The sequence below is a fragment of the Dysidea avara genome, chromosome 2, assembly GCF_963678975.1.
Source record: "Dysidea avara chromosome 2, odDysAvar1.4, whole genome shotgun sequence".
Taxonomy (NCBI): domain Eukaryota; kingdom Metazoa; phylum Porifera; class Demospongiae; order Dictyoceratida; family Dysideidae; genus Dysidea; species Dysidea avara.
In genome coordinates, this window is record NC_089273.1 from 51,451,654 (window position 1) to 51,506,503 (window position 54,850).

Sequence of the window (54,850 nt, forward strand, 5' to 3'; positions counted from 1 at the left end):
TGATCTCTGTACAGGGTGATTTTTTTTTTGTAGCTGAACTCTCTACAGGTGATTTGTTTGTAGCTGATTTCTATACAGGTTACTTGTTTCTAGCTGATCTCTTGAATTATCTTCAGAGTGACTGCTCTATTAGAGTATCTCGATCTCACACTCAGTGCTACATCAAGTTGGATTTTGTGTTATGACTCTGTGGCTTTAAGTCTGATTCTTCTACACCATCGAAGAGCCTTTCTAAGATGATTACTCCATCTGTACATCGATTTTCAAAGCTTTACTCTAAGTGGTTTTTCTGCTGGCGTGGCAAGTAGTCGTTTTTATACCCAATCTCGATTGCGTAATTGTTACACACTGTCGGTTTTTTTCGTTCCATCTTCGTGGTTTTTAGCTCGATCTCTATCAAACCACAAAAGGTTTGAGGTCCAATATGCAAGCTATTCGCCCACCGATTTTCATCTTCTTCCCATAAGCGGTTTACCGGCCAAGAAATGGCTGTGATGGTAGGTTAATGGTAAAAATTTTAATAACGACAATTCAGGTGAATTTTGTGCCAAGACCAAGTGGCACCAAAATTCACCTGAATTGTTGTTATTAAAATTTTTACCATTAACCTATCATCACAGCCATTTCTTGGCCGCCACCTTGGATTTCACATCTCTTTTCACCATAGCCTTTTTGGGGGCCGCACCCTTTTTACAGCTTGGCTGTTTTGGATCAGATTTCACTTCTTTTTGCATTTGTATACGGCTTTGAGGTTTTTTTAACTAATCTTTTTTTCTTTTCCACAGGAAGAAGAAAAGACGAAGTAGATGAATACTTTAAATATTTCTGATTTTATCAATAAATGTACAAATTATATATAATTATATAATACATATATTAAATTCTACATAGTACATGGTTTCTTTGCAACTGAACATTCTGCAAGGTGAGTCCTTCTAGCTGATCTCTATACAGGATAATTTGTTTGTAGTTGAACTCCCTACAAGGTAACTTCTTCTAAGTATAGCTGATGTCTCTACAGGGTCACTAGTTAGTAGCGATCTCTCTACAAGGTGACTTCTTCTAGCTGATCTTTCTACAGGGTAATTTGTTTGTAGCTGAACTCTCTACATGATGGTTTCTTTGTAGCTGAACTCTGTACAAGGTAACTTCTTCTAGCTGATCCCTCTACAGGACAATTTGTTTGTAGCTGAACTCTCACATTATTGTTTCTTTGAAACTGAACTCTCTACAAGGTGATTTCTTCTAGCTGATCTTTCTACAGGGTGATTTGTTTGTAGCTGAACTCTCTATAAGGAAACTTCTTCTAGCTGATCTCTCTACAGGGAGATTTGTTTGTAGCTGATTTCTCTACAAGGTAACTTCTTCTAGCTGATCTCTCTACAGGGCGATTTGTTTGTAGCTGAACTCTCTACATGGTGGTTTCTTTGTAGCTGAACTCTACAAGGTGATTTCTTCTAGCTGAACTATCTCTTCCATAGTTGAACTCCCTACAAGGTAACTTCTTCTAGCTGATTTCTCTACAGGGTAAATTGCTTGTAGCTGAACTCTCCACAGGGTGATTTGTTTGTAGCTGATCTCTATACAGGTTACTTGTTTCTAACTGATCTCTTGAATTTTGTTCAGGGTGACTGCTCTATTAGGATGACTGCTCTATTAGGATGACTGCTCGATTAGAGTATCTCGATTTCGCACTTGCTACACCATGTTGGATTTCGTGTTATAACTCCGTGACTTTAAGTCTGATTCTTCTACACCATTGAAGAGCCTTTCTAAGATGATTACTCCATCTGTACAGCGAATTTCAAAGCATTACCCCAAGCGGTTTATCTGGTAGGCGTGGCAAGTAAACGTTTTTTATTAGCTAATCTCGGTTGCGTAATTGTTACACACTGTTGGTTTTTTCGTTGTATCTTCCTGGGTTTTAGCTCGATTTCTTTCAAACCACAAAAGGCTTGAGGTTCAATAGTTAACCGATTCACCCACCGATTTTCAGCTTTTTCCCGTACGCGGTTTATCCTATAGGCGTGACAACATATTGGTGTTATTTTTCTTGAATAATCGCTCATAACTCTTTGCCTGTTTATGGCATTCCAGCTAAAGTTGGTACAACGATGCGTCTTTATACCTCCCTTCTGTGTGCCAAATTTAAAGGAAATCGGATAAAGCGTTCGCGTTTTATAGCAGTTTTTGTAAGTGTGCGAAAAGAGGAAGAAAAATAAGAAGAAAAAAAACGAAGAAACTAAGTCAATTTGTGAAGTCGCATATCTCGGGAACGCCTGACGCGATTTCGCTCACATTTGGAATGTGGAGTACTAAAGTTGGAGGGAGTGTCCACAGCAAAAATCGTCTTGTTTCATCAAGGCAGCACAGAGCTACGGAGGTGCGAAAATTGCGTTTTCTTTCTTCCTGTCAATATACTCACGGGTGTTACGCGCCGGCTTCTTGGGCCGCACGACATACCGTGTGTCTTGATAACGCTTTGTCTGTATATTGTATTCCAGCCAAACTTGGTACTACGATGCGCCCGTATACAATGGCGGATCCAGGATGGGGCATTTGGGGCAAATTCCCCCCCCCCCCCCTCACCTCACCTTGTGGAGTAGCCATAGCTAGGCTACTTCTTTTTGGTTAAAATAGCTACTAAACTTACATCAGGCCTTATAACTCATGAAAATATGCACATTTTAATAGCATTTATTATTACAAATTCACCTAAAAACAAAGCAAATCAGTCTAACTATGAAATTGTCACCTAGTACCTTCGTGCGTACTAAGAGCCTCTAAAAATAATTATCGTGTTGCAAGACATTAATAGCCTTTAAAGACTTCACAACCATCTGCAAAGGCAAAATGGCTAAATCAGTAGTGAGACACTACAAAAAGGTGATCATTTGCTGTTTCAAAAATTCAGCAACTAATAAGAGAATCCAACCACTTACAACTTAGCCTGTTTGTGCCCCTCCCCTTGCCAGCTGCTGGATCCGCCCCTGGTATACCCCCATTTTGTGTGCCAAATTGCAGATGTGGAGTTCGCAGTTTATGGCACTTCTTGTAAGCCACGAAAAGACGAAGAAAAAGTAGAAAAAACGAAGAAACTAAGCCGGCAATTTTTGAAATTGCATATCTCGGGAACTCTAACAATTCGCTCGAATTTGTTGTATGGAGTACTGAAGTTGGCGGGCGTGTCCACAGCAAATATCGTCTTGTTTCGTTAAGGCAGCACATGCACAGAGCTACGGAGGTGCGAAAATCGCGAATTCCATCTGTTTGTTTGAACTAACTATTCCCACCAATACCCAGCAACATATTTTGGCTGCTAGAGCTAGGAAGGAAGACCGGCATAGCTGTTTACAATACAATATTTTGACCTTCAGCTTTCTGGCTTATCTGTCAATCTCGTTTCCATTGAGATTGGTTGTTTAGGGCACTTTAGGCCATTTTATGCCAGACACAATTGCCCAAGTAGCCGGGCCAATGCTTGTGAAGTGGCAAAGAAGACCACAAGATCCCTAGCTAGCGCTGTTTGAGCAGGCTGCTCGCATTGTTGTCTCCCGCTCATACAGAATTTTTAATTCTAGAGCCTCCCCAGACTGGGATCCATCGGTTTGCCTAAACTGAACTTTTCTACATGCTTTAATTATTATTTTGTATTGTAACTTAATAGTGTAAGTCTTGTCAGGGCTCCTGTACTGTCCATCCAGTGCTTGGTACCCCTGAGTATAGACCCCTGTACTTAAGTTGTATTTTGTCTTAACAAAACAAGACATCTTTCTTTCTTTCTTTTCTTTCTTCCTGGTAATATACTCATGGCTGGTGTTGCGTGCTGGCTTCTTGGGCCGCACAACACACTACCATAATTATGTGTTGATTATTGTAGCTTCTACTAAAAGTTAACATAATAATATTATTGTAGCTACCACGTTTGATTTTAGGCTTACAATCAGAATAGATTATCAATAAACTGAACCTCATACAATTATACAAATACACTATTATAGGTGTACAAGTGGCTGGTAAAGATGTATTGCAGATACGTAGGGTGGGTAAGAGTACTATGGTATAGACTGTATGTACAATGGTACAATAGATATTGGATAGGATAAATTGAGACTAAAACCTCACAAAAGAAAAAGTCATCTTGAAAAAGCTATTGATTGTAGCAGACAGATGTAACATTTTTAAAAGGAAAATCCATTTTGGTAAAGAATATCATGATTGTGTTGCAGTCACCAGTTAATACACAAGAAGTTGTGTTAGTGTGTTATGTGATATTGTAACACTGATGTCAATAAAGCTAGCTATAGCAACCACGGGGTCAACAACAATTGTGTTAATGATGTCTTTCACAATTCTTAGTAAATACATTAGCGACCGAGTTCTAGCACTTGATAGAGTACTGGCACTTGATAGAGTGCTGGCACTTGACAGAGTGCTGGCACTTAATGTAATTCTACATCAAACAAAACAAAAGTAATAGTTAGTGATTATTAATCTAATTCTTAGTACATTTATTATCACATTTCATTGGTATTTTAGTCATACATGAGCTCCCTAACATGTCACTCTTACCCACTTTACTTATCTACATCATATGCTGGTATTCTACTTTTCACTTGCACGAACACTTGTGGTATAATATCTGTGCTTGATGTACTGTTATGCATTGAAAATTCCCCCATTGAAACAGCTGGAATTACATATGGTTTTATATAGGGTAATGTTGCCTAGCTGTGATGTTGTCATTATTTGAACTCGTTTATTCTGCCTTTTCTGTTGCTTCTGCTGACATTTGATGTACACTACATTTTTGTGGTAGTAACTTGCTATATATGTATGTCAGCGTTGAAACCGGGTCGGGTCATCCGGGTCACATTTTCTCCGGGTCTGACCCGGTTTACAATTTATCCGGGTCTGACCCGGATTGGATCACGTGAGAAAAGAAATCGCGATCGTTCGTTTGACGACGTGGAACTTATAAACGCTACCGCGTAGCTCTTTCGTGAGCCACGCCCACTTATCGCATTACTAACATACGCTCAGCCACGCTCATTTGTCAGTAAGTGTAGTATGTAGCACGAAACTGAGGGTATCTATGGTGAGGGGTAGCTATTTTCAGTAGGTGAAGACCTTTTTTTTTTTTTTTTTTCGGTCTTCAACCTACAGCTAGCCTGAAGTTGCAATATTTACTCAACACGAATCGAACGCTCAAAATGTAGACTCGTTCGCTCACTCGAGACTAGCCGAAACACGTCTCGGCTTTAATTAATCCGGGTCAAATCCGGGTCTGACCCGGATTGCTATCCGGGTCAGTGGGTCATCCGGGTCAGCAGTAGTGACCCGGTTTCAACGTTGATGTATGTACTTGACATGTGATCTACAAATATCCAATGGTTACTCTATGAGTAATATTAATGTATGTATATTTACCAGTAGGATGTTGTTACTTGTTACATGTTTCCGTCATAATACAGGTTTGGAGGATTTTGCTAAAGGGGGACACAAGGATAGAAGTGACTCCATGCGCAGTGTGCTTCTCCCCCCCCCACACAAGAAACTTTGAAAAATTAACATTCTAATATTGAATTTAGTTGCAATTCTGACAGAATTATTTTGATAGTTTAACACTGAAAGTGTGAATGCTAATAGTAGCTATATAGCTACTGAGCTAGAAACAGAACTGGTATAGCAATTAAGGTCTAGGTTGATCCCCAAGGAAATTTTGCATCCTGAGATTGAATTGGTGGCAATTTTGACTGATTAACACTGCAAGTATGAATGCTTATTATATAGTAGCTATATGCTGAGTTATAGACAACTGAAAGCACTAATGAACTTATACAATGATTTCATAAAATGAAGCTTCATGCATTGACAATAATATTATGTTCAAGCTTAATTGCATACATAATTATTCTAATGCAACTCAGTGTGGATCAAAGAACATTCAAGAATGCTATTACAAAGTTGTATTAATATGGCTATCATGGATATGAAAAGAATTGTACAAGGTACAGTGCATATTTATACTCCATGAAACATGCATACAAATACAAAATTAATGCTACATTGCTGCTAAACAACTAATGAATTAGAGTCACTGCACTGCTAAATAAGTCACTACTTTACTACAATAATTATATCAAGGTCAAGAGTCCCAAATTCAGTCCGATGAAAAGATGAACACTCACTATATTCCAACATGGATGTCTACAGCTATGTACCTAAAGTTATTCTTTTCTCCAGCTTCATCATCACTGTAGATATCCAATGTAATAGGTTTGCCCAATGTTAAAGTAGTGCTATAAAGTCCTGCAGTAGTATAGGCTCCCTCCACTGCTGTGGCAGTCTGGCAGGTTCCTGCTTGTTGGTGAGTGCTGATAAGGAAATTGTATGTCTGAGGATAGGGATTGGATGTTTCGATCAATGGCCCATAGTGCATTACTTTTCGGTTGGTAAATGATGCACCAGGAGTGCCTTGGGCATGGACACATGGCTCATAACTCTTATAATTATATCGATCAAGAACAAAGAATCCAATAGCTTGAGACCCATCAGATAGAACTATCCAAAAATCACTATCTGTAGTATTACCATATTTGGGGTTGACACCAATAGTGATGTCTGCAACCACATGGTAAAGGAAGGCTCCAAGGGGCACACTAAGCAAACGTTGAAATTTTGTAGAGTGGTCACACTCAATTGAATCATCAGCTGATATTTCACAATCCTTTGACATGCCACCTTGTGTGGACAAGTACTTAGGCGAAAACAGCAGTTTCTGTTAGAAAGACACACACATTTGATCATAGTTATTTATATAACTGGAAACAGCAAAGATATACAAGTATATAATATTATTATTATGACTGTGTATGTGTGTGTGTGTGTGTGTGTGTGTGTGTGTGTGTGTGTGTGTGTGTGCGTGTCTGTGTGTCTGTGTGTGTGTCTGTGTATGTGTGTCTGTTTCTGTGTGTGTGTGTCTGTGTCTGTGTGTCTGTGTGTCTGTGTGTCTGTATTATATATGTATGTGTGTGTGTATGTATGTATGTATGTATGTATGTATGTATGTATGTATGTATGTATGTATGTATGTATGTATGTATGTATGTATGTATGTATGTATGTATGTATGTATGTATGTATGTATGTATGTATGTATGTATGTATGTATGTATGTATGTATGTATGTATGTATGTATGTATGTATGTATGTATGTGCATGTGTATGTATGTGCCCAGATCCCTGCACTTGCTATTATACCAAATCTGGAAACAACCTTAGGAGAATAAGCCATTGAACTACATTACGGTATACTGTATGCAAGTAGTATAGCTGACTTCAATAGCTATTGTATACATTCATACCATTACATAAATATGTACATACCTCTGCATTAGGAGTGAAACAAATATTAAATTTTAGGTATTCGAATATTCCTCAAATTAACGAATGAATTAACGAATTATTCTTTAAGAATGTTCTGTATAATTAGGTGCTTGAACAGGACAAAATCACTTTGATTACTACTAAAACTTTAAATGTTAAAAAAGAAAAGTCCTTTACATGTATTATTAAGATGCATATGAAAAATTATATTTTAAAATGACAGTTTTCAGTTGTAAAAATGTTTTCAAGGTTATAATGTGTACATTATCCGATTAACGAATATTTAACGAATAACGAATATTTCTTAACAAACAAATAACAAATATCTGTACTATTCGTTTCAGCCTTACTCTGTATACATATATACACACATACATACATACATACATACATACATACATACATACATACATACATACATACATACATACATACATACATACATACATACATACATACATACATACATACATACATACATACATACATACATACATGTCGAATGTTCACGCACACACACAACTGAAAACACATGCACACACATACACACAACTGAACACACACACACCAGCACCCACAGAGGCATAGCCCCAGCCACTGAGTAGCAGAATTGGCTCAATTTTTACTGAGATTTGCTTAGGTTCCATTTAAGCCCTAAATGTCCCTGAATAATTATGTTCAGGAAACCCCTCTAATTACGCCCGTGCATCTCGCATACTTTATGTAGCTAGATATAATAAGTAGCTAGTCTAACTATAGCTGTAGGCAGCCGGCATTCCAGCATTTGAATTTTTTTATACCCTAAGATCCATAGCTCAGTATAGCCAGGTACCAGACATAAGGCAAGGCAAACTTGATTAGTAGTATTTTTCATCCCCGCCCGCATCTCTTTTTAACCCACCTCCTCTAATTTCATTATTGTACGTGCACATGTATTTTAATCAGTGCTAAGAAGGCTGGCTGTCATTTTACAGCACAGCAAATGTCAGTGAACGGTGGTAAAACGTAAGTACTAGTTCTTAAAAGGCTTTATAACTAACCTTTATAGTAACAGACAGCTTGAATTACAGTATTTTCTTTAAGGAAGTTTCTTTAATAATGAGTAATGAAATATGACCTCCCACCTGCATGGAAATCCAAATTTTTGTGGATGAGAAACAAGTATTCAAGTTTTCCTGGCTTAACTAAGAAGCTGTAGCTAGACTTTTAATTCAGTTTTAAGTCCTAACCTATTGAAAAGTTGGCAACAACCTGATCATACATATATTGCTATATACAGGAGCAAAATCACATAGCTAGCTAGTAAATGATTTTGCAAGAAGAGCTTACCTCTGCAACAGTTGCAGATACGATCAGCAGCAACAGGCACCATATGTGAGTAAAGTTGGTCATCTTATGCAATGGAGCACTGGCTAGACGAATTCCAATAGAAGCTTGGATAATTTGCTTTAGCAGGTTTTGAAATGGCTATAGCTACACTGGCTGCTTAGCTTCTTATATAGCTTAGCTGAGCCGTTTTTCCAGGAATGTGGTGCATCTAATTAAATAGAATTGTTTGATGTAGAAATACATTAAGTGCCAACACTCTATTAAGTGCCAGTCAAATGATGTCTACTAATGTAGCTAGTTACTAAGAATTGTGAAACCTGTTAATTGTTGTTGATCATGTGGTTGCATATAGCTTTATTGACATCAGTGTTACATTAATTATCACATAGCTAACAATCTAATACAGCTTCATTTTAATATTAGCTGGTGACCGCATCGTAATCTTCTTTACCAAAATGGATTTTCCTTGTAAAAACATTACAGCTGTCTGCTATAGCCAATATATAACTATAACATTTTAAAGATGTCAATTCTTTTGTGTGGTTTTAGTCTCCATTCATGAATAATCTATTGTACCAACATATACATAACAGACATACCATAGTACTCCTACCCACCCTAAATATCTGCAATACATCTTTACCAGTCACTTGTACACCTATAATAGTGTATTTACAAGGTTCAGTGTACTGATAATCTAGTATGGTAAAATCAAAGTGGCAGCCATGATATTATTATGTTAACTATTTGTAAAGTTGTATAACACCTGGACATGAAAGTAGTACTATGGCATGTACGTTGATACAATAATGGACAGAGACCAAAAGAAATCTTTTAAAAGTTATTGGCTTTGGCAGAGAGATGTAATGTGTTTACATGGAGTATCTATTATGGTTGAAAAAAAAAAGTGTTATGCCTATTCTAAACTATTAACACTCTCAAGATCAATAACAATTACTTAATTACAATTTTATAAATACATTAGCAGACACAGTTTTCGGAGTGCTGGGACTTGACAAAGTGCTGGCACTTCATGTAATTCAAAATGTGATTTTACCTAATAGATATTCTTAGTAAATGTATTAGCACATTTCACTGTTACTAGTTTTAGTGTTACATTTGATATGTTGTCCAGTAGCTTCCTCAAACTGAAATTAAAACGTCTAATAACTTAATCCTTATATCCTATAACATGAATTCGATTTAAGATTAAACTATGATAACATAATTTAACCGCCATGCAGTGACTTAATTTGAATATAATAATTTAAAGATTACTATTACGAAGTACATTACAAAGCGGTGCAAAATTTCAACTGCTTTTGATCACCTAGCAAAGAGGCTTGATGTATTGACTTTGGGATGCTTGTCTTTTAAGACAATAAAGAGAATTTTAATATGTGGTATAATATATTAACCTGTATGTATACAGGGTACTGTTTGGCATATAAGTTATAGTTTTATATCCCAGTACGAGGGTGATATCATTGTTATTACACGAGTCCGAGGCGGAGCCTCGGACTTACACGAGTCCGAGGCGGAGCCTCGGACTCGTGTAATAACAATGATATCATCCGAGTATACGGGATATAACTATTTTATATCCCAGTGCGCGGGAGTGCGCAGAAGTTTACGGATAGTAAATTAAGTTTCGGTTTGAGTTCCTGTCACTGTGCTCAAGATTTCGTCCGAATTATGTGGAGATTCTACTTCGTAGCTACAAGAGAGACCTTACATACTGCCTACAAACTGTAGCGAAGGGCGGTGTTATGAAGCAGCGGTTCCAGGTACGATTAGCCTTCGTCAGAAGTTGGTATGGTGGTGTCGCGTGGTGTGCAAGAGAAAAATAAAGACCAACAAGTCTACCCAACTGGAAGGGAATATGGGACATAACACACGTACATACTGAAAACTACACCATACTACTACTTATTTCGAATCCTGGGGTAGGAGATAGAGATTTTTTTCCTTTCTTTGACCCTTTTCTGTTTCACCTTATTGTTAGCTAGGCCATGCATGTAATCTTTAAGTCTCCAGTTCCAGTGTGTTAGGTTAGGTTAATCCAAAGGCTGCAGCACATGTTGCTGTCAGACCTTCAGTGCAGGCCACTGTACAGCTTTAATAGCTAATAATAATAAATAATTACCTAACTATACTACTTATTACTACCTACGTACTTAACTTAACCAATGTCAAAGTCAGGAAATTCGTCCCCAGCAGTGAGCGAATACTGGCGGAGTATCATTTTCGCATTGTACCTCCACAAAGCCACAGACAGTTGCTGGAGAAGTTGGCGCCTAGCAAACTTTCGAGGTAAACCGTTTCTAACAGTTGTTCTGTCAGCTATGGATCCTAAAATTGATAGGGTATATGGTGACCAAACACCAAAGGTCTCACATACAAGAGGGATAAAATCTCCTCCATTATCATTCACAATGTCCTGGTATTGGTTGTCCTTAGCTATCTCACCAATAGCAGCGGCCACCCCAGCCTGAGAAGAAGCAGAAGACCAACAAGTGGCTACCATAGTCCGAGATAGAACGGTGAAGCTAGAGGAAGTTAGTTCTTCACCATAGTGACCGTTGGGAGTGATTGCTGGAGCGAAAATCGTCATGGACTATTCTTGACATTTGTTAAACTATCGTATTGGTAACTTGTAGTGTTATTGTGTAAAGGATTAACAGTTTTCTTGTAAGATTTAGCTAGTTTTAAGTGCTGTATTGGTGTGTTTTGTATCAATATTTCCTTATTTGGCTCTTTGTTCCATTGGTAAACAATGCCATTCGCGGTTATTATGATGTCACGAAAGAGACTGGCTGAGTGGCTCCGCAACAGGGTGATAACTAATATATCGTACAGTAGCAGCGCCGCTCTGTCTAGCTGTATGGTAGTTATAACCCAGTGCGGCGCTTTGATACTCCCACGCACTTGGGATGTAATAAACTTTACTTTAGACTCTTACATTATGCAAATACATTCTCAGCAGTTTCATGCTGTTCTCTTTTATGGTGAACCCAGGAATTATTAATAGATTATGAATTACATTACATCAAGCATACATATCACAAATGTGTATATGAAAACTATATGATGTAGACAAGCCGAAGTGGGCAAGACTGACATGATAGGCAGCTCCAGTATATGAGACAACATACAAAATGTAAAACTACACTGAAATGTGATAGCTAATACATTTACTAAGAATTAGATTATAAATCACTATTACTTTTATTTTGTTTGATGTAGAATTACATTAAGTGCCAGCACTCTGCAGAGCACTGTCAATCGTGTCTGCTAATGTGTTTACAAAGAATTGTAAAATTGTCACTAAAATTGTTATTGATCTTGAGGTTGTTATTAGCTGACATCTGTGTTAGAATATGCATATCACATAACATTCAGTAACATGATATTCTTAACCAAAATGGATTTTCCATGTAAACACATTACCTATGTCTGTTATAGCCAATAGCTTTTTAAAGATGACATTTCTTTTGTGTAGTTTTAGTCTCTATCTACTACCTATTGCACCACATACATACCATAGTACTACTGTCACATCCAGGTATTATACAAGTTTTTAAAAGTTAACATAATATTAATTGTACAGTAGTTTCCACGCTTGATTTTACCACATTAGGTTTACAATGAGAATAGATTATCAATACACTGAATCTTGCACAATATACAAATACACTATTTTAGGTATACAAGACTGTGACTGGTAAAGATGTATTACAGATATGTAGGGTGGGTAAGAGTACTATGGTATATCTGTATGTATGTAGGTACAATTGATATTGGATAGAATAAAGTGATACTAAAATCTCACAAAAGAAAAACCCATCTTTATAAAACTATAGTAGACAGATGGAATGTTTTTAAAAGGAAAATCCATTTTGGTAAAGAATGTCATGATTATGTTGCAGTCGCCAGTTAATACACATGAAGCTGTATTATGATATTGTAATACTGATGTCAATAAAGCTAGCTATGGCAATCACAGGGTCAACAACAATTGCTTAATGATAGGTTTCCTAAATACATTAGTGGACATTTGACAGAGTGCTGGTACTTGACAGAGTGCTGGCACTTGATGTAATTCTACATCAAACAAAACAAAAGTAATAGCTAGTGATTATTAATCTAATTCTTAGTACATTTATTATCACATTTCATTGGTATTTTAGTCATACATGAGCTCCCTAACATGTCACTCTTACCCACTTTACTTGTCTACATCATATGCTGGTATTCTACTTTTCACTTACACATACTGTACACTTGTGGTATAATATTTGTGCTTGATGTACTGTATTGCATAATCTATTAAAAATTCAAATTGAAACAGTTGAAATTGTGTATTTTGTTTTAAGGGTAGCATTCCTAGCTGTGACACTGTCATTATTTAAACTTGTTTGTTCTGCCCTTTCTGTTGCTTCTGCCGTCAAATGATGTGCAGTACGGCAGTAACTTGCTTATAATAATTATGTAGCTGACATGTGATCTACAAATATCCAATAGTTCTCTATGAGTAAAATTAATGTATGTATATTTACCAGTAGGATGTTGTTACTTGTTGCATGTTTCCGTCGTAATACAGGTTTGGAGGATTTTGCTAAGGGGGACACATGGATAGAAGTGACTCCATGCACAGTGTGCAAAACACACTCTGCGAAATGTGAAGCATGAATATATAAGGGGTCTGTGGCTATACCCCTCCCCTCCTCAAAAAATTTTGAAAAATTAACATCCTGATATTAAATTTGTTGGAAAATTTTGAATGAATTATTTTGATAGTTTAGCACTGAAAGTGCAAATGCTAATAGTAGCTATGTATATAATTACTGAGCTAGAAAACAGAACTAGTATAGCAATTTAGGACTAGGCTGCTCCCCATGTAAGGAAATTTTACATTCGGAGATTGAATTTGTGGCAGTTTGACTAAGTAACACTGCAAGTATGAATGCTAACTATATAGTAGCTATATGCTGAGTTATAGGCAACAGAATTAGTTGTATTGTAGTTTAATGTCTAAGCTATTATGCTCACATAGGAAATTTTGAAAATAAGCTTTCTGGGATTGAATTTGGTGGTAAGTTCAACTGAAATTTGTAAATGTTTATGAAAATTCAACGTTGAAAGCACAAATGCTGGTAGTTTAAGATCTATAAGATCTCTAAAAATTAAAACTTTTACGAATAATTAACTACCTCAACTGAAAAATTAGTTAACTGAACTGAAAATTTTATTGAATGTTCAAATATTACATAATGTCTATAGACTATACTAAAGCACAAGCATTGCAAAATAGTTAAACATTGATTTTGGTGGCATGTGGTGTGCAGCATCACATGGATTTTGTGGCAAATCCCAGTGACTGTCACTGACCATTTTTGCAATCAGTGACCCTCATTACCACAAAAAGTAGTGACGGTCACTAAGTCAGACTCATTTGTACAGTGTAATGCTAGCATAATAGGTAGAGTAAAAATGCTATAAGCCTTTGTTTGTAAAATGCACGCCACAAATTTTAATGAAGGTCGGCATACCCTAACAACATAGTTGGCAACTCTAATAGAGCAGTCAGGTAATTGTTTGACAGTATTTTTACTAAGTTACTGCACAAATCAACCTAATTAATCAATTTTCTGAAGGAAACACATTTAAACAGTTGCTCGATTGGTTTTAACTATCAACTAGTTAAAATTGTACACGTTTCAGTGAAATTAATTGTCAACCATCAATAGTACTCTGTTTCTCAAATTAAAAGCAATTCAAGTTGTTTATCCAGCAAGACCTTTATTTGTGACAGGGTGTCTGAAAGCAGGACATGTGGAGACATAGATTTTGCCTACTTTTCCAAACTTAGGCTGACTCATAACTTTTTATTTCATGTTATGGCCACAAATCAGTTGTGACCGAAATTGTGAAAAGGGGTCTTCCACACGTGTGACAAATCCAACTCTAAGAACTTGAAAGATCATAACTCAGTGCACAAAAAACCTGAAACACTTCCAATCCACTAAACTATGTTGGTGCTCACAATTTCAAGTCAATAGCCTTTTCCAATTTGACGTTATCAGTCATCAAAGTTGTCACTTGTCAACTTGGATGGCTTATGTAAATGGATGGTTTATGCAATTGGCTTTATAGCACAAGTTACAAAAGGCAGATATTCCATCCCAGCACAGAGATATAAACTGTTATGTGAAGGAGTGTACTTTGTCCAATTTTTACAGGTATGGTACTTAGTACATAATATTTCAGGAAGGTAAGACAAAAATTGTCACCTCTGTGCAAAACGAGGTGACTTCATGGTTTTATACTAGTTGTGGAGTGCAATACAAATACTCTAATAGAATAGTCAGTAACTCAGTAATGGAGGTAGCCATTAATTATTTGACCTACTGATTTGTTACACTTCTATTACATCACTGCACAAAACATAATTAACATTGAACATTAGGCAGTTAAACATTGTAATTTGGTAAAAATAAAATGGATGAGCCTAATCACAACTACGTACATACGAGATATTCATTACATTCCTAGTAATGAATTTAAACCATTTTGTTCTTCTCCATATTAGTGACATATGTTAACATACAGTTCAATGGCATCCAAGACAAAATTAATATCATGACATCAATGTTTTGTGATCAGCAGCTCATAGTTGATACAGCATCCTCCTTTCCACTCTTAGCTCTTTATGGTACTAAGCTATTAATAAGTGCAGAGAGAAGCTGTATTTTAGTTTAACTATATAAACAGTGCAGTGAAACGCAGGCATAGGTGGTTGGGAATGAGAGGAGGGGAACATACTACTTTCATTGCACAATGTACGCTTGTAATTCAAAACTTCAAGATTTGCACACTAACATTATAAAAATATCAATATAGAAAACACAATACAAGACATGTGATGAACAATATGGTAACACTACACCAAACAATAAAACACTGGGTTCACTAATAGACCACTAGCTGCTAATGACCACTTCACAATTCAGTTATCTATAGCTATGGTAGATAACAACACAGATGATACATCACTGAGGGGGATATAGGCACAATATAGTTAGTAGAGGAGTTCCAGAGTATTGGAGTCACTGTAAAGGTAGCGATTTGATTCCGTTGGCTTAGTAGCTACTTCCTTAGCATCAAATTGGTCTTTCTTCTCACCAGTAGCCATAGCTGATGTAGAATTCGTAGCAGTTTTGGATTTGTAACCCTTATTCTCAACAGAAGACTGCTTATCTGGTTCATTCTCATCTTCATCAACATCTTCTAACAGTGCTCCAGTGTTCATTGTGGCATAGGTGGCCCGACTCTTTAATGCACCTTTTTTATTAGGTGGGGAACTCTTTGACAATCCAGTTAAGTTATGATCAGATTTTGACTGAGGTACTGAACCTAAAAATGGTTTTTTGCTCTTCCTGCTCATTCTTTGACCAATTCTATGAACACTAACAGGTCGTAATTTAGATTGACTACTGGCTTTGGAGGTCATTGATGACCCGTTTACTTTTCTATTGTTGGCTGATAACAAAACAGCTTTTCGCCATTTTTGTTTTGGACTCAATGGCTCATCTGAATCTTCTAGCGATGATTGTTTGGTAGAGTCAGCTGCACTTCCCATAGCATGTAACACTACATCATCTAAACGTTTAGGCTTCTTACTGATTTGATATGAGACATATTTTGAAGCTAATTGTAGGATGCGTCGTTTTTCATCCTGAGAAACTGCTGGTTGAACCAATGTGTTATACTGATTTTTAGCAACTTCTCGAGCGATATTAACACGCTCCTGTAGCTGTTTTTGCCTCAGCCACAAATCATCCGATCCCTTAGGTGGAGATGTTGACCCACTCACTGCATTTCTTTCTTGTTGGTCCCATGAAGTAGTATTGGCAGGATCAGTCGCTGACAGCATGGTAGAAGCACTAGTCTTTCTTTGTATTGTTTCACTAGCAGTTGTGATGTTAGATGTGTCTGGCTTCCAAATGACATGAACTTCATTGTCATTGAGAAATTTACTCTTGAAACGTGACATATGATGTAAATCTTTGGGTTTTCGAGCACCTGAATTGAAATCATGTTTGGTGTGTCTTCTCTTTATTTTATGTTCTGGTTTAATTGCTGTAGCAGCTGAATGAAACATTTCTATTGATGATCTTCCCTTCACCAATCGATTAACTTTAGAAGTATCACCAGTTTCTGGTATACTGCTGGAACTTATCTGCCTCTGAGTACTTTCTTGATCTTTGTCATGCTTTACAAAGGATGGTGGAGTAGATGGATCTAACATTCTATCCAACCGAGCATGTGATTCATTCAAATCTGTATTGCTGGTGACAAGTGGTTCTTCAGGCTTTTCTTCCTCTTCTAGAGTTGGCAAAGTTGATCTATTCTGTTTCTTAATGCTACCAGAACTAATTCTATTAGGATCAATACCAGCTTCTTCTGCTACTGTATCTAATGGAATTTTGGCTATTTGTGATTCAATGTCATGAGGGCTCTCAAAGTAAAGTTCATCATAACCTTCATTGTCACTTAAAAACTCATCAGAGTCACTCATTGATTCTTCAAATTCAGTCATTGGAATGTCATTTCTTGGGTTTTCACTATCATCATCAAATGGGTTCATTTCAACACGAGAATGGGATTGTGAAAACTGCTCAAAATCTGACAATTTACCTGGTGTGCTATGAAAACACAAACAGAAAAATTACTCCATGTTCCAAGTGTGTATACCACTTTTACACCTCAAATCAAAGGAAACCACAGGGCATATTTCAAATATTTCCCTGACCACAGTATAGATATCGCCCTGTGGTTCGGGTGATATCATGATATAACCCTTACCATTGATGCTAAGGCAGTTACAAATCATCAGTTCCCTTAGATTCTTTATATATTATTGAGCTGATTAAAACTTTTCATTATGGGTTTGAGTTTAACATATAGGCTTAACTGGCCTAGCATTCTTTTCAAGGAGAATTACTTGAATGAATCATCATCAGCTACTACTCACCACTAAATAATTGTTTGCACAATGTTGGGGATGGTTTTCTATACAGCACATTTCAACTATGTGACAAGATGGCTTAGACTTTCTCAAGGTCAATAACTTATACTCTTCAGCACTTACTTTAGCAGTTTAAACTATTTCAGGCATCCTTAACTGGATTACTTGGCTAGCACTAAAACCAGCAAAACCCACGATCATTTCTTTTTTGTGAATACCACAGCCCAAATTGAAACCCACAATTGATATCTAGATACCTTTGTATAAAAATAATGTGGTGACTGTAGGTTTGTCTCTTCACCTATTAGGTGAGCATACCCAAGTGGCATATATTACCTATACCATAGCCAGATTTGCCTGATATATATTCCCGCACCCTCGGGCATAGGCATACATATCAGGCAAATCCCTAGTGGCTATGCCATAACTATTAAGTATGTATGTATGCATGTATGTAATCATAACAGTTATGATTACAAGATTGAAAGTTGCTAAAACAAATGATTAGCAACTCACTGCACACACACAATAGTCACACATGTATAAATAGAAGATACTCAAATTCCACTTGATATGCTTAGAATTAGACAATTAACTTGATAAGGGTCATAACACTGGAGGGCATGTTTTATTAGTGGAGTAGTCAGAAGTTGAATTGTGACTGAATCTTGGAAAATCACCCATATGGACACATGTGAAATTTCATGTTTAGTGGGTTACTAATAAGAGCAATGCACAGTTTCGAAAATATTTCCAGACTTTTCCTGTAATTTAAGATATTGAGAATGGCGTAAAACCATCAACAAGTAGATTTGCACTATAAAGTTTGGGATTTTATTATTAAATATTTTATGTGTCAAATGTGCCCATATGAGTGATTTCCACAATTGAGTCACGATTATGTAGTAAGAGGAGAATGAATTACACATCCGATTACTCAACCAATTATCACATACACCGTCTGTTGTTACAGGCTAGTAGTAGCTAAATTCTAAAGATTAAAGTATTAGAGATATTAGTCATGGCCACTATACTATTATATACATATGACCGTGTAAGGGACACTTACTTTTGGAATGTATAAAACAATCAATACTTCATTTTATTTCCTTTTCTAATGTCTTACCTAAAGAACATGGATTTAACTCGTCGAAGTGCTGGACCAAAGTCAGCGTGTCTAATCCACATTGCTATCACTGCTAGTAAGAGGTACCCAACTGTCATTATCAGCAATATCTGTAGTGATAACAAATCATACATGTTATAATGAAACTAATAATATCTGTGCTGAAACAAAATATTGTAGTAGACATTCTGTAGTCAGTTTATCAACTGCATCAGATTTTGTGCAAAAATTAGTAGAATAGGGACATATTATATGAATATTAGAAATTCCAAAACCTTCAGTACACTAATACAAATAAGAACATGAACAAGTGTCCTGATCATCAAGGTGCTCTGGTGTCCTGATCATCAAGGTGCTCTGGTGTCCTGATTATCAAGGTGCTCTGGTGTCCTGATTTCAGCTGTCTGAATGGTCCCTACTTTTGACTTCCATTGTATATTATACAAGTTCGCACTCACCATCACATGTAGAACAGGGTTAGTCTCATTGAAATTGAACTGAGTCAATGTGTAGTCGCCAGTAGAGACGTAACATTCCAGTTCATTACCTGCACAATTTGAGTCAAACTCCTTCAACAGCAGATAAGCAGATGATGAGAAACCATAGTAGTTAGGGTTAATAAAGAATAACCATCGATACCTGTACACACGTAAAGGAAATAGTAGTCAATTAAAATGATAATATTAGTGTCTGAGTGCTACTGATGTACAAATGTGGCATCTAATACAGTTACACGGATACAAAAGTTCACACTACTTCTCAGTACAGCATGGCAAAGTTCACAATAAACTGTAATGTGAATTGATTGAAGTAGTCTGGTCCGGCACAACACCAAAAGGTTGGCTTGCACACGTTAACCTTGGTTAAGATACAATTCCAGGACCCACACACCACGTTAATAATAATGATTTGCTTTTGTTGGACACTTGGCCTTAACATACCAGTAGAGCAAATCAACAAAACATTAGGTAGTCTACCAGAATCATGGAACAATGTATGTACTGTTGCTATGTTACTGTTATAGCATGAAAGATATTGATTTGTACAGTATTCTGTAGCACTCACTAGCAAAACAAAGTTGCAGTAATACCAGCTTGGTCAGTACTGTTTAACCAAAAATTTCTAATGCACTACACACTTGTTCTACGTAGCTTATTGTTGATTGGCTTGCTGGCAACTCTAATGGTTTGTTAAGTGTACAGTAGTAACACGAAGAAGAAACAACATCAAGCTACATTGTTACAGTATCTGTGAACAGGGTGTGTGACCTTGATTTATAACACTATCCCCTGTCCTTCATTTGGACTCAAGTGCCTGTCAAGTTTGAGTATGGATAAAAACAAAGTAGATACTAACATTCAGTCACATTTTTGTCATTATAATTGTTGTGAATAAGCAGCACAACTCACCAAGGAGGCATGGAATCACGAGGAATAAAGAAGCCACTGGTAAAACCAGCCACTGAACTAATCACAGGTGACAGGCGGAATGCTACACTGGGGAATGCACAGAGTATAAACATCAGTAGAGCAATCCATGTCTGGTTGAGAGCCATGTTGACAACTAACACTTTAAGGTAAACCTCCAAACTGTATGATGACACCATTATCACCTGTAGTGGGGATATCAATGGTAATATTATATATTATCTGTGTATGTTATGTTGTATTATACACACATATGTATTATGTGACTGGGTTTGGGAAAGCTGATCATATTGTCCATGACTTGATTTTTCACCGAAAACACAAAGCTATATAAACTATTAAATTTCACAATCAAAATCAGCACGACTTGAGTGGTCTGCTTTGCTGGCTGTTCCCAAGCCCAGTGGTGATCCATACAAGCAGTCTGGGGCCCTAATGGACATTTGGCCAATGTCGGGATAGTTACATGTGGCTGTAAAGCTACGTGGTGTTGAATAAAGACCAGTGCTGTAAATGTTTTTTTTTTCATTTTAGCCAGTTTTAAGACCTAAATGGACCATAACTTCATTCCAACACCTTCCTTTTAGTTCTAAAACAGCCTCTTGCCCCTCCTCCGGCCAAATGGTGTAAAACATGTGAAAAATTAGTACACGTACATAGCTTTAACCATTGGTGAGCTACATCACACTGAATAATTAAAAACAAACATTTCTTGATACTTTTTAATGGGTAATAATACCAGTTTTCCCAGACTAGGTCACACATACAGGACTGTACACTTATACTTAATATGACAAGGAGATTGCTACGTATATACTTGTCAACATGATGTCAATGGCAGCAGCTACTAAAAGCAGGATGTTAAAGGTGTGTGAACTGGATTATAAGAAAGCAATGCCTGCCTTGCTTACAATGGATAAAAAGTGCATATAACCACACATATCCACTCACCAGAAGGTACAATATTCCACCACAGAGAATTACTGGTATTAGTCCAAGGAATACAAATCTAGTAAATCCCTGAATGACCAGATCAATAGAGTGTCCTATACCGTCACTGTGTTCTAACTGGTACAGCTGTACAGAAAGAGTGTGGTAACAAATGTAGTATGGTATTCATAGACAATTAGGTTTATTACATCTCTGGTGACATCACTAATAGGCAATGTTTGTATTGAGTACTTAATTACATGCCCCAAAGTAAAACTTTGGACTAATTTACAAACCATTACATTTATAAAAGTTTAAATAACTATAAAGGAAGCTGTTAATAATTATATCTCACAAATTTTGAAATGCAGAGTTGGTAAGATATGGCTACTGAAAGTCTGGCCCCAAAACGACCATTTTGCATAAGTTCATTAGCATACCAGTCCTGTGTAGTAGAATGACATCACTTTTTAAATTCCACATAATTATGTAAAACAGTATATCCCAGCATACAGTACATCTACTGTATCTCTACACAACACATCTCTGTAGTATAATGCATGCAAATTCTAGTATACATCTGCAATACATATACTATACATGTACTGTACATACTGTATATGTAATTCCTAATATCTTACAGTGAGAGCCTGGGAGTAGTACTTGTGCATGATGGGGAACATGAAGAGAGCACTAACCACTGAGTACACACAAAATCCTGATACTATCAGTAAAGCTGTTGTGGTCTGAATATATACTGTACCTATTGGGGAAGATGAAGACAATGTGTGCAGTGTTATAAACAACAGAACTTAGTGTATGATAGAGAATTAAATTATTGACCTAGAATATTGCAAAAGGTTATCTGATGGGCTTGTTACTGAGTGTAGCATACTGTAAAGTGGCTAGAGCCTCTCCACCTAAGGGGAGGTTCTTACCATTTTATAATCTAACAAAAAAATCCAGCTGTATTTCAGCACCTTTCAGTTTAAACTGTTACCAAAATTCACTTACAGGGACTAATTCCCAAAACTTTAAACACTGCTTTTCTTTTCCCTTCCACCTTAAAACATTATAATTAATTATGATCCTTTCTCAGTAAGGGTCTCAAAGTTTTCATGTTTAACTGATCTTATGTTTTAAATTTATCACCTTAAAATTACACCAAGTAATAGTGAGTACATTGTGACCAAATTTCAAGTGGTTATCTTATTATTAAGTTAAGTTATGGGTTTACTGAGTATATATGCAATAAAAAAGCTATAAGACCCCTTTTTACAGTCACATAATTATACAGACTAATATACTACATTACAAATGAACATACACAACTAACCAAGTAGAAATCCATAACCTAAGAAGATCACAGGGAGATAGGCTAGTTGTGGTATAGTGGTTCTCAATGCAGCTCTGGCCTCCAGTGTTGCCATACGAGTAAATCCTGATCCTTGATTTTCCAATACCCTGAAATGTGACGGCACAAAGTAATACCAAGTTATCTGACGAATCACAATCAAAGTTAACTGGCTGCATACAAGTGTACAAATGACAACCGATAAACTGTTCTCCTGTTCCCAACATATTCGGTTGCAGTGAACTGGTAATGACATAACAAGAGTTTGTCATTTGCATGCTTACAAATTATATTGTATATATGTGACCCGGTCTGCAAAAAGGGGTCTTATAGCCTTTCCAATTGCATGCACTTGGCAACCTGTAACTTGACTTGTGGATGTGGTATCATCTTGAAATTTGGTTCCCTTATACTCCTAACATAGCACTATGGCTTGGTGTACTATGAAAGTGATAGGTTGAAAATATGAGGAGTTATGATAAGTCAAACTCGACAATTTGGAGAAGCTATAAGACCAGACTGGGTCACATAATAGTTATATCAATGATGTGCTATATCTTTATAATTATAATGTCTATATAATACTTTACAGCAGACTGTATGGTCCCCCAGAAACGTTAGCAGTGAAAGGGTTTTATTAAGGGTCAATAGACACACTTTACCCAATCCAAACAAAACCTTTAGTGTTGTGCTCAGTTTGCAAAAAGTGTGAAAGCTTTATTGCACAAACACATTCTACAAATACTCAATGTTGTATCCCAATTTTTCCTACACACACACGCACGCACGCACACACGCACGCACACACGCACGCACGCACGCACGCACACACACCTCTTCTTTCCGAACAACATGTAGTTGAAGCCATCATTGCCTCTATCAGTTGTCTCCTTCTCCTGTGACATCTTTATCACTTCAAACACAGCCTTTGGATCACCAGAATTTTCGTAGTATTGTAAAATGGCCTCCCTCCACTGGCTGTTACCCAACATGTCCATAATAACATCTACAAGCAGAACAAATAAAATTATCAACTTATGTGGTTATTATATATAACTACAAAAAAAAAAGTTAAGTCTGGCTCTATAGCTATTATACATAATCCATGTTCATTTACCTGCAGGATTCTGGTCCTCCAATTGAGGCAGTACAAGTCCCTTTTTAAAAAACTGAGTGTTCAATGCCGTTATGAATACTTCATAAGCCTTCAAAGGACTACCGTGGTAGGCTACCTGTAATGATACACACCATGTCAAATTCTTGAGGTAAATAGAGAGGTGAAGACAGTAATACAGTACTCTACCACCAGCCCATGAGCTGTGTACACACTAAGCATGTACTAACACAAAGTACATTATAAAACATACTGTACAAGAGCCTAGTGTGTCTCAAAACACCAACCACACATAATATAATGTAGCATGTTCATACTGTTTAGTGGCAGTGAAAGTAGTTAATGTGAGGAGGGCTGACCAGAGTATAGAATCTCTGGCAGCAGGGGGCCCAGAAGCTGTAGCCCCTTACAATAGGTTTTATGATATCTCAAAGTTCACCAGAAGTAATGTATAGGTACAATTGCATTTCAACTAAAACACCAACTTCTTTAGTCAAAAGTATTTTTTAAATGCTATTTGTAGACAAACCCTTTGGACAAAGTTTTTAGCTGTTGACTACAGGGCATACAGTATTTATGAGCAGTAAAAACAGCCTTTAGACACCTGGAAACACTTGGTACAGTGGTAGGATATCAACTCTCAATGTGAGAGGTCAGTGGTTCAATTCCTGCTGTATGCAATTCTTTTTCATACATTTAGGAACATAATTTTTATGAAGCTCTTTGACTGCTCTATTAGGGTATTTGTACATTCTATAAGACTATATCAGTCTTTTTTATGGTTTTCAGCCCTACTCCAAGAAGTATAATTTTCATTCTGAGGGGGATCTGCTACCTATGCGTATAATACCGTATAACGGGAATGATTCGCGAAAGAAAACATTCGCGTATTTCGCGATTTTAAGTGCATTCGCGAATGTTATCTTGCTAAATTTTTCCTACGATTAAAAAAGTTTTTCTCATGGATCAGTTGATGTAGCATTCATGTAACGATTGCATAAGCGGGTAGCTACTTGCTACTCGCTAAACTGCATGTGTGACGGTATAGCCAGTGAGGCGCAGGACCGTGGCGTGTGATTCGAACAGAGATTCACACGGTTTAAAAATCAGTGCTACTAAAAGGAGCAAATATAATTGTAGCCCAGCGATTCTCTGTGCCGGAATGGCATGTCTTAACCTTGGTTTTAGTGCTGCCTCCCGGATGTAGGCGTGCCTATCGTCTGCGCTCATTATCGTGAATGCCTACTTCTACAGCGAAACAGCAATCATACATGGCTACTAGTATGCGTAGTACGCAACATGTCAGAGTCAGCCATATAGTCGAGCGGTCCCTAGCTATCCATGGAAAAAGGAAAAAAAAAATTCATTGTGGGCGAGCGCCCAACTTTATGTCGTTAATGTTTTCTCGCGAATGAGGAAATAGTAAATCACGTATGTTTTCTTCCGCGAACCATTCCCGTTATACGGTATACTTTACATATACAGCAACACTACACTTTCACTACACTCCACACCTGTCCTTCACACAACATTATTAATCTGGTGAACATGTGGAAGATCTCCATACGAGGTTGATGGATGGTCATGATGACAGTTCGTTGTGATCCAGCCAATTTGTTCAAGTAGGTTAGTAGTTCATAAGATGAGGCTGAGTCCAGACCTATACAAAACATGTAACATTATCAATGTGTTAGGTATGTGTACCTGAGGTAGGTTCATCAAGGAAGATGACACTTGGTAGTCTCAATAATTGTAGAGCTATAGTCAACCTCTTCTTCTGTCCACCACTTAGTCCTGGACCAACTGTACCACCAACTACAATATCAGCTAGTTCTTGTAGACCAGTCTGGAGGAGATAATAAGTGAATACCAGAAGCATAAAGCCAGACTTTTTGTGATGTTAGAACTTTGCTAAATCATGCTATAGCTAACAATAGAATAACAAAAACACACAGTTTAGTGCATTTTATACCAGTGGAGCTGTAACCGCACACCGTTTGCAAGAAGCAAAATGGAATACCATAATTATTAGATGATCTAATTGAATCACAATATGAAATGTTTAATTGTTTTCAGCATAATAGGAATATGTATTTTAATGATTATCTGTGTTATCAAAAATGGTGCCAAATTATAACAAAATAGATGTCAGCTGTTCATAGCTTTATTGTCCAGTACCAAAATGCTAATGCTTTGCCAATAATAATATTATTATACACTGTTACATTGCTTTATGCTCAAAGTAATAATAATGCCCCATAATATCAATCTTTAATATTGACTTAAAACTGCCTTTGTAAAGTGTGCAAAATGAAGGTAAAATCTTGATTGTCCATATCTTGAGAATAGCTTGGGTGATTTCGCTTACAATTGGCATAAGGCTTGCCTTGAATGAGGGCTGAGCTGCATATACATAAAACTACCATAGTGGCTCTTGTTTTTCCTGTTACTTGATAATACAATTGCAAAGGTGTGATGAGTCAGCTTTCTTGGGCAGCTAGATACCCTACCGTGTGTCTTGATCACCTACCCCGTTCATGACTTGTTCAATTCTTTCAAACTTTTCTCTCATAGAGAAGGATAGTCTCATCTGGGCAGCTAGTGTCAGGTTCTCCCTCACAGTCAGTTCCTCATAATAAGGCATTGCTAGTTGTAGTACATAACCAGTATTGGCTATATACCAGTCTCTAATATCATCCAGTCTGTGACCATTAATAAATATGCTGCCCTATAGGGAAGGTATCCATATAAGTGGGTATACACAAGTATGTATATACACAATACATACCAGAGGCATAGAAATAAAATTTAAATTGAGGATGCTATGCAGGGTGGTGACTGGTTGATATAATTTGTACAATCTGTAAAACTCACTCAGTATGTGGAACACACATTTTCTGGAGGAGTCTGGGGGTATGCCCTGACAGGAAATTTTTGATTAGCTTCTCTCATTAGCTTTTTGAGATTGAATTTCATAACATGTTCACTTTTTTATTGGTTAGTAAATGACTGCTCTATTAGAGTATATCAATCTTCAGAGGTGGAGAGGCTATATAAGCCCCCTCTAAAACCCCCTATTGCTACACCTATGCATACAACAGTATATAGGTAGGTTGATTTTGTTTCATAGTTGCATGAGGTACAGCGAAGCTAACTGGCCAACTTATTTACACACATACACCTAAGACCTACTCATTATAAAGTACAGTAGGTCCCAAACATTCGTAGCTAAGGTGTGCTTTATAACCTCATTATAATGACCATGTCAAGTAGGTCCCAGACATAGCTAAGGTGTACTTCATGACCTCATTAATAAGACCACCTCATTACAGTGGCCTTATCAAGTAGGTCCCAAACATCTAAAGTATACTTCATGAACCCACTAACAAGACCAATTGTAATGACCATGTCAAGTAGGTCCCAAAGACATGTTCAAGGTTTGTACAGGTATGTAAAAGAATGCACTCACTGTGATGTTGCCATATTTCCTCCGACCTGTAAGCAGATCCAGAAATGTAGTCTTGCCAGAGCCTGTGAAGAAACACTGCTTACAAGTGCATATTAAATACCAAGAGTGAATATAAAATAAAGAATCAATTTGAACTACAGAGTAACACATGCACATATTAAGCCTTGCAATATGCAATACACACAAATAGTGTACAGATAAAATATCAGCATGGTATCACTACATGGTTGGCCTACCTATGTTAAACTGTGACAATTATACACTACCCATCTGGTGCTGGTAAACCTTTTTGAATCATAGGAGATTATACCACACTTCACAGCTGAATGTGTACAGTGAGGTACACAAGGAAGCTAACTTCTCCTGTCATGTGATACATGGACAGTTGGTTGACTCAAAACACAATCATGCATGTATGGAGATATTGCTAGGCATGATGCTGTTGTGCTCATAAAATTGAGCACTAGGTTTTTAATTACCATCTTTGGTCAATTAATTGCTCTATGTGACCGGGTCTGCAAAAATAGGGCATGTGGGCACAAACTACACCTGTCACACAACAGATCATATCTCAGCAATGAAATAGAACATTTGCATTCTGTAACTTGTTGTTATATTGCTAATTGAATGTGTAATAAGTATTGGAAATTGCATGGCCATAGCATGATGACATAAAAGTTACGAAAGTTTGAAAAACAAGACAAATTTTATGTGCCCACATGCCATGTTTTTGCAGGCCCGGTCACAATATTTATTTACATTGATGTCTTAGTGATCATTGGTCTCCTTTTCTTTTAGCAGCTGATTGCTATGTTTTTACAGTGTACCTGGTAGTAACATGACTATTCCATCAAATTCTTGACTACTCTTTAGAGTACATCTAAGTCTTTAAGACATTGTGCAAATCATAGACTTTATTACTGTTAAAACTTTACACCAACATAATACCACACATTCCCATTATTCTAGAAATTATGCCAAAATAATCATCATTGCTTTCTTATGTATTCTATGCACAAAACCTGTACCTGATGGTCCCATTATAGCAACAAGTTGTCCAGGGTTAAAATAGAGGGAAATTCCTTTCAGTATCTTCTTCACTTTCTGTGGAGGCTTTAAACTTTTCTCCTTAAGTCCAGCATCACTAACTTCAGGATAAACAAATGCCTCCTTAATGGGCAGTAGAGGGAAGGCACCATTGAAAATTTGACTGTTCTCAGACTCCATATTGTCTAGTTGACCATAACTTGCTGTAAGGAGAGGACAAGTACCACGAAGGAATTAAAACATTCCAATTGAATGTGTGGAAGACTTTTTCTGCTCTATTAGGGAGTGTTAATCTGTTTTAGTGAGATATACAACTTGGGATTATTACTGTAACAATGTAACCTCTTGCATGTTAATCGCCATTTTAACATGCTACAGTTATATATGAGTGATAACCTGACATGTCTGCATAATTCTGTTTTTGAGAAAAATGCCATTGAAATACATTGGGTAAATAACAAGTGTTACCTACATAAATATTTTTATGCATGCTTTAATCTCGCTTCAGTGAACAGTGAAGGAAGACTCAAATAGAAATGTCTAACATAGCAATGGGCTTCACCTCTTCATGGAGAGAAGGATGTCTTTACTTTGTTTCTGTGCCATGAAGCAAACGTGAGTTATTTGTGCTTGGTTATGTTTCAGCTTTATCAACAACATTTCTAAACTTGAACAACCTTCTTGCTTAATAGTATGGGTGTATTTATTCCAAACTCTATAGTGCCTTGAAGTAGGGATGAGTCTATTTTGCTTTTTGTTCACCTATTTTTCTTTCCAGCAATATTTTTTTCACCTATTATGCTCCACATTTTGCTCAAGAATTAAATATTTTGCTCAGCATTAATATTTGTTAATTGAACATGACCAAGTGCAAAGCTACAATGTTACCTTAAAGTGGCTGTTCTATTAGAGTATTTCGATCTGCACTTGCTCTTACCACATTTAGCAAGAAGCTAGCTAATATTGCTTCAGATATATGACTGTTCTATCTGAATTGCTACTTGCCTTTCCAGCGACAATTAGTAATACAGCAGATATTTTATCGCATGTGACTGTTTGTTCTATTAGAGTCTCAATCGTTTCTACAATTATTAGATTCACTCCACACCTATTATGCCAGTATTTTGTTAATTGCTTTTACCTACCCATTATTTGCTGGAAAATTCAATACATTCCTACCTTGATGTATGCCTCAGTTCATGGTGAATCAAATGGCACAAATCCCAACTCTGTAGTCCATCGCACTTGAGACTTTATGATTGATCAAAACAAGAGCCTATATATAATTTTTTCCCAGTCTGTCAAAGTTTCAGCTTTTTCTGGTAAGTGCTTTCAGAGATATAGTGATAGACAACCAGAAGAACACAACGATCAATTTGTACAGCACCTATATGACCCACTGATTTTTCCCTCTAGACAATGAAAAAGTCATAAAAATGAAGTTTGACAAAAATGCAAACAAGTCGTCGGGTTTTTGCTCAGTGGGTCACATACTACACCCAGAAAAGCCGGTTACATAATATTTACATGATACAGGGCAGTAACTATATAGCAATAACGTATTACACATTACGTACAATTAACTATGTGTACAGTTAAAGTCTACCTTCTATATACAAGATACCAGCCAAATACTATAAGAACATCTCCAAACTGATTTTGGTACACTTAACATCATAATGACGCTAGCTAACTTCAGACCCCCATTCTCCCTAGCGTCACACTATGACACTAATACAGTACATTATATTCTTTTTACTTGAATACATACATGTATAGTCTACAAGCAGGTATTGCTGCTTACTCTTCACTTTGTAATTACTATTCCGGGATGCTGACACTATACCAATGCCATGGGCTACAGCCCCTCCCCTTACCATCATTATGATTTTAAGCATACTAAAATCAATTTGAAATTCCTCTTAAGTAACACAAGCAAGACACCTGTTTCTCTAGTATAGTTCAGTCACAAAATAATATTATACATTATTGCACAGTAGTATTTTGGCAATCCCCGTACACTATCACTCTTTGTTCATACCTGCAATGCAATCTACCGTGCTGTCTCGACTAAAATGTAACCAATCACATGTTAGATACAAGTAATAGTTAGACTTCAGACCGCAGGGGTCTAAGTAATTTAGTAACCCGATGGCCCTGTGTTGTGGCATCTGAGCGAAGTGAAGGTGCTACTACAGGGCCTGAGGGTTACTAAATTACTTAGACCCCTGTGGTCTGAAGTCAAAGTTATTTAGACCCTTTATGTAGTTGTTGTACCTTAACATTGTTAACAGAGAAATGTAGCGTTCATTAGTAGAAACAAGCCATTACTCCACCCTGTTGTTACCTGTTTAAAATTAATTTTCAGGTGGCGATGCGTTGCCAACACTACCAGTGTAGGTGCGCGTAATAAACATGAAAAGGGTCCAAGTAAACATGAAAAAGGTCTAAGTAAACATGAAAAGGGTCTAAGTAACTTAGACACCTCCAAAATCCACCAAATCCACCAAATCCACCAAATCCACCAAATCCACCACAAAAAGGGTCTAATGCACATTAAAAAAGTCTTCCCCAGACCTATATCAAGCTAGAAGAAGTTACCTTATAGGGAGTTCAGCTATGAACAGATCACCCTGTAGAGAGTTCAGCTACAAACAAATCACCCTGTAGAGAGTTAAGCTACAAAGAAACCATTCTGTAAAAAGCTCAGCTGCAAACAAATCACTTGTACAGAATTCAGCTACAAACAAATCACCCTGTAGAGAGATCAGCAAGAAGAAATTACCTTGTAGATAGTTCAGTTACAAACAAATCACCCTGTAGAAAGATCAGTTAGAAGAAGTTACCTTGGAGAAAGTTCAGCTACAAAGAAACCATTTTGTAAAGAGCTCAGCTGCAAACAAATCACCTGTACAGAATTCAACTACGAACAAATCTCCCTGTAGAGAAATCAGCTAGAAGAAATTACCTTGTAGAGAGTTCAGCTACAAAGAAACCACCATGTAGAGAGTTCAGCTGCAAAGAAATCACCCTGTAGAAAATTCTGCCAGAAACAAATTGCCCTGTAGAAAGATCAGTTAGAAGAAGTTACCTTTTAGAGAGTTCAGCTACAAAGAAACCATTCTGTAAAGAGCTCAGCTGCAAACAAATCACCTATACAAAATTCAGCTACAAACACATCACCCTGTAGAGAGATCAGCTAGAAGAAGTTACCTTGTAGATCGTTCAGCTACAAACAATTCACCCTGTAGAGAGAGCAATTAGAAGAAGTCACCTTGTAGAGTGTTCAGTTACAAAGAAACCACCATGGAGATTTCTGTAATCAATATATGTGACCAGATTTGCAAAAAGGGGTCTTCCACACGCATCCAATTCCGTAAACGTTGGAGACCATAACTCAGTGTTCAAGTAACATATTAACCTGAAAATTGCACCATGTATTCAGCTATAGTGGTGCTCACCACTGCCCAAATATCAAGGCAATAGCTCTTTCCAATCTGAAGTTATCAATTGTCAAAGTTGGCAAATTGGATGTGTGTGGAAGACCCCTTTTCGCAAATGCGGTCAAATATGTATTATACAGTATATATAATTTGTACATTTACTGATAAAATATTTAAAGTACATCTACTTCATCCTTTCTTCTTCCTGTAGTAAAGAAAAAAACGTAGGTTAAAAAAGTCCCAAAGCTGGTATACAAATACAAAAAGAAATGAAATCTAATCCAAAACAGCCAAGCTGTAAAAAAAGTGTGCGGCCCTCAGAAAGGCTATGGTGAAAAAAGATGTGAAATCCAAGGTGGCGGCCAAGAAATGGCTGTGATGGTAGGTTAATGGTAAAAATTTTAATAATGACAATTTAGGTAAATTTTGTGAAGCGGCACAAAAATTCACCTGAATTGTCGTTATTAAAATTTTTACCGTTAACCTACCATCACAGCCATTTCTTGGCCACCACCTTGGATTTCACATCTTTTTTCACCATAGCCTTTCTGAGGGCCGCACACTTTTTTTACAGCTTGGCTGTTTTGGATTAGATAATACTGACTGATACTAACTCTGTATTTTGTTCAGTAATGCTCCATCTTGGGACCATTATTCAAATTCTGTCAAAATTTGTACACTAATAATAGTCTACTACTATGACTAGTAATCTAGGTTTGCCTCTGGCTAAGCTTTACTTTAAAAAAATTGTTCCAAGACAGAGTGATACTGAGTAAAATTCAATAAAATACAGAGTTAGTATCAGTCAGTATTTTTTAGTATCCATACATGAGTTATGCTGTGTTTTTTGCAGCTGATCTCTCTACTGGGTGACTTGAAATGTAGCTGTAGTCTGTACAGGGTGATTTGTTTGCAGCTGGACTCTCTACATGATGGTTTTTGCAACTGAATTCTCTACAAAATGACTTTTTCTAGCTGATCTCTGTACAGGGTGATTTTTTTTTTGTAGCTGAACTCTCTACAGGTGATTTGTTTGTAGCTGATTTCTATACAGGTTACTTGTTTCTAGCTGATCTCTTGAATTATCTTCAGAGTGACTGCTCTATTAGAGTATCTCGATCTCACACTCAGTGCTACATCAAGTTGGATTTTGTGTTATGACTCTGTGGCTTTAAGTCTGATTCTTCTACACCATCGAAGAGCCTTTCTAAGATGATTACTCCATCTGTACATCGATTTTCAAAGCTTTACTCTAAGTGGTTTTTCTGCTGGCGTGGCAAGTAGTCGTTTTTATACCCAATCTCGATTGCGTAATTGTTACACACTGTCGGTTTTTTTCGTTCCATCTTCGTGGTTTTTAGCTCGATCTCTATCAAACCACAAAAGGTTTGAGGTCCAATATGCAAGCTATTCGCCCACCGATTTTCATCTTCTTCCCATAAGCGGTTTACCGGCCAAGAAATGGCTGTGATGGTAGGTTAATGGTAAAAATTTTAATAACGACAATTCAGGTGAATTTTGTGCCAAGACCAAGTGGCACCAAAATTCACCTGAATTGTTGTTATTAAAATTTTTACCATTAACCTATCATCACAGCCATTTCTTGGCCGCCACCTTGGATTTCACATCTCTTTTCACCATAGCCTTTTTGGGGGCCGCACCCTTTTTACAGCTTGGCTGTTTTGGATCAGATTTCACTTCTTTTTGCATTTGTATACGGCTTTGAGGTTTTTTTAACTAATCTTTTTTTCTTTTCCACAGGAAGAAGAAAAGACGAAGTAGATGAATACTTTAAATATTTCTGATTTTATCAATAAATGTACAAATTATATATAATTATATAATACATATATTAAATTCTACATAGTACATGGTTTCTTTGCAACTGAACATTCTGCAAGGTGAGTCCTTCTAGCTGATCTCTATACAGGATAATTTGTTTGTAGTTGAACTCCCTACAAGGTAACTTCTTCTAAGTATAGCTGATGTCTCTACAGGGTCACTAGTTAGTAGCGATCTCTCTACAAGGTGACTTCTTCTAGCTGATCTTTCTACAGGGTAATTTGTTTGTAGCTGAACTCTCTACATGATGGTTTCTTTGTAGCTGAACTCTGTACAAGGTAACTTCTTCTAGCTGATCCCTCTACAGGACAATTTGTTTGTAGCTGAACTCTCACATTATTGTTTCTTTGAAACTGAACTCTCTACAAGGTGATTTCTTCTAGCTGATCTTTCTACAGGGTGATTTGTTTGTAGCTAAACTCTCTATAAGGAAACTTCTTCTAGCTGATCTCTCTACAGGGAGATTTGTTTGTAGCTGATTTCTCTACAAGGTAACTTCTTCTAGCTGATCTCTCTACAGGGCGATTTGTTTGTAGCTGAACTCTCTACATGGTGGTTTCTTTGTAGCTGAACTCTACAAGGTGATTTCTTCTAGCTGAACTATCTCTTCCATAGTTGAACTCCCTACAAGGTAACTTCTTCTAGCTGATTTCTCTACAGGGTAAATTGCTTGTAGCTGAACTCTCCACAGGGTGATTTGTTTGTAGCTGATCTCTATACAGGTTACTTGTTTCTAACTGATCTCTTGAATTTTGTTCAGGGTGACTGCTCTATTAGGATGACTGCTCTATTAGGATGACTGCTCTATTAGAGTATCTCGATTTCGCACTTGCTACACCATGTTGGATTTCGTGTTATAACTCCGTGACTTTAAGTCTGATTCTTCTACACCATTGAAGAGCCTTTCTAAGATGATTACTCCATCTGTACAGCGAATTTCAAAGCATTACCCCAAGCGGTTTATCTGGTAGGCGTGGCAAGTAAACGTTTTTTATTAGCTAATCTCGGTTGCGTAATTGTTACACACTGTTGGTTTTTTCGTTGTATCTTCCTGGGTTTTAGCTCGATTTCTTTCAAACCACAAAAGGCTTGAGGTTCAATAGTTAACCGATTCACCCACCGATTTTCAGCTTTTTCCCGTACGCGGTTTATCCTATAGGCGTGACAACATATTGGTGTTATTTTTCTTGAATAATCGCTCATAACTCTTTGCCTGTTTATGGCATTCCAGCTAAAGTTGGTACAACGATGCGTCTTTATACCTCCCTTCTGTGTGCCAAATTTAAAGGAAATCGGATAAAGCGTTCGCGTTTTATAGCAGTTTTTGTAAGTGTGCGAAAAGAGGAAGAAAAATAAGAAGAAAAAAAACGAAGAAACTAAGTCAATTTGTGAAGTCGCATATCTCGGGAACGCCTGACGCGATTTCGCTCACATTTGGAATGTGGAGTACTAAAGTTGGAGGGAGTGTCCACAGCAAAAATCGTCTTGTTTCATCAAGGCAGCACAGAGCTACGGAGGTGCGAAAATTGCGTTTTCTTTCTTCCTGTCAATATACTCACGGGTGTTACGCGCCGGCTTCTTGGGCCGCACGACACACTACCGTGTGTCTTGATAACGCTTTGTCTGTATATTGTATTCCAGCCAAACTTGGTACTACGATGCGCCCGTATACAATGGCGGATCCAGGATGGGGCATTTGGGGCAAATTCCCCCCCCCCCCCCCTCACCTCACCTTGTGGAGTAGCCATAGCTAGGCTACTTCTTTTTGGTTAAAATAGCTACTAAACTTACATCAGGCCTTATAACTCATGAAAATATGCACATTTTAATAGCATTTATTATTACAAATTCACCTAAAAACAAAGCAAATCAGTCTAACTATGAAATTGTCACCTAGTACCTTCGTGCGTACTAAGAGCCTCTAAAAATAATTATCGTGTTGCAAGACATTAATAGCCTTTAAAGACTTCACAACCATCTGCAAAGGCAAAATGGCTAAATCAGTAGTGAGACACTACAAAAAGGTGATCATTTGCTGTTTCAAAAATTCAGCAACTAATAAGAGAATCCAACCACTTACAACTTAGCCTGTTTGTGCCCCTCCCCTTGCCAGCTGCAGGATCCGCCCCTGGTATACCCCCATTTTGTGTGCCAAATTGCAGATGTGGAGTTCGCAGTTTATGGCACTTCTTGTAAGCCACGAAAAGACGAAGAAAAAGTAGAAAAAACGAAGAAACTAAGCCGGCAATTTTTGAAATTGCATATCTCGGGAACTCTAACAATTCGCTCGAATTTGTTGTATGGAGTACTGAAGTTGGCGGGCGTGTCCACAGCAAATATCGTCTTGTTTCGTTAAGGCAGCACATGCACAGAGCTACGGAGGTGCGAAAATCGCGAATTCCATCTGTTTGTTTGAACTAACTATTCCCACCAATACCCAGCAACATATTTTGGCTGCTAGAGCTAGGAAGGAAGACCGGCATAGCTGTTTACAATACAATATTTTGACCTTCAGCTTTCTGGCTTATCTGTCAATCTCGTTTCCATTGAGATTGGTTGTTTAGGGCACTTTAGGCCATTTTATGCCAGACACAATTGCCCAAGTAGCCGGGCCAATGCTTGTGAAGTGGCAAAGAAGACCACAAGATCCCTAGCTAGCGCTGTTTGAGCAGGCTGCTCGCATTGTTGTCTCCCGCTCATACAGAATTTTTAATTCTAGAGCCTCCCCAGACTGGGATCCATCGGTTTGCCTAAACTGAACTTTTCTACATGCTTTAATTATTATTTTGTATTGTAACTTAATAGTGTAAGTCTTGTCAGGGCTCCTGTACTGTCCATCCAGTGCTTGGTACCCCTGAGTATAGACCCCTGTACTTAAGTTGTATTTTGTCTTAACAAAACAAGACATCTTTCTTTCTTTCTTTTCTTTCTTCCTGGTAATATACTCATGGCTGGTGTTGCGTGCTGGCTTCTTGGGCCGCACAACACACTACCATAATTATGTGTTGATTATTGTAGCTTCTACTAAAAGTTAACATAATAATATTATTGTAGCTACCACGTTTGATTTTAGGCTTACAATCAGAATAGATTATCAATAAACTGAACCTCATACAATTATACAAATACACTATTATAGGTGTACAAGTGGCTGGTAAAGATGTATTGCAGATACGTAGGGTGGGTAAGAGTACTATGGTATAGACTGTATGTACAATGGTACAATAGATATTGGATAGGATAAATTGAGACTAAAACCTCACAAAAGAAAAAGTCATCTTGAAAAAGCTATTGATTGTAGCAGACAGATGTAACATTTTTAAAAGGAAAATCCATTTTGGTAAAGAATATCATGATTGTGTTGCAGTCACCAGTTAATACACAAGAAGTTGTGTTAGTGTGTTATGTGATATTGTAACACTGATGTCAATAAAGCTAGCTATAGCAACCACGGGGTCAACAACAATTGTGTTAATGATGTCTTTCACAATTCTTAGTAAATACATTAGCGACCGAGTTCTAGCACTTGATAGAGTACTGGCACTTGATAGAGTGCTGGCACTTGACAGAGTGCTGGCACTTAATGTAATTCTACATCAAACAAAACAAAAGTAATAGTTAGTGATTATTAATCTAATTCTTAGTACATTTATTATCACATTTCATTGGTATTTTAGTCATACATGAGCTCCCTAACATGTCACTCTTACCCACTTTACTTATCTACATCATATGCTGGTATTCTACTTTTTACTTGCACGAACACTTGTGGTATAATATCTGTGCTTGATGTACTGTTATGCATTGAAAATTCCCCCATTGAAACAGCTGGAATTACATATGGTTTTATATAGGGTAATGTTGCCTAGCTGTGATGTTGTCATTATTTGAACTCGTTTATTCTGCCCTTTCTGTTGCTTCTGCTGACATTTGATGTACACTACATTTTTGTGGTAGTAACTTGCTATATATGTATGTCAGCGTTGAAACCGGGTCGGGTCATCCGGGTCACATTTTCTCCGGGTCTGACCCGGTTTACAATTTATCCGGGTCTGACCCGGATTGGATCACGTGAGAAAAGAAATCGCGATCGTTCGTTTGACGACGTGGAACTTATAAACGCTACCGCGTAGCTCTTTCGTGAGCCACGCCCACTTATCGCATTACTAACATACGCTCAGCCACGCTCATTTGTCAGTAAGTGTAGTATGTAGCACGAAACTGAGGGTATCTATGGTGAGGGGTAGCTATTTTCAGTAGGTGAAGACCTTTTTTTTTTTTTTTTCGGTCTTCAACCTACAGCTAGCCTGAAGTTGCAATATTTACTCAACACGAATCGAACGCTCAAAATGTAGACTCGTTCGCTCACTCGAGACTAGCCGAAACACGTCTCGGCTTTAATTAATCCGGGTCAAATCCGGGTCTGACCCGGATTGCTATCCGGGTCAGTGGGTCATCCGGGTCAGCAGTAGTGACCCGGTTTCAACGTTGATGTATGTACTTGACATGTGATCTACAAATATCCAATGGTTACTCTATGAGTAATATTAATGTATGTATATTTACCAGTAGGATGTTGTTACTTGTTGCATGTTTCCGTCATAATACAGGTTTGGAGGATTTTGCTAAAGGGGGACACAAGGATAGAAGTGACTCCATGCGCAGTGTGCTTCTCCCCCCCCCCCACACAAGAAACTTTGAAAAATTAACATTCTAATATTGAATTTAGTTGCAATTCTGACAGAATTATTTTGATAGTTTAACACTGAAAGTGTGAATGCTAATAGTAGCTATATAGCTACTGAGCTAGAAACAGAACTGGTATAGCAATTAAGGTCTAGGTTGATCCCCAAGGAAATTTTGCATCCTGAGATTGAATTGGTGGCAATTTTGACTGATTAACACTGCAAGTATGAATGCTTATTATATAGTAGCTATATGCTGAGTTATAGACAACTGTAGTTTAAGATCTAGGAAATTTTGAAAATATTAAGCTTTCTGGGATTGAATTCGGTGGCAATTTTGACTGAAATTTGTAAATGTTTATGAAAATTCAATGCTGAAAGCACAAATGCTACTGAGCTGGCAGTTTAAGGTCTATAAGCTCTCTAAAAAAATTAATATTATATGAACAATTAACTAACTCAACTGAAAAATTAGCTAAGTGAACTGAAAATTTTATTGAATGTTCAAATATTACATAATCTATATAGGCTATACTAAAGCACTTTCAAGCATTGCAAAATATTTAAACATTGATATTTGTGGCATATGGTGTGCAGCATCACATGGCCTTTGTGGCAAATCCCAGTGACTGTCCAGTGAATGTCACTGACCAATCAGTGACCCTCATTGCCACAAGGTCACTAAGTCATTTTTACAGTGTAATGCTAGCATAATAGTTACAATAATAATGCATTAACCTTTGTTTGTAAAATGCATGTCACAGGTGAAAATCAACATATCCTAATCATAGATAACATGCCCTAACAATATAGTCAATACAGTATTTTTACAAAGTTACTGCACAAAGCAAATTTTCTGCAAGAAACACATTTAAACAGTTGCTCGATTGCTTTTAACTATCAACTAGTTGAAATTGCACACGTTTCCATGAAATTATATTTGCAAATCAATAGTACTCTGTTTTTTTTTTTTCAAATTAAAAGCAATTCAAGTTGTTTATCCTGCAAGACCTTCATTTGTGACTGGATCTGTGAAAACAGGACATGTGGGGACAAAAGATTTGCCAACTTTTCCAAATTTTGGCTGACTCATAACTTTTTATTTCATGTTATGGCCACATAGACTTATCACAAATTGTGACCGAATTTGCAAAAAGGGGCACTGCTTGAAGTTTCTTAGTTTACTAGAGTGGTATATCCCCAGTATATGGAACAGTTAATTGTTTGGAATTTTAGTAGCTTTTCAGTAAACCTGCATTCACTGATGTTTACTGAGAGTTTAAAACTTAGTAAAACAATTATGTTCCATATACTTAAAGTTACTGACATTTTACTATCAGTATAACTGGGCACAACTACAGTAAAGCAGCTTAACAAATTAGTAAACTAAGAACCTTCAAGCAGTGGGGTCTTCCACACACGTGACACATCCAATTCTAAGAACCCAAAAGACCATAACTCAGTGCTCAAACAATACATTAACCTGAAACATCTCCAATGCACTAAGCTATGTTGGTGCTCACTACTGACCAAATTTCAAGTCAATAGCCTTTTCCAATTTGAAGTAATCAGTCATCAAAGCCGTCAACTTGGATGGCTTATGTAATTGGATGGTTTATGCAATTGGCTTTATACATAGCACAAGTTACAAAAGGCAGATATTCCATCCCAGCACTGAGATATAAACTGTTATGTGAAGGAGTGTACTTTGTGCCCACAAGTCCAATCTTTACAGGTATATTACATAATACATAATGTATTTCAGGAAAGTAAGACTAAAATGGTCACTTTTCTGTGCAAAACGAGGTCAAATATGGTGACTTTCGTGGTTTTATTTATACTAATTGTGGAGTGCAATACAAGAACTCTAATAGAACAGTCAATAACTCAGTAAGGAGACAGCTCTATTAATTTGACCTTCTGCTTTATTACACTGCTATTACAATACTGCACAAAACAGCCAATTACTTAATTAACATTGAACATTAGGCAGTTAAACATTGTGACATGGTAAAATTAAAATGGATGTGCCTAATCATAACTACATACTGTACACAGATAGGAGATATTCAATACATTCCTAGTAATGAGTTAAAACCTTCTCCACATTAGTGACATATCTTAACCTACAGTATAATGGCATTTAAGACAAAATTAATACATCAATTTTTTGTGATCAGCAGCTCATGGTGGATACAGCATCCTTCTTTCCACTCTTATCTATTTATGGTACGAAGTGCAGAGAGGAGCTGTATTTTAGTTTAACTACATAAAAATTGCAGTGAAACACAGGCATAGGTGATTGGGAATGGAAGGAGTGGAACTTACTACTTTCAATGGACAATGTACACTTGTAAGTCAGAAATCTCAAGATGTGCACACTAACATTATTTAAAAAATCAGTCTAGAAAAACAACACAAGACATGTGATGAACAGTATGGTAACTTTATACCATACAATAAAACACTGGCATTAATAGACCACTAGCTGCTAATGACCACTTCACAATTCAATAATCTATAGCTATGGTAGAACAAGATAACAGCACAGATGATGCAGCAGTGAGGGGGATATAGGCACAATATAGTTAGTAGAGGAATTCCAAAGTATTGGAGTCACTGTAAAGGTAGCGATTTGATTCCTTTGGCTTAGTAGCTACTTCCTTAGCATCAAATTGGTCTTTCTTCTCACCAGTATCCATAGCTGATGTAGCATTCGTAGCAGTTTTGGATTTGTAACCCTTATTCTCAACAGAAGACTGCTTATCTGGTTCATTCTCATCTTCATCAACATCTTCTAACAGTGCTCCAGTGTTCATTGTGAAATAGGCGGTCCGACTTTTTAATGCATCTTTTTTATTAGGTGTGGAACTCTTTGACAATCCAGTTAAGTTATGAACAGATTTTTACTGACCAGAGGTACTGAACCTACAAATTAATGTTTTTTTGCTCTTCCTACTAATTCTTTGACCAATTCTACGAATACTAACAGGTCATAATTTAGATTGACTACTGGATTTGGAGGTCATTGATGACGTTTTCACTTTTCTATTGTGGGCTGATAACAAAACAAGCTTTTTGCCATTTTTGTTTTGGACTCAATGGCTCATCTGAATTTTCTAGCGATGATTGTTTGATAGAGTCAGCTGCACTTCCCATAGCATGTAACACTACATCATCTAACCGTTTAGGCTTCTTATTGGAGTCTGATTTGATATCAGACATAGCTAATTGTAGGATACGTTGTTTTCATCCTGAGAAACTTCCGGTTAGACTAATGTGTTGTACTGATTTTTAGCAACTTCTTGAGCGATATTAACATGCTCCTGTAGCTGTTTCACAAATCATCCGATGCCTTAGGTAGGGATGCCTTAGGTAGGGATGCTGACCCACTCACTGCATTTATTTCTTGTTGTTCCCATGAAGTAACTTTAGCAGGATCAGTCGTTGACAGCATGGTAGAAGTACTAGTCTTTCTGTGTATTGTTTCACTAGCAGTTGTGACATTAGATGTGTCTGGCTTCCAAATGACATGAACTTTGTTGTCATTGAGAAACTTACTTTTGAAACGTGACATATGATGTAAATCTTTTGGGTTCTCTAGCACCAGAATTGAAATCATGTTTGGTGTGTCTTCTTTTAATTTTATGCTCAGCTTTACTTGCTGCAGCATCTGAATGAAATATTTCTATTGATAACCTTCCCTTCACTAATCGATTAATTTTGGAATCATCACCAGTCTCTGGTAGACTGCTGGAACTTATCTGCTTCTGAGTACTTTCTTGATCGCTGTCATGCTTTTCAAAAGATGGTGGAGTAGATGGATCTAACATTCTTTCCAACTGAGCATGTGATTCATTCAAATCCATACTGCTGGTGACAAGTGATTTTAGCCTCGAATAAGCTGTATATCAATACTTATATCACTAGTATGAGTTATTTAATAATGATGAGTATGAGTGTCAGTGTTATTAGTGAATATCGGAAACGGTTATCGGCATTGACTAATTCTGTTGTTTAATATCGGTTTTTGGAATAATTGGTTGATTTGAATATCAGTGCAACACTAGTCTCACAGGCTAGACCTTTTTCCGTGCAGGACATTACTGCTTTCAGTACAAGTCCCCGCACGGAAGGATCTGGACCACATTCTGTGAACTTGGTTGGAATTGTAACCGTAGTAATTACATCATGACATTCTCAAACTGTGGGACATTGAATAATATGATTACATATATAGTCAATTTATACATTCCTCTCTATCACGAGCTTTGGTCCAGATTCCCCAGACCCTTCCATGTGGGTGCTTATACTAAAAGCAACGATGCCCTGCATGGAAAAGGGTCTGGCATGGGAGACTATAATTTGACAAAAAAACTTGACAAATATCAGCAGGCACATTTTATTAGTGGTATGTAGTTCTTACATGCATGAGTAGAATGAATTTCTACTCAAACAATAGCATACTGTACACCGATGATTAGCCAAAACAGCCACAGGAAAGTCGCATAGCGCTATTGCAAATTGACACCTTACATTGTCAGCAAAAAGAACTGGAACACAAAGGAGGACAAAGGCTAGTCTTTAACACTTGTATTGTGCATACTGCGTTTGGCAAAAAGGAACATCCCATGGCCAGCCAGGACAAAGAGTGAAGAAATCAAGCCTGTAGCCTTATCCATTGTCAAATTATGCTTGACTGGAAGCATCATTCAGTTAGTGTAAAATTCTGTTACTTAGATAGTTTTTTAATTTCTATAATTGAAGACAGTTTTGGGCTTGGCTGTGCCTAACCAATGCTGCCAAGCAGTCATGAACAGAAATTGAGGCTGGTTTTAGAGTGATATTTTTGGCTGGAAAAGCCCAGTTCTTCATGATCCCTAACATATTATAGTATTAACGTACTGTATGATACATATGACTTTATAAGGGACAGTTACATTTGGAATATTGACCATAAACAATTTATTTCCTTTTCTAATGCCTTGCCTAAAGATCATGGATTTAAGTCTTCGAAGTGCAGGACCAAAGTCAGCATGTCTAATCCACATTGCTATCACTACTAGTATATGAGGTAAAACAGCTGTCATTGCTAGCAATATCTGCAGCGATAACAAATCATAATGAAACTAGTAATTATGTGTGCTGAAAAAAAACACAAAAGCATACTACATACTAGTTTACCAACTTCCCCACACACCTGATGATGTGTGTAATGATTTCTACAATTGACTGATAAGACTTGTAATGAATATGTGCAGCATTTATAACAACTGCTGCTATTTCCCACCAGCTGTGATGTTTTAAAAAACCACCCAGCCAGATTTTTAATTAGTGCCGCATACTGTAAGCAAGTCAACATTACACAACCTACGTATCTAATGGAATGATGATGTATACTACTTAGATGATTGTTAGTAAATGGTTTGGTGTTTTAGAATGTTTCTCAGTGAACTGTGGAAATCTCAGAGGGCTGACCAGTGCATAAATATTGTTCTTCAATTGGGAGTACTTTAAGTGCAGGGGTGGTACATGGAGAGCCCAAATTGGATTTCAGTATTTCACAAATCACTTCCACTACTACCATGCATATATATAATAATACACCACTTTGACATCTCAGAAACCACAAGGCTATATGTGACCAGGCCTGCCAAAAAACAGGGCATGTGGGCACAAACTACACCTTGTCATACTACAGGCCATATCTCAGTATTAGAACAGAATATTTGCATTCTGTAACTTGCCCAATTAAATGCGTACTAAGTGGTAAAAATTTCATTTTATTAGCAACTAGGTATTAAAAGTTATTAATGAAGGAAGTTTGAAAAAGTAGGCAAAAATCATGTGCCCACATGCCCTGTTTCGCAGGCCCAGTCACTTATTGCCCTGACCACAGGGTGATAATTATCATGATATCATCCTGTGGTTAGGGCAATATCATGATAATGTAGCCCTGACCACAACTACCTTTGATGCTGAGGCAGTTACAAAGCATTAGTTCCCTTAGAGCTGCTTAACATTTGCATTGTAGGTTACGTTAGGCATCCACAAAGTAGTTATTTGGTATCACTACAACCAGTGAAACCCACAGTCATTTATTCTTGTTCCCACAATCTAAACCCACAATCATTGTTTGCAAAACTCTGTATAAATTGATGTGGTGAATGCAGGTTTGTCTTCCTTCACCTATTAGGTGAGCATCCCAGAGTGGTATATATTACCTATACCATGGCCATTAGGAATTAGCCTGATATATATGCCCAATCCAGAGGGACGCAGGCCCGAGGGCTTGGGCATATATGTCAGGCAAATCCTTCGTGGCCATGGTATAACTATTACATAATACTCACAAGAAAATGCTAATAGAAAAGGTGAACAATTTGAGCATCAGAAACTGACACTCATGCACACAGTGATAACTAACAACTAACAAAAAGATGAATATACAGCTACAGGGCCAGGACTATGACCTTCGTAATGTGGTGTGTATGTATGTTTTATCCAAGTGATCAATATAGTGATCAGTCAAATCTGGAAGTGATCACTCAATACTTGTTACTGTAGCACTAAAGCACTAAAGAACTTACACAATGAATTCATAAAATGAAGCTTCATGCATTGACAATAATATTATGTTAAAGCTTAATTGCATAATTATTCTAATGCAACTCAGTGTGGATCAAAGAACAATCAAGAATGCCATTACAAAGTTGTATTAATATGGCTATCATGGATATGAAAAGAATTGTACAAGGTACAATGCATATTTATACTCCCTGAAACATGCATACAAATACAAAATTAATGCTACATTGCTGCTAAACAACTAATGAATTAGAGTCACTGCACTGCTAAATAAGTCACAACTTTACTACAATAATTATATCAAGGTCAAGAGTCCCAAATTCAGTCCGATGAAAAGATGAACACTCACTATATTCCAACATGGATGTCTACAGCTATGTACCTAAAGTTGTTCTTTTCTCCAGCTTCATCATCACTGTAGATATCCAATGTAATAGGTTTGCCCAATGTTAAAGTAGTGCTATAAAGTCCTGCAGTAGTATAGGCTCCCTCCACTGCTGTGGCAGTCTGGCAGGTTCCTGCTTGTTGGTGAGTGCTGATAAGGAAATTGTATGTCTGAGGATAGGGATTGGATGTTTCGATCAATGGCCCATAGTGCATTACTTTTCGGTTGGTAAATGATGCACCAGGAGTGCCTTGGGCATGGACACATGGCTCATAACTCTTATAATTATATCGATCAAGAACAAAGAATCCAATAGCTTGAGACCCATCAGATAGAACTATCCAAAAATCACTATCTGTAGTATTACCATATTTGGGGTTGACACCAATAGTGATGTCTGCAACCACATGGTAAAGGAAGGCTCCAAGTGGCACACTAAGCAAACGTTGATATCTTGTAGAGTGATCACACTCAATTGAATCATCAGCTGATATTTCACAATCCTTTGACATGCCACCTTGTGTGGACAAGTACTTAGGCGAAAACAGCAGTTTCTGTTAGAAAGACACACACATTTGATCATACTTATTTATATAACTGGAAACAGCAAAGATATACAAGTATATAATATTATTATTATGACTGTGTATGTATGTGTGTGTGTGTGTGTGTGTGTGTGTGTGTGTGTGTGTGTGTGTGTGTGTGTGTGTGTGTGTGTGTGTGTGTGTGTGTGTCTCTGTGTGTGTGTGTGTCTGTGTGTGTGTGTGTGTGTCTGTGTCTGTGTGTGTCTGTGTCTGTGTGTCTGTGTGTCTGTGTCTGTGTGTCTGTATTATATATGTATGTATGTATGTATGTATGTATGTATGTATGTATGTATGTATGTATGTATGTATGTATGTATGTATGTATGTATGTATGTATGTATGTATGTATGTATGTATGTATGTATGTATGTATGTATGTATGTATGTATGTATGTATGTATGTATGTATGTATGTATGTATGTATGTATGTATGTATGTATGTATGTATGTATGTATGTATGTATGTATGTATGTATGTATGTATGTATGTATGTATGTATGTATGTATGTATGTATGTATGTATGTATGTATGTATGTATGTATGTATGTATGTATGTATGTATGTATGTATGTATGTATGTATGTATGTATGTATGTATGTATGTATGTATGTATGTATGTATGTATGTATGTATGTATGTATGTATGTATGTATGTATGTATGTATGTATGTATGTATGTATGTATGTATGTATGTATGTATGTATGTATGTATGTATGTATGTATGTATGTATGTATGTATGTATGTATGTATGTATGTATGTATGTATGTATGTATGTATGTATGTATGTATGTATGTATGTATGTATGTATGTATGTATGTATGTATGTATGTATGTATGTATGTATGTATGTATGTATGTATGTATGTATGTATGTATGTATGTATGTATGTATGTATGTATGTATGTATGTATGTATGTATGTATGTATGTATGTATGTATGTATGTATGTATGTATGTATGTATGTATGTATGTATGTATGTATGTATGTATGTATGTATGTATGTATGTATGTATGTATGTATGTATGTATGTATGTATGTATGTATGTATGTATGTATGTATGTATGTATGTATGTATGTATGTATGTATGTATGTATGTATGTATGTATGTATGTATGTATGTATGTGCATGTGTATGTATGTGCCCAGATCCCTGCACTTGCTATTATACCAAATCTGGAAACAACCTTAGGAGAATAAGCCATTGAACTATGTTACGGTATACTGTATGCAAGTAGTATAGCTGACTTCAATAGCTATTGTATACATTCATACCATTACATAAATATGTACATACCTCTGCATTAGGAGTGAAACAAATATTAAATTTTAGGTATTCGAATATTCCTCAAATTAACGAATGAATTAACGAATTATTCTTTAAGAATGTTCTGTATAATTAGGTGCTTGAACAGGACAAAATCACTTTGATTACTACTAAAACTTTAAATGTTAAAAAAGAAAAGTCCTTTACATGTATTATTAAGATGCATATGAAAAATTATATTTTAAAATGACAGTTTTCAGTTGTAAAAATGTTTTCAAGGTTATAATGTGTACATTATCCGATTAACGAATATTTAACGAATAACGAATATTTCTTAACAAACAAATAACAAATATCCGTACTATTCGTTTCAGCCTTACTCTGTATACATATATACACACATACATACATACATACATACATACATACATACATACATACATACATACATACATACATACATACATACATACATACATACATACATACATACATACATACATACATACATGTCGAATGTTCACGCACACACACAACTGAACACACATGCACACACATACACACAACTGAACACACACACACCAGCACCCACAGAGGCATAGCCCCAGCCACTGAGTAGCAGAATTGGCTCAATTTTTACTGAGATTTGCTTAGGTTCCGTTTAAGCCCTAAATGTCTCTGAATAATTATGTTCAGGAAACCCCTCTAATTACGCCCGTGCATCTCGCATACTTTATGTAGCTAGATATAATAAGTAGCTAGTCTAACTATAGCTGTAGGCAGCCGGCATTCCAGCATTTGAATTTTTTTATACCCTAAGATCCATAGCTCAGTATAGCCAGGTACCAGACATAAGGCAAGGCAAACTTGATTAGTAGTATTTCTCATCCCCGCCCGCATCTCTTTTTAACCCACCTCCTCTAATTTCATTATTGTACGTGCACATGTCTTTTAATCAGTGCTAAGAAGGCTGGCTGTCATTTTACAGCACAGCAAATGTCAGTGAACGGTGGTAAAACGTAAGTACTAGTTCTTAAAAGGCTTTATAACTAACCTTTATAGTAACAGACAGCTTGAATTACAGTATTTTCTTTAAGGAAGTTTCTTTAATAATGAGTAATGAAATATGACCTCCCACCTGCATGGAAATCCAAATTTTTGTGGATGAGAAACAAGTATTCAAGTTTTCCTGGCTTAACTAAGAAGCTGTAGCTAGACTTTTAATTCAGTTTTAAGTCCTAACCTATTGAAAAGTTGGCAACAACCTGATCATACATATATTGCTATATACAGGAGCAAAATCACATAGCTAGCTAGTAAATGATTTTGCAAGAAGAGCTTACCTCTGCAACAGTTGCAGATACGATCAGCAGCAACAGGCACCATATGTGAGTAAAGTTGGTCATCTTATGCAATGGAGCACTGGCTAGACGAATTCCAATAGAAGCTTGGATAATTTGCTTTAGCAGGTTTTGAAATGGCTATAGCTACACTGGCTGCTTAGCTTCTTATATAGCTTAGCTGAGCCGTTTTTCCAGGAAAGTGGTGCATCTAATTAAATAGAATTGTTTGATGTAGAAATACATTAAGTGCCAACACTCTATTAAGTGCCAGTCAAATGATGTCTACTAATGTAGCTAGTTACTAAGAATTGTGAAACCTGTTAATTGTTGTTGATCATGTGGTTGCATATAGCTTTATTGACATCAGTGTTACATTAATTATCACATAGCTAACAATCTAATACAGCTTCATTTTAATATTAGCTGGTGACCGCATCGTAATCTTCTTTACCAAAATGGATTTTCCTTGTAAAAACATTACAGCTGTCTGCTATAGCCAATATATAACTATAACATTTTAAAGATGTCAATTCTTTTGTGTGGTTTTAGTCTCCATTCATGAATAATCTATTGTACCAACATATACATAACAGACATACCATAGTACTCCTACCCACCCTAAATATCTGCAATACATCTTTACCAGTCACTTGTACACCTATAATAGTGTATTTACAAGGTTCAGTGTACTGATAATCTAGTATGGTAAAATCAAAGTGGCAGCCATGATATTATTATGTTAACTATTTGTAAAGTTGTATAACACCTGGACATGAAAGTAGTACTATGGCATGTACGTTGATACAATAATGGACAGAGACCAAAAGAAATCTTTTAAAAGTTATTGGCTTTGGCAGAGAGATGTAATGTGTTTACATGGAGTATCTATTATGGTTGAAAAAAAAAGTGTTATGCCTATTCTAAACTATTAACACTCTCAAGATCAATAACAATTACTTAATTACAATTTTATAAATACATTAGCAGACACAGTTTTCGGAGTGCTGGGACTTGACAAAGTGCTGGCACTTCATGTAATTCAAAATGTGATTTTACCTAATAGATATTCTTAGTAAATGTATTAGTACACATTTCACTGTTACTAGTTTTAGTGTTACATTTGATATGTTGTCCAGTAGCTTCCTCAAAAATTAAAACATCTAATAACTTAATCCTTATATCCTATAACATGAATTCGATTTAAAATTAAACTATGATAACATAATTTAACCCATGCAGTGACTTAATTTGAATATAATAATTTAAAGAATATACTATTACGAAGTACATTACAAAGCGGTGCAAAATTTCAACTGCTTTTGATCACCTAGCAAAGAGGCTTGATGTATTGACTTTGGGATGCTTGTCTTTTAAGACAATAAAGAGAATTTTAATATGTGGTATAATATATTAACCTGTATGTATACAGGGTACTGTTTGGCATATAAGTTATAGTTTTATATCCCAGTACGAGGGTGATATTGTTATTACACGAGTCCGAGGCGGAGCCGAGGACGAGTGTAATAACAATGATATCATCCGAGTATACGGGATATAACTATTTTATATCCCAGTGCGCGGGAGTGCGCAGAAGTTTACGGATAGTAAATTAAGTTTCGGTTTGAGTTCCTGTCACTGTGCTCAAGATTTCGTCCGAATTATGTGGAGATTCTACTTCGTAGCTACAAGAGAGACCTTACATACTGCCTACAAACTGTAGCGAAGGGCGGTGTTATGAAGCAGCGGTTCCAGGTACGATTAGCCTTCGTCAGAAGTTGGTATGGTGGTGTCGCGTGGTGTGCAAGAGAAAAATAAAGACCAACAAGTCTACCCAACTGGAAGGGAATATGGGACATAACACACGTACATACTGAAAACTACACCATACTACTACTTATTTCGAATCCTGGGGTAGGAGATAGAGATTTTTTTCCTTTCTTTGACCCTTTTCTGTTTCACCTTATTGTTAGCTAGGCCATGCATGTAATCTTTAAGTCTCCAGTTCCAGTGTGTTAGGTTAGGTTAATCCAAAGGCTGCAGCACATGTTGCTGTCAGACCTTCAGTGCAGGCCACTGTACAGCTTTAATAGCTAATAATAATAAATAATTACCTAACTATACTACTTATTACTACCTACGTACTTAACTTAACCAATGTCAAAGTCAGGAAATTCGTCCCCAGCAGTGAGCGAATACTGGCGGAGTATCATTTTCGCATTGTACCTCCACAAAGCCACAGACAGTTGCTGGAGAAGTTGGCGCCTAGCAAACTTTCGAGGTAAACCGTTTCTAACAGTTGTTCTGTCAGCTATGGATCCTAAAATTGATAGGGTATATGGTGACCAAACACCAAAGGTCTCACATACAAGAGGGATAAAATCTCCTCCATTATCATTCACAATGTCCTGGTATTGGTTGTCCTTAGCTATCTCACCAATAGCAGCGGCCACCCCAGCCTGACTCTGAGAAGAAGCAGAAGACCAACAAGTGGCTACCATAGTCTGAGATAGAACGGTGAAGCTAGAGGAAGTTAGTTCTTCACCATAGTGACCATTGGGAGTGATTGCTGGAGCGAAAATCGTCACGGACTATTCTTGACATTTGTTAAACTATCGTATTGGTAACTTGTAGTGTTATTGTGTAAAGGATTAACAGTTTTCTTGTAAGATTTAGCTAGTTTTAAGTACTGTATTGGTGTGTTTTGTATCAATATTTCCTTATTTGGCTCTTTGTTCCATTGGTAAACAATGCCATTCGCGGTTATTATGATGTCACGAAAGAGACTGGCTGAGTGGCTCCGCAACAGGGTGATAACTAATATATCGTACAGTAGCAGCGCCGCTCTGTCTAGCTGTATGGTAGTTATAACCCAGCGCAGCGCTTTGATACTCCCACGCACTTGGGATGTAATAAACTTTACTTTAGACTCTTACATTATGCAAATACATTCTCAGCAGTTTCATGCTGTTCTCTTTTATGGTGAACCCAGGAATTATTAATAGATTATGAATTACATTACATCAAGCATACATATCACAAATGTGTATATGAAAACTATATGATGTAGACAAGCCGAAGTGGGCAAGACTGACATGATAGGCAGCTCCAGTATATGAGACAACATACAAAATGTAAAACTACACTGAAATGTGATAGCTAATACATTTACTAAGAATTAGATTATAAATCACTATTACTTTTATTTTGTTTGATGTAGAATTACATTAAGTGCCAGCACTCTGCAGAGCACTGTCAATCGTGTCTGCTAATGTGTTTACAAAGAATTGTAAAATTGTCACTAAAATTGTTATTGATCTTGAGGTTGTTATTAGCTGACATCTCTGTTAGAATATGCATATCACATAACATTCAGTAACATGATATTCTTAACCAAAATTGATTTTCCATGTAAACACATTACCTATGTCTGTTATAGCCAATAGCTTTTTAAAGATGACATTTCTTTTGTGTAGTTTTAGTCTCTATCTACTACCTATTGCACCACATACATACCATAGTACTACTGTCACATCCAGGTATTATACAAGTTTTTAAAAGTTAACATAATATTAATTGTACAGTAGTTTCCACGCTTGATTTTACCACATTAGGTTTACAATGAGAATAGATTATCAATACACTGAATCTTGCACAATATACAAATACACTATTTTAGGTATACAAGACTGTGACTGGTAAAGATGTATTACAGATATGTAGGGTGGGTAAGAGTACTATGGTATATCTGTATGTATGTAGGTACAATTGATATTGGATAGAATAAAGTGATACTAAAATCTCACAAAAGAAAAACCCATCTTTATAAAACTATAGTAGACAGATGGAATGTTTTTAAAAGGAAAATCCATTTTGGTAAAGAATGTCATGATTATGTTGCAGTCGCCAGTTAATACACATGAAGCTGTATTATGATATTGTAATACTGATGTCAATAAAGCTAGCTATGGCAATCACAGGGTCAACAACAATTGCTTAATGATAGGTTTCCTAAATACATTAGTGGACATTTGACAGAGTGCTGGTACTTGACAGAGTGCTGGCACTTGGTGTAATTCTACATCAAACAAAACAAAAGTAATAGCTAGTGATTATTAATCTAATTCTTAGTACATTTATTATCACATTTCATTGGTATTTTAGTCATACATGAGCTCCCTAACATGTCACTCTTACCCACTTTACTTGTCTACATCATATGCTGGTATTCTACTTTTCACTTACACATACTGTACACTTGTGGTATAATATTTGTGCTTGATGTACTGTATTGCATAATCTATTAAAAATTCAAATTGAAACAGTTGAAATTGTGTATTTTGTTTTAAGGGTAGCATTCCTAGCTGTGACACTGTCATTATTTAAACTTGTTTGTTCTGCCCTTTCTGTTGCTTCTGCCGTCAAATGATGTGCAGTACGGCAGTAACTTGCTTATAATAATTATGTAGCTGACATGTGATCTACAAATATCCAATAGTTCTCTATGAGTAAAATTAATGTATGTATATTTACCAGTAGGATGTTGTTACTTGTTGCATGTTTCCGTCGTAATACAGGTTTGGAGGATTTTGCTAAGGGGGACACATGGATAGAAGTGACTCCATGCACAGTGTGCAAAACACACTCTGCGAAATGTGAAGCATGAATATATAAGGGGTCTGTGGCTATGCCCCTCCCCTCCTCAAAAAATTTTGAAAAAGTAACATCCTGATATTAAATTTGTTGGAAATTTTTGAATGAATTATTTTGATAGTTTAGCACTGAAAGTGCAAATGCTAATAGTAGCTATGTATATAATTACTGAGCTAGAAAACAGAACTAGTATAGCAATTTAGGTCTAGGCTGCTCCCCATGTAAGGAAAGTTTACATTCGGAGATTGAATTTGTGGCAGTTTGACTAAGTAACACTGCAAGTATGAATGCTAACTATATAGTAGCTATATGCTGAGTTATAGGCAACAGAATTAGTTGTATTGTAGTTTAATGTCTAAGCTATTATGCTCACATAGGAAATTTTGAAAATAAGCTTTCTGGGATTGAATTTGGTGGTAAGTTCAACTGAAATTTGTAAATGTTTATGAAAATTCAACGTTGAAAGCACAAATGCTGGTAGTTTAAGATCTATAAGATCTCTAAAAATTAAAACTTTTACGAATAATTAACTACCTCAACTGAAAAATTAGTTAACTGAACTGAAAATTTTATTGAATGTTCAAATATTACATAATGTCTATAGACTATACTAAAGGACAAGCATTGCAAAATAGTTAAACATTGATTTTGGTGGCATGTGGTGTGCAGCATCACATGGATTTTGTGGCAAATCCCAGTGACTGTCACTGACCAATTTTGCAATCAGTGACCCTCATTACTACAAAAAGTAGTGACGGTCACTAAGTCAGACTCATTTGTACAGTGTAATGCTAGCATAATAGGTAGAGTAAAAATGCTATAAGACTTTGTTTGTAAAATGCACGTCACAAAATTTAATGAAGGTCGACATACCCTAACAACATAGTTGGCAACTCTAATAGAGCAGTCAGATAATTGTTTGACAGTATTTTTACTAAGTTACTGCACAAATCAACCTAATTAATCAATTTTCTGCAAGAAACACATTTAAACAGTTGCTCGATTGCTTTTAACTATCAACTAGTTAAAATTGTACACGTTTCAGTGAAATTAAATGTCCACCATCAATAGTACTCTGTTTCTCAAATTAAAAGCAATTCAAGTTGTTTATCCAGCAAGACCTTTATTTGTGACAGGGTCTCTGAAAGCAGGACATGTGGAGACATAGATTTTGCCTACTTTTCCAAACTTAGGCTGACTCATAACTTTTTATTTCATGTTATGGCCACAAATCAGTTGTGACCGAAATTGTGAAAAGGGGTCTTCCACACGTGTGACAAATCCAACTCTAAGAACTTGAAAGATCATAACTCAGTGCACAAAAAACCTGAAACACTTCCAATCCACTAAGCTATGTTGGTGCTCACAATTTCAAGTCAATAGCCTTTTCCAATTTGACGTTATCAGTCATCAAAGTTGTCACTTGTCAACTTGGATGGCTTATGTAAATGGATGGTTTATGCAATTGGCTTTATATATAGCACAAGTTACAAAAGGCAGATATTCCATCCCAGCACAGAGATATAAACTGTTATGTGAAGGAGTGTACTTTGTGCCCACATGTCCAATTTTTACAGGTATGGTACTTAGTACATAATATTTCAGGAAGGTAAGACAAAAATTGTCACTTTTCTGTACAAAACGAGGTGACTTTCATAGTTTTATACTAGTTGTGGAGTGCAATACAAATACTCTAATAGAATAGTCAGTAACTCAGTAATGGAGGTAGCCATTAATTATTTGACCTACTGATTTGTTACACTTCTATTACATCACTGCACAAAACATAATTAACATTGAACATTAGGCAGTTAAACATTGTAATTTGGTAAAA

General features: G+C 36.7%; 3 protein-coding genes and 2 long non-coding RNA genes across 5 annotated transcripts; 2 read left to right on the top strand and 3 right to left on the bottom strand.

The window, feature by feature from the left end:
- Positions 1-5,931: 5,931 nt before the first annotated feature.
- Positions 5,932-8,910, bottom strand: LOC136246257 (uncharacterized). Its single transcript, XM_066037675.1, has 2 exons — positions 8,720-8,910; positions 5,932-6,781 (listed from the first exon to the last, which is right to left on the bottom strand). The coding sequence occupies exons 1-2, from the start codon at positions 8,780-8,782 to the stop codon at positions 6,191-6,193; spliced, it is 654 nt and encodes a 217-aa protein (XP_065893747.1). The 5' UTR covers positions 8,783-8,910; the 3' UTR covers positions 5,932-6,190.
- Positions 8,911-10,312: 1,402 nt separating this feature from the next.
- On the top strand, positions 10,313-11,487 carry LOC136246258 (uncharacterized). Its single transcript, XR_010696340.1, has 2 exons — positions 10,313-11,032; positions 11,085-11,487. It is a non-coding gene; the product is annotated as an uncharacterized lncRNA (long non-coding RNA).
- Positions 11,488-15,600: 4,113 nt separating this feature from the next.
- LOC136248221 (ABC transporter G family member 1-like) lies at positions 15,601-41,006 on the bottom strand. The gene is made up of 15 exons (XM_066040031.1): positions 40,808-41,006; positions 28,199-28,420; positions 27,171-27,232; positions 26,232-26,429; positions 25,406-25,547; positions 25,216-25,361; positions 23,705-23,819; positions 23,422-23,593; positions 22,570-22,844; positions 21,875-21,996; positions 21,255-21,380; positions 20,286-20,488; positions 19,335-19,515; positions 18,877-18,986; positions 15,601-17,427 (listed from the first exon to the last, which is right to left on the bottom strand). The coding sequence occupies exons 1-15, from the start codon at positions 41,004-41,006 to the stop codon at positions 15,801-15,803; spliced, it is 3,900 nt and encodes a 1,299-aa protein (XP_065896103.1). The 3' UTR covers positions 15,601-15,800.
- A 3,863-nt stretch (positions 41,007-44,869) lies between these two features.
- LOC136246259 (uncharacterized) lies at positions 44,870-48,494 on the bottom strand. Its single transcript, XM_066037676.1, has 2 exons — positions 48,367-48,494; positions 44,870-45,714 (listed from the first exon to the last, which is right to left on the bottom strand). Exons 1-2 carry the CDS (start codon positions 48,427-48,429, stop codon positions 45,124-45,126), a joined length of 654 nt encoding a protein of 217 aa, XP_065893748.1. The 5' UTR covers positions 48,430-48,494; the 3' UTR covers positions 44,870-45,123.
- A 1,385-nt stretch (positions 48,495-49,879) lies between these two features.
- On the top strand, positions 49,880-51,098 carry LOC136246260 (uncharacterized). Its single transcript, XR_010696341.1, has 2 exons — positions 49,880-50,644; positions 50,697-51,098. It is a non-coding gene; the product is annotated as an uncharacterized lncRNA (long non-coding RNA).
- Positions 51,099-54,850: the final 3,752 nt, after the last annotated feature.

Excerpts from the sequence above, each read along its gene's own strand:
- LOC136246257 (XM_066037675.1), bottom strand. The coding sequence starts at position 8,782 with ATGACCAACTTTACTCACATATGGTGCCTGTTGCTGCTGATCGTATCT. Across the intron at positions 6,782-8,719 it reads TATCTGCAACTGTTGCAGAG|AAACTGCTGTTTTCGCCTAA; the intron begins GTAAGCTCTTCT and ends TCTTTCTAACAG.
- LOC136248221 (XM_066040031.1), bottom strand. The coding sequence starts at position 41,006 with ATGAACACTGGAGCACTGTTAGAAGATGTTGATGAAGATGAGAATGAA. Across the intron at positions 21,381-21,874 it reads ACTACTCCCAGGCTCTCACT|CTGTACCAGTTAGAACACAG; the intron begins GTAAGATATTAG and ends CTTTCTGTACAG. Across the intron at positions 17,428-18,876 it reads GTTAAATCCATGTTCTTTAG|CACACCAGGTAAATTGTCAG; the intron begins GTAAGACATTAG and ends GTGTTTTCATAG.
- LOC136246259 (XM_066037676.1), bottom strand. The coding sequence starts at position 48,429 with ATGACCAACTTTACTCACATATGGTGCCTGTTGCTGCTGATCGTATCT. Across the intron at positions 45,715-48,366 it reads TATCTGCAACTGTTGCAGAG|AAACTGCTGTTTTCGCCTAA; the intron begins GTAAGCTCTTCT and ends TCTTTCTAACAG.